This window comes from Bos mutus, chromosome 14 (assembly GCF_027580195.1).
Source record: "Bos mutus isolate GX-2022 chromosome 14, NWIPB_WYAK_1.1, whole genome shotgun sequence".
Lineage (NCBI taxonomy): Eukaryota > Metazoa > Chordata > Mammalia > Artiodactyla > Bovidae > Bos > Bos mutus.
This window is the reverse complement of record NC_091630.1, coordinates 43720680-43792768: the sequence shown is the minus strand read 5'-3', so window position 1 is coordinate 43792768 and position 72089 is coordinate 43720680. Positions and strand designations below refer to the sequence as shown.

Here is a 72089-nt window from a genome sequence, read left to right as displayed (position 1 = left end):
ACAGTCCACAGGGTCATAAAGAGTCGGACATGATGAAAACGACTTAGCATGCATGCTTACAAAGAAAGGACTTCATCAATAGGCTGTAACTAACAAGGAGCTCTACAGCCAACCACATGTGCAGCACTGGCTGCTTTTCCTTCAGATCTTTCGCCATATCACTTCCATGGTACAGAAATCATCATGGGTTTCTTGGTACAAAGATTGGCTCCTTGTCAACCTAGGGAATGACTTCTTGACTTACTGACCACTGTATGGGTATTTATTAATAACTTCTTTTTTAAAAGATACATGACAAGAATCCAGTTGAGCTTCCACATTACTAAGCCTGTTGCACCCTTATGGATATGATTCCTGAAAAAAAAAAAAAAAAAAAGTGAACCTGGAGAGGGAGAATTAGAACCTGGAGAGGGAGGAAATGTTCCTTTTTAAAACAATTCCTCCAAGCTCTGCCAACCGTGCTGTTCCAACATGTGGTCGGAAGCATTGGTTTTTCTAATACTTTAAGATTTTTTAGTTTGTTTGGGAAAGTTAGTGTCTGCACCATGCTTTGGGCTCAGAAGTTAAAAAGAATGACTTTGCTCTATGGAAAGAATTGAAATCCTCCTACATTCATGAAATTTTCACCCTCATAAACTAGGCTCAGTAAAAAAACAGTTAGACAACAAAGGTCCGTCTAGTCAGGCTATGGTTTTTCCAGTGGTCATGTATGGATGTGAGAGTTGGACTGTGAAGAAAGCTGAGCGCCGAAGAATTGATGCTTTTGAACTGTGGTGTTGGAGAAGACTCTTGAGAGTCCCTTGGACTGCAAGGAGATCCAACCAGTCCATTCTGAAGGAGATCAGTCCTGGGTGTTCATTGGAAGGACTGATGCTAAAGCTGAAACTCCAATATTTTGGCCACCTCATGTGAAGAGTTGAGTCATTGGAAAATACCCTGATGTTGGGAGGGATTGGGGGAAGGAGGAGAAGGGGAAGACAGAGGATGAGATGGCTGGATGGCATCACCGACTCAATGGGACATGAGTTTGGGTAAGCTCTGGGAGTTGGTGGTGGACAGGGAGGCCTAGCGTGCTGCGATTCACGGAGTCTCAAAGAGTCAGACACGACTGAGCGACTGAACTGAACTGCACTGAGGAACTAACCTTGTGGTTGAGTGGTTAAAACTCCATGCTTCCAATGCAGGGGGCATGAGTTCAGTCCCTGCTGGGGGAACTAAGATCCCTCATACTGTGAAGTGTGGAAAAACATAAAAATAATAACAATTAAAAAACTAGAATGTATCTGAAAACCTTCCATCTAGATAGAGTAATAGAGTGGAACCCACTGGCTCCAGGCTTATAACCAGACAGTTCAACCATCAATCTCACTAAAGACTGTATTTCTCCAATGAGGCTTCCCTGCCTTTTCTTCATACTGTGAGCACTTGTGGCAGGGGAGGTGTCTGGTCTTGATTACGGTCAAAAGACCGTCACTGTCAAGGCAAGCCTTAGAATCTCACCTAATGCAACTTTCAGGACTAATACTTAGATTTCATCCAGTTAGTGTAATAATTCTATTAGAAGTTCAATCAAGTAGAAAGTACACTGGTTATAGGTCTAGCCATTCAACTTTTACACAGAATAAAAACAACACTAATTGGATTTTATCTGTAAAGGTATTCCTCTATGTAGAAAAGGGATACTTCCACTGTAAAAAATAAGAAAAGATATAGAAAATGTCCATATGCACAGAGTCCTCCATTTTTGAATTCATTCTTACACATCAGTTAAACCATTCTGATTCTATCAGACTTGAATCCAAAAGCAAAGGTTATTTATTGTACTAGAAATCTAGAAATAGTTATGAACCAAAAAGAAAATAGTAAAGTTGACAAAATAGGTGGAAATATTATCTCAGGATACAGAACCAATTATTAGTTGTCCTTAGCACACACGATGGCCTCTAAGTTTGCCATATTTAATTAAATGCATATAATAATGAAATGATATATTGAACCCTTTTGGTTTTGAGTTATTATCTCCAGTGGTTCAACCTCAAGCCTAGAATGACCTTTGGCTTCTGCTATTTTCTCATAGTCATGAAAGACATGATTCTTCCATTTGAGAACAGACCAAGCCAAACCAAATTATTGCATTTTCCTGGCAGAAAAAACTCTTTTAAGTTAGTGAATTTCAATTTTAAAAAACTGACAATGTTTTGCCAATAATTTGGCTTAGTACATGTATATGCATAAAAAATAGTGAATGGTTATTTCTTTTATTTTTCAATAAGCATGAGTAAAGAAAATTCAATATGCTTTTTACTATATCATGATGGCAACAATAATTTGAAGTTACTCATTTTTATAATCACCCTAAGGTATTTACTATGTTATTATAAAATGGATGAGTAAGAGAAAGCTAAACTAGTGAATAAAATACATTTCCAGAGGTTTGTTGACGCTCTCTGTAGGTATTTTCATGGTGCTGATTACCAATGGAAAGCAACCAAAGTCATGTAGACTTATGAATCAGTAAGTCATAATTACTGAGTATTCATGAAATGCTAAGACAGAGCTACTTCTGTTTAAGAATATTATATTCTCCCTTAGACAGCCACAGTAGTACACTGACGCCAGGGTTATGCCACAAACTGAGGATCAATAGCAAGGTATATTTTACCAAATTAAATAGCTAAAACAAATTCCAAAAAAAGGATTCTTAATTAAATGCATGTTTAAGATATAAACACTGTTAATATTAACAGTAAAATGAGACTTCACAAAAGAAGCTGACTTTTTATAAGAGACAGCAAAAATGGAATAGTGGATAGAATCATAAAAAGGAAAATGGTGAGAGAAAGGGTATATTGTATAACTTTGAATTATTTTTCTTCATGTTTGCATTCCTTTAATTCTATTCCTATCCTTTGGTTTAACAAAGCAAGCCAAGGACAGACTTAAAACAAACTGTAAGAAGCCAAAAGTGGAACAGGAAACCTGGTTTGATAAAGCAAAGGCAATTTGCTGAACATGTGGGAGCAGTGCTCCATTTTGTTAATAGATGGTCTGTGAGCTGAATTGTTACTAACAGATAAGCTATTAATTTAAAATAGAAATTGAATCTGTCTTATGGGATTTGCAGAAGTAATGGCTTTTCTTACATATGCCTTTCCAGATGTTCTTCTTATAACTACAGGCGATGTTAATTTTCAAATATTCCAAATGTATAATTAAAGTTACAGTTTCACCTCACATTTAAAGTATTAAATCTTGAATAAACTTGGAAAGACTCTGCTTTGGCAAAAGGAGAAACGTGTCTTGAATTCTTCTGATTCCTCCTTCAGCCGTCTTGCCTGCCATCTGGAGAACTGCCATTCTTCACCTCTCAAAACACGCACACCTACTTCTTCCTTCCTGGCACAAACATGACCCTACTTTTCAGAACATAACTTCCTTTATATAATATTGTTGAGGGCAGAAAGCCTTTGTATTTCATTTTCCCTTTTCCAGGATCAAGAAATATGCCTTACTTTGGATTTGAGCCTATACGCTTCCTGTTTTCATTCTTCATTCAAGTGAGTGTATTTTTTTCCATCATCAGACCCTTCCAAACTCAAGAAGCCCACTCAGGATTGAACCAGTCTTTCAAAGTTATTTTTCTATCAGGTACAAAACCATATTTTAAAAATATATACCATTATTATTTCTTAACATATAACATTACCGGGAGTTGACTAAAACAGAAATTTATCTAGCAAATTTTTAAATCAAGAAATTGTTTAGAGAAGTGATACAATTCTTCAAAGAAGGAGCAGTCTTTCATTTTAGATAATTGTAGAACATCATGATACAATCTTTCATCCTTGTTTACTTTTATTGGTTAGATATGCAGATGCCACTACTTATACGTATTTGCTATTAAGACGCAGAAGTCAGCATTTTGTCCAGGCTCACAAAAATGTTCTCAAATATTAAAAGTCACAAATAAGCAAGATTTAGAAACTTCAAAACGCTTGGCACACATGTTCTCTATTAGTTTGCTACTTCTTAACTCCTGTTCCCTACTTCCAATTTTTGCATTTTCTAAAGATTCTTTACCTGCACTGAAAAGAGGATGGAGCAGGGGGGTGGGGGCAGGAGTGGTCCCAGAGAGATGGATATCATGGCAAGCACATCAGCTTTGAGGAAAAGATTTACCATCAAATACTGTGCAGGTCACTTTATTCTGCATTTCAGTAATCTGTACTTCACAGCGTTACTATAATGTTGATATATTACATATAAAAGTATGTATCTGTCAGTCTCTTTCTGTGATAGTTTTGTGAAGCATTCAACATTGAAATCCAGAGGGATATAGAAATACTTATTGGGTGTTCAGGGATCTGACAAGTTGGTTCTGGTCTTGGCTGGCCTCAGCTGAACTAGGCTGGACTCCAGGATTTAGATTGCTTCATATCTACCTACAATAGCAATGGTTACCCAGACATACTCTCCTCATGGAAGAAGGCAGAAACTCCAAGAAGGTGTCTCCAAAAGTCTTAGCTTTCACTCATATTCTTTTGAGCAAAGCAAGTCTCATGGCCAATGTCAAAGTCAACGGCAAGAGAAAGATTTGTGAGCAAACACAGTTGACCCTTGAACAACTTGGGAGTTAAAGCTCCCCCAACTTCAGTCCATGCAGTCAAAACTCCTTTTGTAAATTTCCAGTCAGCCCTTCCAGTCCAGATTCAACCACTCCAATTGGGTGGTACTATAATACTTACTTATTGAAAAATTTCCATGTGTAAGTGGACCCGCACAGCTCAAACTCGTGTTGTTCAGGGTCAACTGTAACGCAATCTAACATTAGCTGGAATATGCGTGGTTTTCAAGGAATACTTTAAAAAATAAGAACCCATTTCTATTTTTGCACCTACACTCTAGAAAGTATATATTAAATTTAATTCTGCTTATTATAAGAGTCTTCTGAATATAGTTTGCTATGTATTTCTTTTATATATAAAAGAGTTTATATTTTAAAAATATGAATATCTGGATCACCAGGGTAATTAGCCCTTCCATTTTAAGCATAGTGTCTTCTCAAATCTAAAAAGCATGTTCTTACATTCAACCTTGGCTTTCTTTCCATGTTTTAGGGTTTATGGAAATCTAAGAGTATGGAAAGAAAGCCAAGGTTGAATGTAAAAACATGCTTTTAGATTTGAGAAGACACTATGCTTAAAATGGAAGGGCTAATTACCCTGGTGATTCAGATATTCATATTTTTAAAATATAAACTCTTTTATATAAAAGAAATACATAGCAAACTATATTCAGAAGACTCTTATAATAAGCAGAATTAAATTTAATACATACTTTCTAGAATATAGGTGCAAAAATAGAAATAGGTTCTTATTTAGATCTAAATAAGCTAGATCGTTTCTATTGTCATTTAGTCACTAAAATGTGTCCAACTCTTTTGCGACCCCAAGAACTGTAGTCCATCAGGCTCCTCTGTCCGTGAAGGATTTCTCAGGCAAGAATACTAGAGCTGGGTTGCCATTTCCTTCTCCAGGGGATCTTCCCAACCCAGGGACTGAAACTTGTGTCTCCTGAATTGGCAGGTGGATTCTTTACCACTGAGTCACCAGGGAAGGCCACTTCTATGTAAGGACAATTAGAACAATGTCATGTGAGAGTTAGGATTTGAGATGAAACCTTGGAAGGAAGGGGCAGAGAGATACATGCAGGAATTGAGGATAATATTATAATTTGGGGAAGAATTTGGGTCAAGGGCACAAAGAAAGAAACATTCAGGAGGCAGTGCAATGTCAAGAGTGGATAGCTCAGTTAAGTGAACAGCATGAGGCAAGACAGGGCAGAAGCAAAAGGCACCTCTATGAATAATGCAGTTACACAGTCCTGAGGTTATGAATGTTTCAGATCTATGTGTGAAAGCTGTTTGTTTAAGTATATTTCCTTTTCAAAGAATTATTGGAGTATAGTTGCTTTCCAATGTTGTGTTAAGTTTCTGCTGTCCAGCAAAGTGAATCAGGTATATGTATACATATATGCCTTTTTTTTTTTTTTTCCCTCTCCATCTAGGTCACCAAAGAGCACTGACTAGAGTTCCCTGTGCTATATAGTCAGATCAGATCGGATCAGTCACTCAGTCGTGTCTGACTCTATGCAACCCCATGAATCGCAGCATGCCAGGCCTCCCTGTCCATCACCAACTCCCGGAGTTCACTGAGACTCACGTCCATCGAGTCAGTGATGCCATCCAGCCATCTCATCCTCTGTTGTCCCCTTCTCCTCCTGCCCCCAATCCCTCCCAGCATCAGAGTCTTTTCCAGTGAGTCAACTCTTCGCGTGAGGTGGCCAAAGTACTGGAGTTTCAGCTTCAGCATCATTCCTTCCAAAGAAATCCCAGGGCTGATCTCCTTCAGAATGGACTGGTTGGATCTCCTTGCAGTCCAAGGGACTCTCAAGAGTCTTCTCCAACACCACAGTTCAAAAGCATCAATTCTTCGGCGCTCAGCCTTCTTCACAGCCCAACTCTCACATCCATACATGACCACAGGAAAAACCATAGCCTTAACTAGATGGACCTTTGTTGGCCAAGTAATGTCTCTGCTTTTGAATATGCTATCTAGGTTGGTCGTTCTCATTAGTTACCTTTTTTATAGTATATTTATGGGCTTACCCAGTGACTCAGCAGTAAAGTACCGCCTGCAATGCAGGAGCTGCAGAAGACTCGGTTTTGATCCCCAGTCCAGAAAGATCTTCTGGAGGAAGACATGGCAACCCACTAGAGTATTCTTGCCTGCAGTATCCTGTGGACATAGGATCCTGGAGGGCTACAGCCCATAGGATCACAAAGAGTTGGACATGACTAAAGTGATTTAGCACTCACAGTGTATATATGTCAATCCCAATCTCCCAATGTGTCCCACCCCCGCCCCCCTTTCCTCCCTTACTGTCCATATGTTTCCTATTTGTCCATGTGATAGGGACAGAGTAAAGGGACAAAGTAGGTGACTAAATAGTTAGTCTCACTAGGGGGTTGTAAGTAGACAAAACATGGGAGACCCCTGTAAGTTAATGTTTACTCAAGAAAGCAGGTTTGCTTCACCACAAAACCAAACAAGCATGCTGAGCAACAAAACCATGCTACAGAAGCAAGAGACATGCCCAAAGCAATAAAACAATGGTGACATGAAACCTATGTCCTGCCCAGTGAGCTCAGGAAGTTCATGATTCCTAGGACATGTTATCTGCACACATAAAAAACGGTCATCTACAGACCTAGCTTGACCACATAGGGACAAGAAAACTCCCCTGCCCAACCTGAGGAGGAACAGATGATGGAAGCATGTTTACTCAAGAAAACAAAGAAATTCTTCTCTTCCTCCCCACTTTTCCTTTGATGATAAAACTGTAGCCCACTTCACAAGCAGCCTAGTCTAATAAATCACTTCTTATCTATCACTTTGTCTCTTGCTGAATTCTTTCTGTGCTGAGACAGAAAGGTCTCTGGTACCAGAGCTCTTTGGAGCCCCAGAAACAACATCCAAATAGTTTCACATGTGCTTCGTTTATTGTTTATAAAGTTATTATTTATAAATTATTTGGTAGTTGTTTCATTTTAATTCCAAAGCATTTCTAAAATCTGTTAATTCTTGTGCTTATTCTAGGAGAATACCTGGAGGTAACATATAACAGGTAAAAAGCGTGATTTTTCGTCCATTATTGCAATGTTTCCCTATAACTTATCTAACTAAAGTCAAATTTTCTTTAATCTCTCTCATTATCTAATGAAATATGTTTAACATTCAATGACTACTTACACATATACATGTATGTATGTAATTTTTATATTTTATAATTATATACAAATAATTTAATTATAGATGATATAAATTTTCAGGAAAAACATCAGAGATTTTCATTTTTTTCACTTTTGTTAAATATGCTTCTTTAAAATTGCCATTAAAAGTGGGCTGTGAGGCTTTTGCCAACTATTTCTTCATGGGTTAGTTAATGTTGAGAAAGTTTCCATCTTCCTTTTATTAGGATGAAAAGCCTGTCTCTGACATTAATGCTGTAGATGAAAGAGTACATACTTTTCCTTTTATAATGCGTGCCTTTCAACAGCCCTTCCAGGTAAACCTGAAAGGCAACCTCTAACCCAGGCACACTGTGAAGCACTTCTGCAGATCTAGAAAGAAAAGTGATCATCAAAAGATGAAGCTGCAGCCAGAGTTCTCATGTCACCCTGAATGTACTTCAGAGATACTTCTTCAACTTAAAAAGAGTTTAGCTTTACCTACTGGTGGCTCAGCAGTAAAGAATCCACCTACAAAAGCAAGAGATGCAAGTTCAGTTCCTGGGTTGGACGGATCCTCTGGAGATGGAAATGGCAACACATTTCAGTATTCTTGCCTGGGAAATTGCATGGACAGAGGAACCTGGCCACGGGGTCTTAAAAGAGTTGGATACGACTTAGCAACTAGACAACAATAACAGGAACTGTTATGGATATTTTGATTTAAAGAAATTAAAATGCAGTGTTTCAACCACGATGGTCAGTTATATCTTTTCCGTTTTGCATCTACAGTTCCTGCTATGATCTGCAAGTTGCAGATGCTAACAATACATAGGTGCCAGATTGTCATAAAGAGGCTGACAGAATATAAGCCATCAATAGATAAAAGTGACAAAGCAGAACATGAATCGAGTAGTGTAATGCTCTCAAAAATACTGTTGGACAAATGTCTAACTTCTTTTTACTTTAGGAAATATCACTTTCCTATGAATTTAAAAATGATAAATTGAAAAGAATAAGTGGTTTAGAAGTGGGTTACATTTTTTAAAAAAATGTTCACACAAAAATTTTGTCAATAAATGGTGTAAGGCTGTACTCAAAGTCTCCACTGAAAAATCGTTAATGGTAATGGGCCTGGAGATATTGTAGAAAACACTTATGCCATGCCTGGTTTTCATTTTTAAATGAATCTGAATTGCCTGTCTACTTCTGAGATCATTTATGACATAAATGGCAAATGTTTTTTTCAATATTAGATACTTTCCCTCCAAAGAAAAGTCCCTAGGTGATGTTCATCTCTAGCATGATGTGGAGTTTTGTTTATTTTGTGGATTTTTGTGCTCCTGTCCACAAGTTTGTACATCTGGGCACACGGGTGCACTTTTCTGGGCAATATGGAATATTCCAGAAGTCCAAATTCAGTTGTTCATTTAACATATATTATCATATGTCATATGTATATATATATATATGTATATGTTAGTATAAGTAACACAAAAGTCACATAAACATGATCTCTTTTCTCAAGGAGCTTTTAGCATTGTTGGAGAGATAAGGAAATATATGAATAGTTATAATTTATATAACTGAAATTGATAAGATTCAGAGGAAAATAGAAGAGAGAAAATGATTGACTGCATCAGTGAGAAAGTCTTTGTGGAGAAGAATGGTTAGAGTACGAATATGCAGAAAAGACTTTAACCAGTAAGAACTATGCCAAGAAAGGTACGAAAGCATATACAGAAGTTACGAACATTTTTTTTTCAAATGCATAGAGGTAGTATTGGTGGTAGTAGATAACTTAAAAATGAATCACTGCATTTAGTGATTGCAGAGCAAACTTTAAATGGATGACAAAAAAATAGATCCTCTGCAAATCTAAAAAGAAGCTTAAAATAATTACTTTCCTGACATCAGGAGACAGATTAAGGACTTTTCAGGTTATGGCATCAACATGGATCTCAGCATTTACATTTCTAAATAATCTGATTAAAGCATCATAACTCTGGATTAAAGAACAAAGACATTTATCTATCTCTTAATTCTGAAATTTATATTCTTTCCAGAACAAATTCATAGAGTTTTACAGTGATGGTTATAAGATATGCAGGCTTTTAATTTAATCACTCAAATATTTCTTTACAAATTCAATTACTTCCTGGTCATAACATAAAAGTCCATTCCAGATGGATCAAAGACCTGATTGTAAAATGTGAAATAATAAAGCTAGAAGATAACATAGAAGATTTTTCTTTATCACTTTGAGATAAGCAAATATTTATCCTATAGGTCACACATATCACTAACCATAAAGGAAAAGATTGAAAATTTGGACTTCATTAAAATTCAGACATTCTACTCATCAAGTTCTACTCTGAGCTATACAGCCAATAAAAAAAAGTGTGAATATGTATTCAAAAGGCATGTACAGGAATGTCTTTAGCAGAATTATTTTAAAAGCCTAAACTGGACTATTAACATTCAGCAACCTAACCGGACCTCAGCCCGAGGTCCGGCTGAGCCACCCTCCAAGGAGACCCCAGGGGTGTCCTGGCTGGGCTGACTTGGAAGGACTCACCCGCTTCTGGAAGGTGCTTTGACAATGAGCCTTCTTGAAACAGGTCCGGGTGGAGAGCAGTACGCTCTTGGGGGCAGGGGACCACATGAACTATTCCATTACCGTTGGGTATTTTTATATATCTGTTCTGAGGTCTGCTTGTGGAACTGAACTGTTGAGACTGGAATTAAAGGCCGTTTTGCAAATTTAAAAAATTAGGGTTAGGGTTAGGGTTAGGGTTAGGGTTAGAATGGGTTTTAAAAAATGTAGAATCAAAATGCTTATCAAAAAAAAAAAAAAAGAACAAAGTGTTGCTACATACAACAAAATGGATAAATCTTGCAGACATACTGAATAAAAGAAAAAGGACACAAAAGAAGCCAGACAATAAAATTGTCTACTACATGATTCCATGCATGAAAAGATGCAAAAAACAGGCAAAACTAATTTTGAATGAGAGATTAGAATATTACTTACCTTTGGGGAGAATGCACCAGGGAAAGGCACCAAGAAAGCTTTTGGGAGATGGCTATATTCTTCATCTAGATCTGAGTGGTTTTCATGTTGTGTGTTCAGTTCAGTTCAGTCGCTCAGTTGTGTCCGACTCTTTGCGACCCCATGAACTGCAGTGCGCCAGGCCTCCCTGTCCATCACCAACTCCCGGAGTCCACCCAAACCCAAGTACATTGAGTCGGTGAGGCCGTCATACCATCTCATCCTCTGTAGTCCCCTTCTCCTCCTGCCCTCAATCTTTCCCAGTATCAGGGTCTTTTCAAATGAGTCTCTGTAAAATTTCCTTGAGCTGTACACTTAAGATTTTTTACACTTCAATGCATGTATGTTACATTTAAAAAATAAGGTTTAAATAATTAATTTCACATTTGTAGTTAGAGTAGAAAGACATATATGTAACTATCTTGAGATGGAGACAAGTTGCTACTTTGGATAAAAATGGGAACTGTGTCCTACCATAAACAGAACAGGATCCTTTATAACTTGTGAGAGGAAAATCCATGAGCATTGCCAGAGACACTACAGATAGTTTTCATCATGTTTATGACCAGTTATTTCAATCTTCTACTTAAAAATTAATCTCCTACATGGCACAGTACTTTGATTAAAGCCCAATGAGTTTATAAAATAGCAACTATAAATCCTCTACTTTAGTTCTTATAATAACAATAATATTTATCTTTTATTGAGCACTCTCTATGCATCTGTTTCAAGTGCTTCCATGTATTAATTCATTTTAATACACAAAGTGACAAAGTGAGATAGCTACCGTTATTTCTTCTCTTAAAGGGAAAAGGATCCAAGGCTGGTAGAGGCCAAGTAGCATAAACAAGTTCCAAGGACCCAGTGACACTTCATGAAACTAACTCAGGTATCTTAATTTAAAATTGTGTGTGTGTGTATGCGTGTGTTCGGGGAAGGCAATGGCACCCCACCCCAGTACTCTTGCCTGGAAAATCCCATGGACGGAGGAGCCTGGTAGGCTCCAGTCCATGGGGTTGCTAAGAGTCGGACACGGCTAAGCGACTTCACTTTGACTTTTCACTTTCATGCATTGGAGAAGGAAATGGCAACCCACTCCAGTATTCTTGCCTGGAGAATCCCAGGGACAGAGGAGCCTAGTGGGCTGCTGTCTATGAGATCGCACAGAGTTGGACACGACTGAAGCGACTTAGCAGCAGCATGTGTGTTACTCGCTCAGTCGTGTCTAACTCTTTGCGACCCCATGGACGTTAGCCTGCCAGGCTCTTCGGTCCATGGAATTCTCCAGGCAAGAATACTGGAGTAGGTAGCCATTTCCTTCTCCAGGGGATCTTCCCGACCCAGGGATTAAACCTGAGTCTCCTGCACTGCAGGCAGATTCTTTACCATCTGAGCCACTAGGGAAGCCAAATTTAAAACTACATGTTTTAAAACATTGACTACATTGATTCCATCTCCCAAAACACACCACAAATTCTATTCCATCTCCCCAGAGGAGGATGGACTTACTAACAATATGGTGATGAAACAGCCAGTGTGCCTGTTTGAGGTTGAGGTTTGGGGCCATGAAACTATGCAGTGGGTTAAATACCTAGAGATGAACATATACCCAATTTTGAAACATGGGGATAGAAAAGCCATATAAGAATACACTTAAGATAATTCCTAAGTATGCAGGTGAGCAGAACATAGCAGCAGCACAGAGAAAATACAACATTGTCAAAGGAAGGTATGCTCTTTGTAGAAATATATTTGCTAGAATGCTCTGAGCTGCAAGTAACTGAATTCCTAAATCGGTGTGGCTTAAACAATACATTTCCTGTCTTGCAGGGTTAGTAAAACAGAGGCTAGGTATTCAGTGACTTCTCAGTGGCAGGGAGACTCAAGCACTGTCTGTCTTTCTACTCAGCCAAGATGATAAGCCTGTCTTTAGGCTTGTCCCTCTTTGTATGATCAGATCAGATCAGATCAGATCAGTTGCTCAGTCGTGTCCAACTCTTTGCAACCCCATGAGTCGCAGCACGCCAGGCCTCCCTGTCCATCACCAACTCCCGGAGTTCACTCAGACTCATGTCCATCGAGTCAGTGATGCCATCCAGCCATCTCATCCTCTGTCATCACCTTCTCCTCCTGCCCCCAATCCCTCCCAGCATCAGAGTCTTTTCCAATGAGTCAACTCTTCGCATGAGGTGGCCAAAGCACTGGAGTTTCAGCTTTAGCATCATTCCTTCCAAAGAAATCCCAGGGCTGATCTCCTTCAGAATGGACTGGTTGGATCTCCTTGCAGTCCAAGGGACTCTCAAGAGTCTTCTCCAACACCACAGTTCAAAAGCATCAATTCTTCGGCGCTCAGCCTTCTTCACAGTCCAACTCTCACATCTATACATGACCACAGGAAAAACCATAGCCTTGACTAGACAGACCTTTGTTGGCAAAGTAATGTCTCTGCTTTTGAATATGCTATCTAGGTTGGTCATAACTTTCCTTCCAAGGAGTAAGCATCTTTTAATTTCATGGCTGCAGTCACCATCTGCAGTGATTTTGGAGCCCAGAAAAATAAAGTCTGACACTGTTTCCACTGTTTCCCCATCTATTTCCCATGAAGTGGTGGGACCGGATGCCATGATCTTCATTTTCTCAATGTTGAGCTTTAAGCCAACTTTTTCACTCTCCTTTTTCACTTTCATCAAGAGGCTTTTTAGTTCCTCTTCACTTTCTGCCATAAGGGTGGTGTCATCTGCATATCTGAGGTTATTGATATTTCTCCCAATCTTGATTCCAGCTTGTGTTTCTTCCAGTCCAGCGTTTCTCATGATGTACTCTGCATATAAGTTAAATAAACAGGGTGACAATATACAGCCTTGATGTACTCCTTTTCCTATTTGGAACCAGTCTGTTGTTCCATGTCCAGTTCTAACTGTTGCTTCCTGACCTGCATACAAATTTCTCAAGAGGCAGATCAGGTGGTCTGGTATTCCCATCTCTTTCAGAATTTTCCACAGTTTATTGTGATCCACACAGTCAAAGGCTTTGGCATAGTCAATAAAGCAGAAATAGATACTTTTCTGGAACTCTCTTGCTTTTTCCATGATCCAGCAGATGTTGGCAATTTGATCCCTGGTTCCTCTGCTTTTTCTAAAACCAGCTTGAACATCAGGAAGTTCACGGTTCATGTATTGCTGAAGCCTGGCTTGGAGAATTTTGAGCATTACTTTACTAGCGTGTGAGATGAGTGCAATTGTGCGGTAGTTTGAGCATTCTGTGGCATTGCCTTTCTTTGGGATTGGAATGAAAACTGACCTTTTCCAGTCCTGTGGCCACTGTTGAGTTTCCCAAATTTTCTGGCATATTGAGTGCAACACTTTCACAGCATCATCTTTCAGGATTTGGAATAGCTCAACTGGAATTCCATCACCTCCACTAGCTTTGTTCCTAGTGATGCTTTCTAAGGCCTGCTGGACTTCACATTCCAGGATGTCTGGCTCTAGGTCAGTGATCACACCATTGTGATTATCTGGGTCGTGAAGATCTTTTTTGTACAGTTCTTCTGTGTATTCTTGCCGTCTCTTGTTAGTATCTTCTGCTTCTGCTAGGTCCATACCATTTCTGTCCTTTATTGAGCCCATCTTTGCATGAAATGTTCCTTTGGTATCTGATTTTCTTGAAGAGATCCCTAGTCTTTCTCATTCTGTTGTTTTCCTCTATTTCTTTGCATTGATTGCTGAGGAAGGCTTTCTTATCTCTTCTTGCTAGTCTTTGGAACTCTGCATTCAGATGTTTATATCTTTCCTTTTCTCCTTTGCTTTTCGCTTCTCTTCTTTTCACAGCTATTTGTAAGGCCTCCGCAGACAGCCATTTTGCTTTTTTGCATTTCTTTTCTATGGGGATGGTCTTGATCCCTGTCTCCTGTACAATGTCACGAACCTCATTCCATAGTTCATCAGGCACTCTATCTATCAGATCTAGGCCCTTAAATCTATTTCTCACTTCCACTGTATAATCATAAGGGATTTGATTTAGGTCATACCTGAATGGTCTAGTGGTTTTCCCTACTTTCTTCAATTTAAGTCTGAATTTGGCAATAAGGAGCTCATGGTCTGAGCCACAGTCAGCTCCTGGTCTTGTTTTTGCTGACTATATAGAGCTTCTCCATCTTTGGCTGCAAAGAATATAATCAATCTGATTTCAGTGTTGACCATCTGGTGATGTCCATGTATAGCTTCTCTTGTGTTGTTGGAAGAGGGTGTTTGTTATGACCAGTGCATTTTCTTGGCAAAACTCTATTAGTCTTTGCCCTGCTTCATTCCGTATTCCAAGGCCAAATTTGCCTGTTACTCTACGTGTTTCTTGACTTCCTACTTTTGCATTCCAGTCCCCTATAATGAAAAGGACATCTTTTTTGGGTGTTACTTCTAAAAGGTCTTGTAGGTCTTCATAGAACCATTCAACTTCAGCTTCTTCAGTGTTACTGGTTGGGGCATAGACTTGGATTACTGTGATATTGAATGGTTTGCCTTGGAAACGAACAGAGATCATTCTGTCGTTTTTGAGATTGCATCCAAGTACTGCATTTTGGACTCTTTTCTTGACCATGATGGCCACTCCATTTCTTCTCAGGGATTCCTGCCCGCAGTAGTAGATATAATGGTCATCTGAGTTAAATTTACCCATTCCGGTCCATTTCAGTTCGCTGATTCCTAGAATGTCGACTTCACTCTTGCCATCTCTTGTTTGACCACTTTGTATGATAACAGGTGCATATTTAAATTTCACAAACTTATATATTAGCACCTGAGGGACATTTTCTCTTTTTGCATCTCCTTTTATTACAAAATAAAACCCTTGCCCACCTTTGTCTTCACCCAAGCAGATATCTTCCTTCCTTTCAGGATCCAGGGTTCCAAGTCATATACAGGCTAAGTCAATTACTGGTAGTTAAATCAAGTACTGATAGAGTGTGAAGATTGCCTTTCACTAGTCAACATTCATCTCCTGAGGACAGTTTGACAGAATGTGAGCTAGTGAACACCCCCAGTAAATTGGCAGCTATGGGCTTCGAAGAAAAGGGGTGGAAGGCTGGTTTTAGGTTAGGCGACCACAGTGTCTGCTACAAGAAGTAGCAATGCTAAAAACAACCGTGGCTTTACAAGTATCAGTCTCAGCCACAAACCAAAGTGCACTTTATACATGAATTCTGGGACATTTTCTTTAGTCTCCACATAGATTTCCCAACAAAAAATTAAAAAGTGAACAGTATCATTTTAGAGTATTCCAGAACATTGTGTTTGATTATTCTTTAAAATGACATTCCCAGCATATATATTAAATCAGATATGACATATTATCAAAGTGTTAATGCTTAATATTGCTAATGTTTAAATCATTGCCTTTATATAAAAATATGACCTGCAGAAGCAGATTGGAAGCCAATAGAAACACTAAGACAAGGAATACAAACTTTTATTTTTTTGCCTGGAGAAAGTTTGGGAATTAAAATCTTAAAACCAAAATTAATTTTCTTTAATGTAAGCCTTTAGGTGTGTGATCTGTGTATTTTGTGGAAAGTTTTATGATGGAAACATTCAAGAGTCAATGCATTTAACTTCATTTTTAGCATCTTAATTTGGTTTTTCCCAACTTAAATTCTCTTTGAAAATGTTTCAAGTAATGTTATTACTCTTAACTGTTTTTTATTTGATAGTATATTTTTCAACAGGGCTTCCCAGGTGGCTCAAGTGGTAAAGAATCTGTCTGCCAATGCAGGAGACACAGGTTTGATCCCTGTGTAGGGAAGATCCCCTGGAGGAGGAAATGGTAACCTGCTTCAGTGTTCTTGCCTGGAAAATTCAATGGAGAGAGGAGCCTGGTGGGCTGCAATCCATGGGGTCGCAAGACTCAAACACTACTGAGCGACTGGGGCACACATACATATAATTTCCAGTACACTAAAATTGCAGTATATAAAAGTGTTCTTCATCTAATATGACAAATGAAAATTCTTGTATCACAGACTTTGGGGTCTTTCACCAGTTTCCAAGAGGGAAAACCAATGCAAAAATTTATAAATATTTGAAAAGTGCAAGTGTTATAAGTTGCTAAAAATGACACCTTCTATGAAACTGGTTATGTGCATCGAGCTTTTCACCTTCTGTGTTCTGCTAGGCCATGTTTCCCTTTTGTTTCTTTTCTGTATTTGAGAGGAAGCAAGGTCTCATGTTCACCAGAGGCATAGATTTGAATTTTTTTGGTTTGATAAAGTAATTGGGTGGTGGAATTTGGGAATTACTTTCCGAGTTTTACTTTATTTGATCATATGCTATAGACTGTAGCTTCCCTGGTGGCTCAGGTGGTAAAGAATCTGCCCACAACGCAGGAGTGAAGTTGCTCAGTCGTCGGAATCTTTGCGACCTCATAGGCTGTAGCCCACCAGGTTCCTCTGGCCATGGCATTCTCCATGCAAGAATAATGGAATAGGTTGCCATTTCATTCTTTAGAGGATCTTCCCAATCCAGGGATTTAACCTGAGTCTCTGGAGTTACAGGAAGATTCTTTACCATCTGAGCCACAAGGAAAGCCCACAGAGGGAAAGTAAAGGTAAATAAATTAAATAAATGCTTAATAAAATAATGTACCTGTAGCACCACATTAATTATGGTGAGCCTTTATGAACTTAAAATTAGTAATTTTCCTACTTGGAATTTTAGCATGAACATCTAGGAGACTGACTCTCATTTCACTATCACTTCTAGGTTTGGGTATTGAATTCCTGTCAAGGTAGCTCTGATAAATTGAGGCTACTCTTTGTATCAACTCCATAAATGTCTACATCATTAGAAAGAAAAAAAAAGTGCTGCTGTCACTTTAGGAAGCGAATGCAACATATTTTAAGGATGAAGTGGAGCTCTCAACTGTCAGGCAACCCTGAGTCACAGATCATCCATCACTCTATGAAATCCTTGTCCCATTTGTTCATCATTATCATCAATGTTCTAACGCAGCAAAAAAGAACAACTTTCTAATTCTAGACAGCCGGTCTTGGTAATGGAAGTGATTCCCTGGAGAAAATAAAAGGACTAGACTTCCGTTCCCCTACCCTACGCTCCCCTGCCCCAGTTACCTTTCCCAGTTTCCAAAGTGTTAACCCCACTCCACCGGCTACGCGCACTCTCTGGGACAGCTCCTTGTTTAGCATCGAATCAGGAAGGAACTAGGAGACGGCTCTCGGAAAGTTGGCGGAACTGCGAGGGGGCGTTGGGAGTTTGATCCTCCTTGCACACGGCCTCTCACGAGGTCCAGACCTTCCACTTTCTGGTCCCTGAAGCCCAAGCTACCGCCACAAAGGCCAGGCGTCCTGACGGCGCTGGGCCGGAGGGCGGGGTGCGGGGATGGTGAAGCGGGTGGTGAGAAGCCGGGCGGCCTCTCCTCGCTCCCGCCGCGGGCACGCGTCCAGGGCTGGGCAGAGGTGGGGGTGGGCGAGCAGGGGCGCTCACGTCACGTGCGCGCGCGCGGGGACCGCAATAAATGCCCGGGCGCTCAGGGGAGCGGCGGAAGCGCTCTGCGCCTGGCTCTGCGCGCGGCGACTGCACCGAGCGGGAGCGCGGGGTCGCCTGCAGCCTTCGCCGCCCAGCCTGACCCGAGTCCCCGCCCCTCTCGCTCCTGCAGCTTCTGCTCCGAGACGCTCGGGCGCCCACCCTGCAGAGCTAACCAGGCCGCTGCCGTTCCACCCCAGCCTCGGGCTCCCAACTTCGCCGCGCTTTGCCCAGCTCCGGCTTTCAGGTCCGAGGGGAGCGGCCGAGGCCGAGGATAGCAATCCCACTGCAGGTAGCGCCGGAGGACGTGCGAGGCCCGGGTCCTCCCGAACCGGGCCGTCTGTGTGCAGGCTGCAGGCGGCTGGGGAGGCCGGCCGTCTGGTTCGGCTGATCCATCTTAGGGAACTTCACACTGGAGAGGTAAGTCGTCAAGCTCCCACCCTCTTCTACTTTTTTCTTCTTAAACTCAACTTAAAAAAAAAAAAAAATCCACTTGCAGAGAACGGTCGATCACGGAGGGGTGGGTGTGTACTCGGAAAGCAGCCACGATGGAGAACTCTGGGCGCTCCTGCTTCTCAGTGAGTTTGTGAGTTTCACCTCCTTTGGTTTGGGTGAACCGTGTGCGCCTGCGGCGTGTGGCCGGAGAGGCTCCGAAACCGCCCGTGGGCTGTTGTGTTCATCGGGTGCAGGCTACAGGTTAGGCACACGCTTTCTAGGAAATAATGAATTTTTCTTCTTGACCTGGGCCTGTATGCGAAGATACTTACCCCAGTGACCTTAACTGTTCACTTGCATTAATTCACTGGTCCCTTTAGAAATCTCCATGGACATATGTATGCGTAAAATGTTGTACTTCTTTAAAGCATTCGCCCTCGATTTCATAATTTTGTTGACATTCTGAATGTTTGAACCAGAGATGGGGCACTGAGATAAAATAATACCTTGAAACAGAGAGAGAAACCTGGACCTCTGGATTGCCTGATAAAACATTCTAGGATAAAACATTCTAAAACCCTTTGCAGGCTGTGTGCCATAAATAGCCATTTAAAGATTTGTAATTCAGACATCGCTTTCAAGCTTTAACTCTTCTGGGTTGCTTTTGCCATGTTTTTGGCATCATGTACATTATCTTGGAAAATACAGTTTTCTGTTTTGTGGGAAAGGTGCACTGTGAAAAGTCCTCTGGAGTAAAAATGGATTGGAGAAAATTTATTTCAAAATTTATTCCGTTTGCTGGAATTAAGTACACAAATCAAACTGGCTCCATCCCTTTGTGACTGTTGTATTATTTTTGTTGTTAGAAAATTTATGTGTGCCGGGATTTTCACCCTAATTGCACTACATGTCCTTATAGCCAAAAGGAGTGGAAGAGCCGGTGTTGGAGATTTTCCCGGGGAAATCCTGAGAGCATTCATTATGAAGTGTACCGTGCGGGAGTGGTTCAGGGTAACCACGGTGCTCCTCATGGCCCCAGCGATTCCAGCCATGGTGGTTCCTAATGCCACTTTATTGGAAAAACTTTTGGAAAAGTACATGGATGAGGATGGTGTGTGGTGGATAGCCAAGCAAAGAGGGAAAAGGGCCATCACAGACAATGACATGCAGAGTATCTTGGACCTTCATAATAAGTTGCGAAGTCAGGTATATCCTACAGCTTCTAATATGGAGTATATGGTAAGAACATTTTTCAAATGGTATGTACATAGAAATGTTTAATGATGCTTTTAGCTTCTGTGGTTAAAATCCATCCTGCTGGTATTTAATCTTTTATCATTTGTCTTGTATAAAACTTTTAAAAAAGGTTTTCTTCAAGAGTATTTTCTTCTGCATATTCTTTTTTTTTCATTTTTTAAAGTTTTATTGGAGTGTAGTTGCATTACAATGTTGTTAGTTTGTGCTGAATAGCAAAGTGAATCAGTTATATATGTAGCTGTTCTTTTTTAGATTCCTTTCCCATATAGGTCATTATAGAGTATTGAGTCAAGTTCTCTGGTACCACCACTTTTTTTTTTTTATCCATCTTTGATTAAATCCATCTTTGCAATTTTCCAATCTTGTTATTACACACAAGCAGTGGTCTAGTCCTGTATATTCTTTTTTTTTTTTTTTGACTATGCCACAAGGATTGTAGGATCTTGGCTCCCTGACCAGGGATTAAACCTAGGCCCTGGACAGGAAAAGCATGGAGTTCTAACCACTGGACCACCAGGGAATTCCCAGGTCCTATGTATTCTTCTACATATTCTTTATTAGTGTTCATTTCATTTTAATAGCTCTTTATATTTCAGAGTAAAATAAATACCTTCAGATCTAATGTTCCAACTAAGTGCTTTAAATTCTGCTCTTAGGAGAAAGATTCCTGTCCCGAAAATGCTGAACAGTTGATGTATTTGCTTTTAAATGACTTAGTAGAAGAATTGTTTCCTAATTCCTAACTGGTGGAATCTTATGAATGGTGGACCTGAAAAAAATCAAGGATGAATAATTTGAAGACACTTTCCAGATGACTGATGTGTGTACACACACACACACACACACGTATGTGTGTGTAGACAGATGACAGATAGATAGGTATAGGGTCTCCCAGGTGGTGCAGTGGTAAAGAATCCACCTGCTAATGTAGGAAACACAGAGTCGCAGGTTTGATCCCTGGGTCGGGAAGATCCCCTGGCTGAGGAAATGGTAACCCACCCCAGGATTCTTGCCTGGAAAATCCCATGGACAGAGGAGCCTGGTGGAGCTACAGCCTATGGGGTCACAAAGAGTCAGATGTGACTGGGCATGCACGCATGTTCATAAAGTATATATATATATGTAGTTTCTAATGGGCCATTGTTTCTTAGAAGTGTGTAAATGACATGTTGTAAAGTATACATTTCTGTGGTTGCTTTGTGTTAAGGAATACTTTGGCAATAACTTTTTACCCTCTGGATTTATTTGTGAACTTCGAAGTGTGAAAATACGTTTGGGTAAAGGATTCAATAAAAATACATGATATCCTTAACCTTATATGAATTCTGAGAGTAAATTAGCAAGTTTGAGAAACAAAATTACTTTTTAAAGACTGTTAAATATTACTTTTTCAAGACTGTAACTCATTAATATTAGGATACTTCATACCCTAAATATATAGAAAAGTTTTCAAAAATCTTACTCCTTGCATGAATTAGGAATGCACTAGCAAAGACCGATGATCTTCATTGATGACAGCAAACTTAATGAACATTGATGCTAACATTTCTCCTTTGGACACATTACAGGGTCCCATTAATTTTAATATATTCTAGTTTTTCCTTTTTTTTTCCACTTACATTAGTTTGGATAGGTATTCTCTATTTAGGTAACTTTGATGAAACATGGAAATTCTAAGTTCACATTATATATTACAAAATATTTCCTTATATTATTTTAACTTTTACTAGAAAAATATTTTAACCTAAAGAAAGTAGGTAGCATGCAAGAGAAGTCATCAGAGATAAGGAATCAGTCCCAGCCATCAGGCTGTAGTGGTTTAAATTCTGGCACTGATACCCACTTCTGGCTTCCCAAGTGGCTCTAGGAGAAAAGGACCCTCCCCCAAATGTAGAAGATATAAGAGATACGGGTTCAATCCCTGGGTTGAGAAGATCCCCTGGAGAAGGACATGACAACCCACTCCAATATTCTTGCCTGGAGAATCCCATGAACAGAGGAGCCTAGTGGGCTATGGTTCATAGGGTTACACAGAGTCAGACGTGACTGAAGCGACTGAGCATGTACGCACGCACCCACTGGCTGTGTGACTTTGGGCAAATCATAAGTTGCCCTCTACTTTAGTTTCCTCATGTCTAACACGTGTGCTCACCTCAGAGGGGTGTTGTGAAGATTATGTGAGAAATGAGATGACCTGTGTAAAGTTTAGCTTATTATCAACCATACTGCAATTACAGGGTCCCTGTAAGTATTACTAAGACATAAAACCAATATTATATTTCCTTAATACCATTTAAATAGCTCATCTGAAATTTGTTTGCTCTTTTCAAAATTCTGTGCCATGCATGATATGACATCAGTAATGTCTCCCATTTTCTGACTATTTGAAAATGTTTGTTCAAAGTACAGGATTCTCTGACTTCTTCATCTGTGAGCTTTCAAACAGAAAGAGCCAGTTAATTATGGAGTTTTTCCAAGTAGGCCACCCTGTGCTTATTCCATGTTGATAGGTACTCATTGCATTTTATTCAAAATAAGGAAGAACTTGGGAGTTCAAATGTGCAAAAAGAAATCTGAGAATATTTGTGTGTGTGTTTTAAGTAATATGGAAATAATGAAAGAACAGTTCTGTGATTCGTTTTCTATGTCTGACTTCCAAAGAAAATAAGTGCCTATTGTATGATGTCTGGTCTAGAATGTTTATATGCGTTTCTTTTCAGTCACTGCTTTCGTTCTATCCTTGAAATGTAGATTCAGAAACCAGCCAAGGTTTATGTTGTGTTGCCCTTAGATACTATGAACACTAGAACTATGTCTTGGCTAATAACTGGGCTGCAGAGTTTATTTCCCGACGGTAACACAGGAACACATTTTCTAGAATACACATGGAAGGGGAAGTCTAAAAGAACGATACTGCTTTATTTGAAACACTGTTGAAACACTATATAAAATATAGTTGTTGAAACACTATATTTTATATAGTTATTACTTTATATAAATATATAGTAATATATATAGTAAATATATAGTAAGAACTATATATTTATGTATATGTAAGTACAGATGTTGATCGACCCATGGAAAGAAAATTGGTTCAAATAGTTGACTGAAGTGTATTTTTGAGGGAGAATGGATACATGTACATTATATGAATGAGTCCCTTCACTGTTCACCTGAGGCTATCACAGCATTGTTAATTGGCTATGAAGTGAAGTGAAGTGAAAGTCGCTCAGTCGTGTCCGGTTCTTTGCAACCCCATGGACTATGCAGTCCTTCGAATTCTCCAGGCCAGAATACTTTAGCCTTTCCCTTCTCCAGGGGATCTTCCCAACCCAGGAGTGGAACCCAGGTCTCCCACATTGCTGGTGGATTCTTTACCAACTGAGCTATCAGGGATATCCCAATAAAAAATAAAAAGATTAAAAAAAATTCTTTCAGGGGACTTCCCTGATGGTCCAGTGGCTAGGGCTTCATGCTTCCAATGCAGGAGGCCTGGGTTCAATCTCTGGTCAAGGAACTAGATACCACATACCTCAATTAAAGATTCTACATGCTGCAACCAAATAAATATTTTTTTTCTTTTTTTTTAAATTTTATTTTATTTTTAAACTTTACATAATTGTATTAGTTTTGCCAAATATCAAAATGAATCCGCCAAAGGGTCTTTTGATAAAATGAAAAGCTAAAGAGCCACTTCCTAGAGAATCTGCAGTGCCATGTGATAAGTGCCACCGCTTTTGGCCACTTACACTCCCCTTCTCCAGGGTTCCATCCTGATGCAGGGATGGAACCCGGGTCTCCTGCATGGCAGGCAGAATCTTTACCATCTGAGCTATCACAGAAGTCCTATACTCTGTTATACTGCATTAAAAGTTTGAATAGCCAGTTACTTTATGTACATTTGGTGCTTATTTTAGTCTGTTTTTTGTGTTTGAATACCGCAGCCAAGCCACATTCATGTTTATTAACATCATAACCCTGCCCCCACTCTAAGGCTCATTAATTAATAGGGTTAAAAATGACCTCCGGAAGGTCACATCTTCACTGGAAGAGCTTATAGGCTGATTGAGAAGAAAGAATAGACACATTTGAAAATTTTGAAGTACGCAGGGACACAAAATTCTTCGTTCACATGTATGATTGATGCCAGGGGATCACAGAATACTGGAATATTCCTACAGGAGAGTTAATCAATGGGGAAGATGACGTTTATGTTGTTTCTGGCAGATGGTCAGGACCACAAGCTGTGGCCAAGAGTGAAGGGCATGTCTCAGCTGGAAGAGGAACCAACATGCGGAATCTAAAAAGCAATGATACAGAGTAACTTATTTACAAAACAGAAACACACTCAGAGACTTAGAGAATGAACTTACTGGTTGCCAGTGGGGAAGGATGGTGGGGAGGGATACCTGGGGAGTTTGGGATCACATGTACACACTGCTATATTTAAAATGGATAACACACAAGGACCTACTGTACAGCACAAGGAACTCTGCTCAGTGTTATGTGGCAGCCTGGATGGGAGGGGAATTTGGGGGAGAATGGATACATGTATATGTCTGGCTGAGTCCCTCTGCTGTCCACTGAAACTATAACAACATTGTTAATTGGCTGTATTCTAATGAAGTTAAAAAAAAAAAGGAATCAACAAAGTGGAGTGGCTGACTGTTTTTGTAGGAAACCAGAAGCAGAGTAGGTTGATGAAATCAAAGCCCTGTGGTAGAATCAGGGAGAGGAGAAATGCATTATTAATTATAGAAACCAGTAACCTAAGCAGAGGGATTACCAGTGTTTAATTCAGGATACATTGAAAAACTGAAGCTTTTAGGTCATCAAATGAAGCTGTAACTGAAGAGGCAGTGGATATTTGAGGAGGAAACATTGCCTTTAGACCTGTGTTGTCTCCGCTGCTTGCTGGTATATGAAGTCTGACAACAACGATTTGGGGCATTGTTTTTGTCATTGGTAGACTTGGTATAGGGATACCAATTCTATACCAGCCCATGGGCTATATATTCCTATGTATGTAGATTTAGGAATATATAGCCCATGGGCTGCAGTGAGATAAGAGATTTGATCCTGTTGAGCATACTGCTATTTTTCTTCAAGCCTGTCCTTTTTGTGGGTATTAACCCCATCACTTGGTTCTTTTATTTATTTATTTATTTTGGTTATTTCTTCATCATGTTGTTGTTGTTGTTCAGTCGCTAAGTCGTGTCTTATTTTTGTGACCCTATGGACTGCAGCACGAGAGGCTTCCCTATCCCTCTGTATTTCCTGGAGTTTGCTGAAGTTCATGTCCATTAAGTCGGTGATGCTATCTAAGCATCTCATCCTCTGCCACCCTCCTCTCCTTTTGCTTTCAATCTTTTCCAGCATCAGGGTCTTTTCCAAGAGTCTTGCTCATCTCTTCAAACTTTCCTTTTGGCCCCCATGGTTTTACTTTTGGTCTTCTCCCTTCCTGGGGAATTTTATCTACTCATTTGACTTTAAATACCTTCTGTCTGTTGATGGCTCCGTGCTGACACTCCATCCGACAGTCTTCTTTGAGCATTGTTTTCATGTTTCCCACTGCCCACTGGGTCATCTCTTGAATCCTCAAGTAATATTGTAACATTGCTTCAAGTTTAAGATGTCTAAAAAGAAAATGAGCTGCTTTTGTTCCACTCTTGCCCGTGGTCCTCCTTCCCTCCCTGGATTCTTTCTCAGGGAATGTCATCGACATCTGCTAAGTCCTGTCCAAACAAAAACAGATCATCAGGGACATCAGCTCTTGCCTTGCTTTCATTCCCTCTGTCCACTTCCATGTAATATGTACACACAAATACACAGTTACTCGCCAGAGTCTTAGATTCTGTCTTAGAAATGTTTGAATCCATCTATTCTGTTTCATCCAAACCTGTGTTCTTTGTCTCCCCGAGACAGGCATCACAGCTTCCCCTGCAGAAGATTATACTATCTAGTCTTACTTTATTTCTACTTTAATCTACCTTCATCACTGCTACACAATCTGTCTTTTCCCTCAAACAAATCTCTGACGCTTACTCAACTGTCTAAAGCTCCTGTTAACTTCTGGCTGCTCACAAGTTAAAGCCCGTCTTGAAGAACTTACAAATGGAGGCAGATCTAGTCCAATAAGCCCCATAGCCCTTATTGTTGTTGTTCAAATTCATGTCCATTGAGTTGGTGATGCCATCCAACCATCACATCCTCCATCTTCCCCTTCTCCTCCTGCCCTCAGTCTTTCCTGGCATCAGGGTCTTTTCCAATGATTTGGCTCTTTGTGTCAGGTGGCTAAAGTATTGGAGCTTCAGCTTCAGCATCAGTCCTTCCAGTGAACATTCAGGGTTGATTTTCTTTAGGATTGACTAGTTTAATCTCCTTGCTGTCCAAGGGATCCTCAAGAGTCTTCTCCAGCACCACAGTTTGAAAGCTCAACTCCCTTGTATATAGTTGAATCTGTGTTCATATTAAACTATACACTGTTCTTTCTTTTTTTTTTTTTAATTTAAAATTCATTTGGCTGTGCTGGGTCTTTCTTGCTGTGCGTGTGCTGTGCTTAATTGCTCAGTTGTGTCTGACTCTGTGACCCCATGGACTGTAGCCCACCAGGCTCCTCTGTCCATGGGATTCTCCAGGCAAGAATACTGGAGTGGGTTGCCATGCCCTCCTCCAGGGGATCTTTCCAACCCAGGGATCGAACCCGCATCTCTTACGTCTCCTGCATCAGCAGGTGGGTTCTTTACCACTAGCGCAACATGAGAAGCCAAAGTATTTTATTTAAGCCTGTTTATAGTATTGAAGTTTTGTTGCAATTAAATATATACATGTTCATTTTCCTTTCAAGACTGAATTTCCTGGAAGGATAAGGATGTACTTACTTTTATAACTGTGTGCCTGATGCATAGATGTACTCAGTAAATATTAATATTTGTTGATTGAATACTGTTGAATGTTCAGTAAATATGTGTTGAATAAAGGCATGGATGGAAAATAGATAAAATTATATGAGATAAATATAAAGGACAAGAAGGAGGAATTAAAATAAAAAAAGTTCTATAAGTAGGATATCATCAACACCAGAGATAAGTTGGAAATATCAGAGATGAAGAATAAATCAAATAATTCAGAATTATTTTTTCTGTTTTTAAAAATATTCATGGTGTACTAAAAATTGTCCTATAGTATAGAGCTGCTGATCAGTGGTAAAGATGTTCAGATGCTCTGGAATTTAAATAATAAATTAATGCATATTTATCTCTTGTAACAACTCTTTAACAAGTGTCTTAAATTATAGATTGGCTAAAATCCAAAACAGCTCACTGTGATAGAAAGTGTATCTAAGTCTAGAATGTCCTTTAGCAACTTTAGGACATATTCCCTAAAAATTTTATATGTGTCATTTGCCTTTGTAAATGCTCAGTCATGTCCGACTCTGTGACCCCCACGGACTGTAGCCTGCCAAGCTCCTCTGTCCATGAGTATTTTCCAGGCAAGGATACTGGACTGGGTTGCTGTTTCCTTCTCCAGGGAATCTTCCTAACCCAAAGATCGTGTCTCACAATGACAATTATACAAGCTATTCCCACTGTTATAACTATTTCCGTGCCAGTCGCAGAACAGTTGACAGATACTCTGCTGGGAGGGTTGATGGCTGTACCTGCTTGCTGTTACTTCACATATGATGAGACTAGGGACAGAAGTTTTGCACAGCATTTTTCCAAATGTAGAACAAAATACATCTAGCTACCTGTCCTTCCACTGGGCAACCAGAGGGTCCAAGCCAACAGCCAGTCATACTCCTGGTCCATGGTACATGTTTTGATACAAACAATGGCTTAGTACCAGATTGTCACTTAAATTCTTTATATGGCCATGCTTAACACTGGAAATGAAGTGATTTTTCTTCTGTGCAGATCTTTCTTCTGTACAGCAGATAACTGCAGCAACTGGTCAAGGGACAATGTAGCCCCCAACCCAGGGTGATGTTAGTCTGGGCTCTGCCCTATTTCTGACTAGCTGTAGCCCTGAGTCCAAGCCTAAAAAAAGTTAATTTTAGCTTGTGAGTTGCTCTCACAAAGCAACTCTTATAAATGTACATTTTCTGACATTATCTGCCACCAGTGACATATATCATTGTCACTGAATAAAATAATATATGGATATTGTATTATCCATATAATACCCTGATGCTGGGAAAGATTGACGGCAGGAGGAGAAGGGGAGGACAGAGGATAAGCTGGTTGGATGGCATCACCGACTCGATGGACATGAGTTTGAGCAAGTTCTGGGAGTTAGTGATGGACAGGGAGGCCTGGCAGCTGCAGTCCATGGGGTCACAAAGAGTCAGACACAACTGAGAGACTGAAATGAACAATATACAGAATAAATTGATGGCCTCATAACTTATTTACCCAGAACTTAATGTTGACAAATTTCTTACCTTGCTAAAAGTGGCAGGAATTCACTGCAAGTAAGGTTTTATTTCAACTCTTAATTCCTAAAATGATTATTTTTCTGTGTACTGGCACTTGCCTGGTAGTTTTCAAAGTTAAATATTTGCATCTTTTAAGGGTATGCAGTGTAATCTATATGCACTTAAAGGTTCATGAAATATCTTGACTCAAAGAATGTTAGTCTTATTTAAAGTTTTTAAAGTTTCTTCTTGATTTACAATAACATTTAATTTTCTTAAACAGTTTTTATTTTACTTCACTAATATTATTTAGATATAATAAAGCTTTTTTTTTTTTTTAGTTAATTTGTCTACAGAATTGAAAAGTTTTTAAAACCTTAATTTGGATACATAGCATTTTTTTTTTTAGCATTGACATTTCAAATTAATGTAATTTTCTTTTTGAAAGTTGCACTTGTAGATGGCAATACCTGTAGGAAGAGAGTGATATTACAGCTCAGTTCTGTTGAATTTGTTAGCTACCCTGTAATTCTGGAAGATTAAAGATTCCTCATTAAATGAAAGCAGCAGATCTAGGATCTTAGAAAGGCAAGACATGAGAAGCAGTTTCATCAGGAGTGTGCAATACCCAGAGCCAGAAAAGTGTCACAAAATTTTGAAATTGTTTATTGTTGTTTATTTCTTCATTTGACAAGTATTAGTTTACCAAATACCGGGCACCGTTGAGGGCTCAGCTGTAAATACAACAAACTTTCTAACTTGCCTAGAATAGGTATAAAAACCCTAACTCTCCCAACTCAGCAAGTGGCCCGTGTGGCTGACACGAGTGTGAAAGTCATGTAGAAAATGAGGTCCCAGCTTTCACTGAGGAGAACAGATACAAGTTGTGTCTGACTCTTTGCAAGAATACTGGAGTGTGTTGCCATACCCTCCTCCAGGGCATCTTCCCAACCCAGGGATCGAACCCAGGTCTCCTGCCCTGCAGGCTGATTCTTTACCGTCTGAGCCACCGTAGAAGGAAGAGATAGTCACAGAGTGAGCCCACGACCTACTTAACAGTGTAGAGTTAGGGAAGGAGAGGAGGAACATCAAATGGAGTTGAGAATTAGGAAAAAAAACAGGGAAGTAAGATGTCTTGAAGTCAAATGAAGAAAGGCAGAAAGGATGATCAACTCTGTTAAATGTTGCTTATAAAGATCAAGTAAAATGAGGACCCTTGAATTCTGAGATATGAAGGCTATACCGGAGGTCTCATAAAACAGTTTGGGTATCATCATAGTAGTCCAGGGATGGTTCAGGGAAGAATGGATGGGAGAAATGATCAAGCTTGTTTACCCACTCATTCATCAAACATGAACTATCTCCTCTGGGCCAGGTGATATCTGCAGCCTTAACTCTTTTTTAATCCAAAGTTTTCAGCTTAGTTTTAGAAGAGGTAAGTCAGTTTGGGAACATACCCCAAATTTATAATTATAGTCTGTAGGGAAATACAGTTTCTTTGCTTAATTGTTTTTTAGTTACCTTTAGCGGCTGCCTTCATTAAAAGCAACATGGTCATTTATAATCATTTATAATCACAATTAAGAATGACATTTAGTTCAATAACATTCTTTGCTATTCTTTAGCTGTGTTCTCTCACATACTTATCTTGGGAATTTATACAACCAAGTAATTACACAGGATTTAAAACTTAAATTTTCATCTTTTTAATGATTTTTACTAATTGCATTTAAGTTTATAAAACTAGCATTTTATAGTTTTATATGTTGTCATGTATAATATATACATTGTTGTTGTTAAGTCGCTAAGTTGTGTCTGACTCCTTTCGAGAACCCCGTGAACATAATATATGCATATGTTACATAGAATATTTAGTTCATTGGAAGAAAATGTGAAAATTCAAGTGGTAATGAATTGTCTGGTGAAGGTGAAACAGTAAGTATGTTTAAGTAACCCTTTCTTTATTTTCCTAGGTATCTGTTGCTGTCATAATTTTAAGAAGGTACAGAAAGGCATTTGTAATTGATTAAAACAATTTTTATTCTAATTGATAAATTTGTGATTTACAAAGAATTTAATTCAACAAATACTGATTGAGCATTTTTGTACCAGGCACTGTTTTTGAAAAAAGTTCAACAAGTTAATGAAAATAAACAAAGTGAGATGATGGAGCATGACAGACGTGGGGGCTTCCGAGGTGGCGCTAGCAGTAAAGAACCCACCTGCCAATGCAGGAGACATAAGAAGACATAGGTTCGATCCCTAGGTCGGGAAACTCCCCTAGAGGAGGCCATGGCAACACACTCTAGTATTCTTGCCTGGAGAATCACATGGATAGAGGAGCCTGGCAGGCTACAGTCTGTAGGGTTGCATAGAATTGGACACGACTGAAGTGACTTAGCATGCATGCATGATAGAGGTGGAGCTAACATACTGAGTAGCTGGGGAAGACCTCTCTAAAATAATGACTTTTGAGCTGAGAGCTGAATTAGAATAATGAGTCAACTAAACAAAGCTATAGAAATCTAGGCAGCAGGAATATCAGGTAAAAGGTCTTTAAGTCAAAAATGAGGTGGGAGTCTTCAGGGACCACAAAGAAGGCTAGGACTGACCTTTGGTCTTACTTCCAGTTTTATATAATTACTCTGTGCCTTGGGGAATGGGTTGCAGAAAGATTCACAGTGAAAGCACAGAGAGATAGGTAGGAAGCCGTTGGTATATTCTAATGAGAGATAATGATAGCTGGGGCCAGGGTGACAGTGGTAAAGATGGAAGAGGTGGGTGGTTTCAGGTCTGTTTAAATAGCATTGCTGATGGGTTTTTGATAAATTTAATATGAAGGGTGAAAGATAAGGAGGACGACTTTTTTAAGATTTTTACTTAAGCATAAAACTGAAAGTGAAAGTTGCTCAGTCGTGTCCCACTCTTTGTGACCCCATGGACTATATAGTCTCTAGGCCAGAATTCTGGAGTCAGTATCCTTTCCCTTCCTCCAGGGGATCTTCCCAACCCAGGGATGGAACCCAGGTCTCCTGCATTGCAGGCAGATTCTTTACCAGCTGAGCCACAAGGGAAGCCCAAGAATGCTGGAGTGGGCAGCCTATCCCTTCTCCCCGGATCTTCCCAACCTGGAATCGAACTGGGGTCTCCTGCATTGCAGGTGGATTCTTTACCAACTGAGCTATCAGGGAAGCCCAATATGCTTATTTAAGCATATTGATAGATAATTGAAGCATTTACTGAGACAGGAAGAGAAACAAGAGAAGGTAAGGATGAAATCAGGGGTTTCCTTTAGACAAAGCTTATTTTGCATTGCCTTGTTGTCCTCAGCTGAGTTTAATGGTCAGTGGAGAAGTGGGACTTGAGATAAAAGTGTGGAAATGATGTATGGATGCTGTTAAGAACCATCTTAACTGACTGAATAAAACCATCCAAGATTTTTATGGATGAAGGTTGAATGCTTTAAATTGAGCTGTGACCCAGCAATATGTAGAGGTGGAGCAGAAAGGAGAAATAAGCAAAGAAAGCTGAGAACAATTTGAGAAATGGAATTAGCTAGCACTACATGGGTATATGGCAATGTTTTTGGTTTTGTTTTTTAAAGAGTGTGCTTGGAAGTTGATGGAAATGCACAACTTGTAAAAGCACTTGACATGGGAGGGAGAAAATATAACTGCAGAGTCAGTTTTTTTCTTCTGACAGGAAGGGCTGAGGCTGTGGGTATATTTGGTGTATTTAGTGGAAAAAGAGAAGTTTCATATGAATAATTCTGTTTTTTCCAATGAAGTATGGAGCAAGATTGTCAGCTGAGATTGAGAGGGCAGGAATGGAGTGGTGTGAGGATGGGATATTATGAAAAGGTATTTTGGGGGTTATTACATAAAGATCTCTGTGGAGTCAAATGCATGAGATGTTTTGAGGTACTTTGTATTCATTTATTTCACTATGCTTTAAGTTACAAAATCTGATAGGGAAGTTTACTACAGTATGTATTCCTATCATATGTAGTGGTCAAGTATTTCCAAAAAGCAGGAAGATTTAAAGTAATAATTTCTCTAGTTTGCCGTAGGTCACACCACTCTTTACAGCCATTTCATGTGGTATCACCTGCTTGAGGGCATTTGACTCGGCAGCTCTTGGAGATGTGAATGAGATTCAAGTCATGTTGGCCAGGGTGGGAGAAGGGGGTTGATTTTAAAAGTGTTCAGATATTCTGTAATACAAATCAAGTACAGATACAGACCACGTAATGTGTTTGAGGTTCAAATTGCAGACTGGAGGTTAAATACAACTAATTGTATGGGAACTCCAAAAAATAAATTATGGGAATGACCCAGATATGTGACTTGGATTAGTGGGTTATTAAACTGGTGAGTTTAATATAAGAACCTAGAACTATAAGCCAATGAATCTTACTTTTTCTTTTCTCTTTTGCTTTTAACTGATTAACAGAAACAATAAAATGCAATTAAGTTAACTAAGTCAACTTTTTCTTGATAGCTTATTACGAAAAAGGCAACAGATTTTCTTTATTAGAAGCTCATCAACCACAAAGGCAAAATATGAACATGGACATTATTTAATAGGCTAAACAGGTTTTAAGTTTTAAGTGTTTAATCAAAGAAAATTTTCAATCACCAGAAAATTAAGGGTAGAAAAAATGTTTTTCATGAAAAAGCAGCTAGGTATGATTTGGGGAATAGAAATCAGGGTGCTTTAGTCCAGGGTCACTCAGGCTTTACTGTGCATATGAATTCCCTGGGAATCTTGTTAACATGCAGATTATGACTCAGGAGGTCTGGGTGGCCCCCAGTATTCTGCATTCCTACCAAGCTCCCAGGTGATGTGGCAGCCACTGTGGCAGTCCCGCAGCCACTGGGAATGGAACTCTGAGTAGAAAGCTTGAGGCTGTCCAGAGGAAGTGAAGTCTAAAAAGAGACATTAAAAATTGACTCTAGGATCCAGATCCTTTTTCACCTCAACTCTCACATTCACTTTCTCCTTTTTCTAAGGGAGCACCTCTTAATTATTAGTGCAGGAAAATAAAAATCACTCCCTTTCATGAAGTGCTTAGAAACCAAAAAGAGAAGCTTAAACAATAAGATTTCCCAAGACCCACTGTTTAAATCTATCTACTTGGAGGAGTGGTGGAAAATGGAATCTCAAAATTAGTTAATGGCACAGTTCTGTGGGATAGTGAAAACAGAGGTTCAGTGAATGACAGGATAAACTGAAAAAGCCACATGAATGAGAAGGAAGGAAGTAGAATTCAGAAGTGAGCAAGAACAGAGGTGAGGGCTGGGGAAGGGGTGGGAGTGTAGAAAAAGTCAGCTAGATCAGATAATGAGCTATTAGATAAGACCCAAGAATGAGCATGGGAGTTACTTTTTATAACTCTCCCCTTTGTGTTGCTGTTGCAACTCAAATAGTTCAGGTAACCTTATCTAAACAGGAGACAATCCAATAAATGTGCTAGGAATAAAATATGAAACTGTATCTTGTGTTTGTTCAAGACGTGGCAAATCCAAATCTGAAATATTGAATGATTGACTGATGGGCTCAAAAAAACCTATAGTGAGATCAGGTGTCCAGAGACAGGAAACTAAAGCCAAGAAAGAAAGAGGTTGGGGAGGGGAGGCTTTTGACTGAAGATGAAGAAAGAACCTCAGAACTCCTGTCTAGAAAGAAAAGGCTGAGAGAAGAGTTTTTGTTGCTTGAGTTCGGTGAATGCAGTGAATACATCTAAACAAATGAAAAGCAGTGCTCTTTCATAAAATCACCTGCATCGTTATTCCATATACCTTGGGCTTTTTAGGCTGTAGGCATCTTGCCAACCTGCTGCTTTTGCAGATGCTGGAATGATTTATGTGCATCTTGTTTTCTCTCCAGTGAATTTCTCCTCTTCCTTCAAGACTCACCTAAAGACTAATCTGCTTTTTTGTCTAAACCCCCTTGTCCAAAGTTCAGTTCAGTTCAGTTGTTCAGTTGTGTCCGACTCTTTGCGACCCCATGAATCGCAGCACGCCAGGCCTCCCTACCCATCACCAACTACCGGAGTTCACTCAGACTCACATCCATCGAGTCAGTGATGCCATCCAGCCATCTCATCCTCTGTCATCCCCTTCTCCTCCTGCCCCCAATCCCTCCCAGCATCAGAGTCTTTTCCAATGAGTCAACTCTTTGCATGAGGTGGCCAAAGTACTGGAGTTTCAGCTTCAGCATCATTCCCTCTAAAGAAATCTCAGGGCTGATCTCCTTCAGAATGGACTGGTTGGATCTCCTTGCAGTCCAAGGGACTCTCAAGAGTCTTCTCCAACACCACAGTTCAAAAGCATCAATTCTTCAATGCTCAGCCTTCTTCACAGTCCAACTCTCACGCCCATACATGACCACAGGAAAAACCATAGCCTTGACTAGATGGACCTTTGTTGGCCAAGTAATGTCTCTGCTTTTGAATATGCTATCTAGGTTGGTCATAACTTTCCTTCCAAGGAGTAAGCGTCTTTTAATTTCATGGCTGCAGTCACCATCTGCAGTGATTTTAGGTACACTCTAACCCCAGTTCCTTGGCTTCTACAGCATTTCATACCTGTCTCTGCCTCTGTTATTTATATCCTTGTCTCTTTCTCTTGCCTTACCTTCCTTTGTGGGAAGGAACTGTGCTTTAGTAGTTTCTGCATTTCCTCAGCTGAGAGGCTGACACATACTCTAAGCTCCATTTATATTAATTGGAAGGGGAAAAATGGAATAAAAAAAGTAAAAGGATGACAAGATTTTCAGCAGTGATTCTAAAATGGAAGGAATGAAAAAGGATTTGATTAATTCTGTTTCAACAAGGAAATGCTCTTAGTTTTAATATGCTTTCTAGGTTGGTCATAACTTTTCTTCCAAGGAGCAAGCGTCTTTTAATTTCATGGCTATAGTCATCATCTGCAGTGATTTTGGAATATTAATAGGTCAAGACTTAGAGAACTGATAGATGGTATTGTACTTTGTCAATACTAAAGAATTTCCTTAAATACTGAGGTCTCTTAAATATAGTCTTAAAGATTAACAACTTCTCTCCTAAATGGCAACAAAAACAATGAAAGCATTGTAGTCTTGAATTTATCACAAAGTCAGTAAAAAGATATGGCCTTTACAAAAATAATCCATGTTCAACTATTCAAAAGTTTATCTTTAGCCTAGCCTAGGTATGTCATGAGTTGGGCTTCCCTGGTGGCTCAGTGATAGAGAATCCACCTGCCAATGCAGAAGAGACAAGTTTGCTCACTGGATGGGAAGATCCCCTGGAGAAAGAAATGGCAGTCCAGTTCAATTCTTGCCTGGGAAATCCCATGACAGAGGAGCCTAGAGGGCTACAGTACAGGGGATTGCAAAATTAGCTAATAGCTAAGACAAGACTTAGCTAATAAACAACAGCAGCACCATGAATACCCTTTCACCTGATTCTATAGCACACTAGTATGTTTGATGCAGGGTATTTAGGTTCCATATTTGTGATCCAAGTTATTGCCCAGGCCAGGCCAGCTGAGGCTAGAGAAAATCGATGAGTACATATTGGTAATATATTGTATGTCAAGTTTTATATTAGGCGACATGGAAAACACAGAAATGGTATGAGACAGTTTTTGATTTAAAATTCTGCTTTGAGAATTAAAATCCAAAGTAGAAGCAGAGGTTGGAGAACACATAGTGATTGCTGGGTTTAATAAGACGATTCAGAGAAGGGTGAGATAAATAGAATACATAGTGTGGTTGAAATGACTTCTGAGAGGAGAGAGACTGTTAACAGGACTTTGGTGAAAGGATAATGTTTAAGTAACCAAGGAGGGGAGGAAAGAAAGAACAGTCTCGTAGGGGAAAATTTCTGATGGCTTCCGTGGCCGAGAAATGTGAACGGACAGGTACTGGAACCTTGCTTCTTGAAGTATGGTTATTCAGTGTATGCTTCTGTTAGAAATGTCATAACTTGGATTTCTCTCCTGACCTACTGAGTCAGAATCTGAGTTTTAACAAGATCTCCTGATGATGTTCAGGCATTTTAATGTTCCAGTAGAGTCAGCTCAGGTTGAGAAGGGGTGGATGGCAAGTGAGGTAGGTAAGTAAGTTATAGCCAGATTTGGGAGGGCCTAGGCAAGGAGATGAGATGCGAATGAGCAGACATTCTGGAGAAAGGTAAGGATTTTGTTGATTTCACGGCTCTGAGGCGTCACAAGGACAGTTTGCCTTACATCATGCGTTCAGTCTGTCTGTATAATATCAAAACAGTGGGTGTAACTAAAATGATCTTGTGAGTTCACCCACACATGAAATTTTCATTCCAAAAATTATTTTAATTTTAGTAAACTGAAGAGGCAGTTTCCTCAATCATTAAGTCGCTCCTTTGCTAAGACTTCCAAGGCTTTGTTTTGAAGTAGATTTTAGGTAAAACACTGCCACATCTGCCTCACATCTCTGTCATTTCCAGGAGACCCTCATATGTGCCTTGCCCTGGGGTGATGCTGCTATTTTCTCAGTACCTGGCAAAGCCTCTCTGTCCAGAAACACAGGTGTTCCCTTTGAAATCTGAGCCTCGTGCATTTTCCCTGTGACTACAAAGTCTTTTCAAAGCAGGTGAAGCACAGGAATTAAAACACCTGAGGTAATTTCCGAGTTGTAAGGAATGTACTGTTTTCCAGTGCTTTTTGTACCAGATGACTTGGTCACAAAAACCTCATAGGCTCTTTTAGCATAGATTGATTGATTGATCTCCTTGATGTCTGGCTCTTCATTGTAGTTCTGATAATACCACCATCAGGGTGAAAAGAAGGTGGCTAAGATTTTATAACGAGGCATTATTTTTGAAATTTGAAGCTGAAGCATTGTGAACTGTCACCTGTGTTACTTCCATTGAGAAACAGGTTCTTTCCTAGAGCTCCAGTTAATTGCTATTGAGCAGATCACATTGACAACTTATTCCATCAGATTTGGGGATCGCACTTTCTGATGTAAATAGAAAACACAACAGTGGTTTGAGAAGGATTTATGTTTTGACATATGATGGATATTTATAAACCTGTTGTTCCAGAAGGGCTGGCAGGATAAGAATTATCTTTTAAAGGTGGCGTTTAGAAAGAGATAGCTCTATGTGTTTTTGATTTTCTTCAACTGCTTGTACATTCATGAGCTGCCTAGAAAATCCTGATCATCCTTTTAGCTGTGTAGAAAAATTACATGTGAAAGTCTGTGCCTTACTTTGAAGATTTATCATTGGGTTTTCAGGACTAAGCTTGAAGAGATACCTCGTGTTAACTATTTATTGAGAATAACTTCTTGTCTTAGTTACGCTGAAGTTTTACTGGGAAGTTTTATTGAAGGTTTTCAGTTGTATTTCTCTGTTTGGCACAGTATTAAAACTTTATCCAATAGGGATGATTCAGAAACAGTTCTCTAGAATCATAATTAGGCTTCCCTGGAGGCTCACATGGTAGAGAATCTGCCTACAGTGCAGGAGACCCATGTTTGATCCCTGGGTTGGGCAGATCCCCTGGAGAAGGGCATGGCACCCCACTATAGTATTCTTGCTTGTTGAATCCCAGGGAGAGAGGAGCCTAGTGAGCTATAGTCTATGGGATCACAAAGAGTCAGACCTCACTGAGCAACTAACACTTTGGCTTTGCAGTCTTGAAAGTCACAAATCAACTTTTGCTTCTTAGTTAAGAAATAGCTTCTGTTGTCATCAGAACACTGGAGTGGGCTGCCATTTCCTTCCCCAATGCATGAAAAGTGAAAGTGAAGCTGCTCAATCGTGTCCGACTCTTCGCGACCCCATGGACTGCAGCCCTACCAGGCTTCCCCGTCCATGGGATTTTCTAGGCAAGAGTACTGGAGTGGGGTGCCATCGCCTTCTCCGTCTGTATGCAGATATATACATCTAAAAAAGACAGATGTTCATGGAATTCATTTTCAAATTTTATAGTTTCATTGTAATTTATAGTTTTCAGTAGGAATATAAGACCAGAGGTTTCAGCCAAGATCTAGATGTCCAGCGTAATTGCATTTTCAAACACTATTGTGCTTTGATATTGTTACTTTGCCAGACAGCAATGCATATTTTAAAAGTCCAGTAAGATAGTCAAGGACCATTTCTTTTTGCATTTATCTTGAAAACCCAGTAAAGCTGTTTCAATTTTGCCAAAAGTTATAATGAACTTAAACATTATTTCTAGATTATTTAGATACTCTTTTGAATAGAAAATTACAAAATTGCTTGCTATTTTAAAATATTTTTGAGTAAAAGTTTATGTTAACTATTTAAAGCTATTTTTCAAAGCATGTGTGCTCAGTTGTGTCCGACTCTTCAGGCCCAGTGGACTATAGCTCACCAGGCTCCTCTGTCCATGGACTTTCCAGGCAAGAATGTCTTCGAAAAGACTTACATCTTTTCACGTCTCAGCATATCTTCGAAAAGACTTATCATAGCTTAAGCCACTTAGATGGGGTTTTGTAGAATGGTAGAAAATCTTGCAGTCATATTTCTCCCTCTTTAGAATGACATTAAACAGTTACTAAATTATGTGAGAGTTTCCAGTCAGTAGATTATTTCTGTGTGCATTTAAATGTGTCAGATCATGCTGGTCAATTTCCTATTAAAATTTATTTGTTTACTCATAATGTTTTTTTAATTGGTGAATCTAAACTATTGAGTTGCCAAAAAGTTTGTTTGGATTTTTTTCTGCAGCATCTTATGGAAAAACCTGAACAAACTTTTTGGCCAACCCAATATATGAAATAAACTATTTACATCTTCAGTGTCATTTAGAATATTTCCTTCAGTAGACTAATTATCATGGTACCTTCACCAGGAAGTGCTCATCAGTATCTTTGTGGATAAAGAGACATTTGTCATTTCCATCCCTACCACTCATCCTTTTTTAAAAAAATTTATTTATATATTTTAATTGGAGGCTAATTACAGTATTGTGGTAGTTTGTGCCGTACATTGACATGAATCAGCCACAGGTGTGTCTCCCATCCTGAACCCCATGGGCTGTGTCTCCCATCCTGAACCCCTCCTCCCACCTCCCTCCCCACCTCATCCCTCAGGGTCATCCTGGTGCACCTGCTTTGAGTGCCCTGTTTCACGCATCAAACTTGGACTGGTGATCTATTTCACATATGGTAATGTATGTTTCAATGCTCTACTCTGAAATCATCCCACCCTCACCTTCTCCCACAGAGTCCAAAAGTCTGTTCTTTGTATCTCTTTTGCTGTCTCACATATAGGGTCATCATTACCATCTTTCTAAATTCTATATATGTGTTAATATCCTGTATTGGTGTTTTTCTTTCTGACTTACTTCACTCTGTATAATAGGCTCCAGTTTCATCCACCTCATTAGGACTGATTCAAATGTGTTCTTTTTAATAGCTGAGTGATATTCCACTATGTATGTGCACCACAGCTTTCTTATCCATTTGTCTGCTGATGGACATCTAGCTTGCTTCCATGTCCTGGCTATTGTAAACAGTGCTGCGATGAGCAGTGGGGTACATGTGTCTCTTTCAATTCTGATTTCCTTGGCCTACCATTCATCTTTGAGGGTTTATGTGTGAAGAGTCTAAGTACAGAAATCAAGCAGATAATATCACAAAACTTTACTCCATATGCTTTAATACAATCTTTAGTACTAATACTTAATTAAAAAGTTCAAATTAATGTTTGACTTTTATTTGAAAAATAGTCTACTATTCTCTTTAGTTTTTGTACTAATAATTTTGAAGCCTCAATTATAAGAAAACGCTCTTCAGGCAGATTCCTAGTGACTAATTAACATTGAGTTCAACTCTGGTTTAATGTACTGCAACAATAATTTTGACACTGCAAAATGACAGTGATTTCCAGGACAAGAATTTTAAGGTTATGTAAATGGACTTCCCAGGTGGCTCAGTGGTAAAGAATCTGCATGTCAATCATGGAGATGCTGGTTTGATACCTGGGTTGGGAAGATCCGCTAAAAAAAAGGAAATGGCTACTCACTTCAGTATTCTTGCCTGGAGAATCCCATGGACAGAGGAGCCTGGTGGTCTATAGCCCATGGGGTTGTAAAAGTTGGACACAACTTAGTGACTATAAATGTACAATAGTATAGAAAATATATTTGAAAATCTTCATTGGAATAAAAACTGTGACCAGCCTAGACAGCATGTATTAAAAAGCAGAGACATTACTTTGCTGACAAAGGTCCATCTAGTCAATGCTGTGGTTTTTCCAGTAGTCATATATGGATGTGAGAGTTGGACTATATAAAGAAAGCTGAGCGATGGAGATTTGATGCTTTTGAACTGTGGTGTTGGAGAAGACTCTTGAGAGTCCCTTGGACTGCAAGGAGATCAAACCAGTCAATCCTAAAGGAAATCAGACCTGAGAATTCATTGGAAGGACTGATGCTGAAGCTGAAACTTCAGTACTTTGGCCACTTGATGCAAAGAATTGACTCATTGGAAAAGACCCTGATGCTGGGAAAGATTGAAGGCAGGAGGAGAAGGGGACGACAGAGGATGAGATGGTTGGATGGCATTACCAACTTGATGAACATGAGTTTGAGCAAGCTCTGGGAGTTGGTGATGGACAGGGAAGCCTGGCGTGCTGCAGTCCATGGGGTTGCAAAGAGTCCAACGCAGCTGAGGAACTGAACTGAATCTTTTTTAAGAGAGGAACTATTCTCAGTATCAGAGAGAAAGAGTTATGTTACTAATGACTGTCTTTGCCTCATGTATAGGGATACAACCTCTGGTAAGCCAGCAATATTAACTCTATTAAAAACTCCACTCCTCAATGATTTGCAGCTGTCATTGACTGTTATTATAACAGCGTAACAGGTATTCTGGTAGGAGTATGAATTGTGTATGCTCACCACATTTCACAAAGAAGAGCAGTCAATGGAATTTTCTGTATATGTCTAGATAGCTACATAATTTTCAGATTTTACAACACATTGTTTTAGTACTAAAGTGAAGTGAAGTGAAAGTTGCTCGGTTGTATCCGACTTATCCTACTCTTTGCAGCCCCATGGACTGGAGCCTGCCAGGCTCCTCTGTCCATGGAATTTTCCAGGCAAGAATCATGGAGTGGGTAGTCATTTCCTTCTCCAGGGGATCTTCGCAACCCAGGGATTGAACTCAGGTCTCCCGCATTGCAGGCAAATTCTTTACTGTCTGAGCCACCAAGGAAGCCCTTTTAGTGCTAAAACTACTATAAATGTCAAGGTTTACTTTTAAAAGTCCTTTGTCAAGGTTTAAGGTTTCTCATATACACACACACAGGAAATGATAGAGCCACTATGTTCAACTGGTTGAAAAATGACCCAGGAGACAAAGTATGTTAATAATATTCTAAATGTTTCTTTTAGTAATAAAACTTAAACTGAAGACTTTACTATGTTCTCAGAAGGAACAGCTTATTCGTGTAGCTGGAAAATAGAGTGGTTTTTATTTCTGCACACCTCAAGTACCCGTTCTATAAAGAAATGGTAATTTTAAGTGTGGCTTGGCTTTAAATTAGTCCTGGGTGAATAGTTCAGAGAGAAAAAATGAAGCTGGTTAGGCCATCTTGATTTAATTTACAATCCTGAATTTAAATAGAAATGTATGGAGAGTAACCTGCATTTAAATGGGATGGGTATGAATTATTGCCTGTCTTCAAACCTGAAATATTATGTTGTAGCATAAAAATATATATTGCGTGCTGTTGTCATGTTATATGATAGTATTCCTTCCAGGACAGCTATATTTTCAGTGATTTTTTTTTTAAAGAATGTTCTTGACTCCTATTATTGAACTTATCCTAAATAGCCGTGCTTGATTAGATTCAACTGATTACTTTCAAAATTGTCACTAATATTTATTAAATATTGATAGCAAATTTTAGCTGCATGCTTTTTGCCTCAGTTCTGGGATTAAAATAATGTTTGTCCCTGTTTTAGCATTATCATAGTTAATTTGATATGCTCCACTCCCTGTTTTATTATTTTTAATGAGTGTTATTTATTTTTATTTTTGGCCACATCCTGCAGCATGTGGGGTCTTAGTTTCCCAACCAGGGATCAAACCCACACCCCTTGCATTGGAAGGTGGTATCTGACTACTGGACCACCAGGGGTGTCCCCCACCCCCATTTTTAATGGATTAAATAGAAGAGAAGTCATGCTGTAAAAACAACTTGTCCATAATATATAGTCAACAATTGAATTTTAGTCCTTAAAGGAGCCTGAATTGTCTTCTATCTCAACTGACATATTTTACAAATAAGAAAACATAGCCTGAATCATTCGAATGATATGTTGTAGATTTTATTCCAGTTTCTACGCAACAGATATATAAACAAACTTTGGATATACAACATATTTGTGAACTTGGAAATATGGGTGTATCTTCTCTAGAAAGAATCCATCAATTTTGTAGGAAAAACTGATGTCTAAGGTTGTAGAATTGTGTGTAACACAAGAGTAAATTGACCCTGAATAAGGGCCTTAAGAACTCCCTTAGCTGGGTGGTTCTTCTTTGGGGTCTCTGACTTGTTTGTAGTGACCTGGACAGGCAAACTTACAAGTCTGATGTCTGGGCCAGGAAAACACAAACAGAAGGGACTCTTCTTGCATCTCTCTGTCTGTTTCTGTGTGGTCTCTCCATCTTATTTTTTTAGCTACCTCTTCTGGGTAGCTGAAATCCTAATTTGTTGATTCAGGTCTTTTAAGATATGTGCCTCAAAAGAGAAAGAATCAGATAGAGGCTTTATTTCCTAACCTAGCTGGGGAAATCTCACAAGGCTATTCTGTTTGTTAGAAGGGAGCCACTATCTAACTCAACTTGAAGGAAAGGGGAGGGAATTCAACTCCACCCTTCGTGGGAAGAGTGTTTTAAAACCATTCCAATGGTTTCAAGGCCTTTTTTTTTTTCCTTCCCCATCTAGGAATGTTTGTGTTTTTCTTCTGGTGCCTGGCTGCTCTTTGTGAGGTTGCTTTGTTGCTAGATTAGAAACCTATGGATAAATATATTTTCACTGTGGTGGTGGTTAGGCGCTAAGTCGTGTCCGATTCTTTTGCGACCACGTGGACTGTAGCCCGCCAGGCTTCTCTGTCCAAGGGATTTTCCAGGCAAGAATACCTGAGTGGGTTGCCATTTCCTCCTCCAGGGTCTCTTCCTGACCCAGGGGTTGAACCCGAGTCTCTGCATTGGCAGGTGGATTCTTTACCACTGAGCCATGAGTATGACTAAAATATTATGCAAGAACCTGATTTTCAAGATTGAAGGCAAAAATTTGTTTGTCTCTTAAGGACAACCTACTTACCAGGGAACTCTACCTAGAAATAAGCTTGCTTTTGAGCAATGACTGTCTCTGACCATCTGGATACAAAAGGAAATCAGCATCTTGCTCATTTTTGGGGACTTCAGCCAAATTCTTTGTTTCTTACCTAATTTGTTTGGGTAAATAATGACAGTAATTTGAATTATGCCTTTGCATCTTACATAAAATATAATTATAAAATTAGGTCTAATATAAGTAATGAATTTAATTAATAGTATGTTCACATTTGGCAAAGTGTTTACCCGATACTTACTGATAGCATACGTTTCTGATGTCTATACCACAAAACCAGTCGTCTTGAACATTAGATACTAATTCAAAGTGAAATTCAAGTTTTTATGAAATCCAGATACTTTTATGCTGTTAATTTTTTAGTGGCATGTAAATATTCTTTTTTTGTGTCTTTTTGGTAGATAATAAAGATGTAGTATTATCCTAATTTTGTATACTGTTTTTTTCTGGCTTTGAAAGCATGATTTTATGTATTTCAGATCCACAGTTGAATTAGCAAGAATGTTTGTTGCAAGATTATATGGAGACTATACATAGAATGAAGAAACTTCCCTTCTTCACACATACTTTTTTTTCCTTTTGTTTTGTTTTCTAGTATCTTGTCCTTTTGAACCTCTAATCATGGTTAGGTTTCTTCCATCCGTTAAAAGGACTTCCCTGGTGGCTCAGGTGGTAAAGAATCTGCCTGCAATGCAGGAGACCCAGGTTCAATCACTGGGCGGGGAAGATTGCCTGGAAAAGGGAATAGCAACCTACTCCAGTATTCTTGCCAGGAGAATTCCAAGCACAGAGGAACCTGGCAGGCTACAGTCCATGGGGTTGCAAAGAGTGGGACACGACTGTGTGACTGACTGAGTGACTAACACTTTGATGTGAATTCTCAGCTCTCTGGCCAAGGATCAGACCCATCTCCTCTGCATTGCAAGGTGGATTCTTAAACACTGAACCGGCAGGGAAATCCCTTAAATTGCTCTTAGTAATGAATTAATACTGAGCGGACCTCATCTTCTTTGACTTCTCTGTAACAGTTGAGCTTAATTGCCCACTCTCTACTCCTGGAATCTCTTGTCCTGTGCCTTTTAAAATTTAATCCTCTTTCAGTTTTCCCTTAGCCTTTCTGATTCTGCTTTTCCTTGTTCATTTTACTTAAACATTTTTTTTCTCCTCTTCAATTATAATAACCCCAGAGTTTGCTTTACATATTTTCTCATTCTGTATCATCTTCCTGAAGTAATTCATCTCTGAGTGAATAACTTGAAAATTCATGTCTTTGGAGTATATTTCTTTCCCCAGAACCCCAATCATCTATCTCCACTCTCCACTTGACGTATATACTGTGTGTATCACAGACACGTCACCCATCAGCCTTGAAATATGCATTGAAGTGCAGAGACATACACTTCTATTACAACAACCTATTTCTCTTTCTGTTTTTCTTTCTGACAGTTTGGTAATCTCATCAGTCTTCACCTTTTTTTTTTTCTTTCCATCACTGCCTGCCTTTAGTCATCCATCAACTTCTAGGAATTTAAATTCCCAAAGATTATTTCAGTCTGTCTGCTTTTCTCCAGTTTCACTGCTTTCACCTTAGGTTGTGTCCTCATTTTCTAGTTCCAGGCCTATTTTTCTATCCTCCTAACATGCCCAGAATCCTGTAATTGTGCCAGTATTGAACCCAGTATTGGAAAATTCTTTGTTTTTACCACCCCATTCACTATGCTGCCTGATTTTCAAATTAACAAACTGAATATTAAACTCTGGACATACGAAATTATTTTGGTAATGATTTTGTAATTGTAAATGTTTCTTTACCAAGTATTTTTAAAGTGTGAGTTAGTCACTCTTGTTGGATTTTTTGCGTACAAAAATACATTTCTATTTTATGGAATTCAGATTCATTAACCATTCATTTATTCAGCAGACATTTACTGACCACCTTGTCCATATGACAGACATAGATAACAAGCTGCGGTTACAAACATGAGTTAAACAACTGTCCCCAAGCCACTCACAGGCCCGTGACAGAGACATACGGATGAACACTAGCATCTCAGTGCCGTGCTGAGTCTCTTCAGTCATGTCCAGCTCTTTTCGACCCCATGGACTATAGCCCACCAGGCCCTACTGTCCGTGAGACTCTCCAGGCAGGAATACTGGAGTGGGTTGCCATTCCCTTCTCCGGGGGCTCTTCCCGACCCTGGGATTGAACCCATGTCTCTTAAGTCTCCTGCGTCGGCGGGCGGGTTGTTTACCACAAGCGCCACATGGCAAAGAGTGTAACAAAGCTTCAGAGTCCAAAGGAGGAAATGGCTTACGTTTCAGAGAAATGAAAATGTGTCAAGAATGTATTATATAAAGTTGGATCATGATACGAGTAAGGATCTGTCTGACAAATAATTGGGACAAGGATGTGTTCTGCAGAGGAAACAGTGCTAGCAAAAGCAAGGAATAACGGTTTTATGACAGGGAATATTGCGAGCGAGGATTTGGACTTTATGTGTACAGGGATTTGTTCAATGTGATTAGACAGAGGAATCACTTAAGTGTATTTGTGTCCACTTAGGCAATTCTTATGGAGAAGGCACTGGCACCCCACTCCAGTACTCTTGCCTGGAAAATCCCACGGACGGAGGAGCCTGGTAGGCTGCAGTCCATGGGGTCGCTGGGAGTCGGACATGACTGAGCGACTTCACTTTCACTTTTCACTTTCATGCATTGGAGAAGGAAATGTCAACCCACTCCAGTGTTCTTGCCTGGAGAATCCCAGTGATGGGGGAGCCTGGCGGGCTGTAGTCTATGGGGTCGCACAGAGTCGGACACGACTGAAGCGACTTAGCAGCAGTAGCAGCAGCAGGCAATTCTTAACACTAATAGAGCAGATTGGAGAGATGTGGGATGGATGAAAGGAGATTCATTAGGAGGCTAGTGCAAAAATCTAGGTGAGAGATGATGAGAACCCAGATTAAGATGCTGACTTTGCAAAGAAGTCAGAAAGAAGAAAACATAACTAACTGTATATTCTAAAGAAATGTCCAAACTCTCTATATACATTATCCTTTCATGTCTGTATTTTGTTTTTGTTTTGAATCGTAGACATGGGATGTAGAACTGGAACGGTCTGCAGAATCCTGGGCTGAAACTTGTTTGTGGGAACATGGACCTGCGAACTTGCTTCCGTCAATTGGACAGAATTTGGGAGCCCACTGGGGAAGGTAGCTTAAAATATAACTTTTTGTTTCTGAAAACAGAAGAGTTTGAAATGAAATACTTACTAATTCATCATTGTAAGTTTTCAAAGGCTTAGTGCCTAAAAGGAAAACAAGCAGTCACACCAAGACAAATAAGAAAAAAATAAATATTATAGCAGAATGATCAGCAGTACCCTAGACATGTTTTTGTTTCAAGTAATTGATATATTAGTGACGTAATAGGCAAAAGTGTTTAATATGAGTAAATTCCACAGAACTGCCTCTCTACCACATTTTATCAGTGCTTTCAGCAATGTTTAGTTTTCTCCAGCCTTACTTGATCTTTGTGGTTATTTTCTTTCAAAAAGATACAGGCCCCCAACATTTCATGTGCAAGCATGGTATGATGAAGTAAGAGACTTTAGCTACCCGTATGAACATGAATGTAACCCGTATTGTCCATTCAGATGCTCTGGTCCTGTATGTACTCATTATACACAGGTATGTCTGGGGTATATTATACTTTATTCCTCTGAATTTGTGAAACTAACAAAGTTTTCTTTGTTTGTTTTTTGTAGGAGAACTTATAGAGTACTGAACATTTGTCTTCCTTATATCATTTAATATGGCTGTTACAAATCTATAGATGCATGTAGAACAGGCTTATAAATTTTTATAAACAATAGTGGAGAAATGTATAGACATTTCCTTAAACATATTATTTCAGTGATTTTACGTTTAAAATACTTTAATATAGCCCCAATAAATGCAGATGGGAGGAAATTTACCATCTTTATATTCAGATGTCTTTATTTTTTATTTTCCAAAAATAAAAATATGGTTTTATTTACCATGACATTCAGTATATTTGATGCATGCAGCATTTATCTTTTTAGAAAAATTCTCAGTGTTCCCATTGGATATGTCCTAAACTACTAAATCAGCCAATTAATGGCAGAGTTGAATAGATAAAACTCACCACAGATCTGAGTTTCTAGACTTTTTATGACTGATTATTACTGAATATAAAGCATACTTCTGTATACCTTAGCATGTCCAAGATTAAGATCAGCAGGAGGTTCCCTAATAGGCAGTGACACATTAAAATGTGAGAAATTTGAACACCTAAACTTTTGCTCCAGTACTTTCTGTTTTAAGATGAGAATTTCTCTTCCTTTGTTAGGTAGGTTTCTTCATTAAAAAAATTAATATGCCATTTAGGCTTGTGAAGGTGTGTAACATTTGAATTATTTAGTAACAAATAAGATTTTTATGTTTTATATATTAAAATTGGATAAGGGAATGGCTACCCACTCCAATATTCTTGTGGAGAATCCCCATGGACAGAGGAGCCTGGTGGGCTACAGTCCATGGGGTCACAAAGAGTCAGACTCGACTAAGCACCTAACACTTTCACTTTCAGAGTTATTATGTATCTCTCTCTCTCTCTTTTTTTAAGTTAAATTAAGGACTTCCTAAAATCTCTAGAAAAATATCCTTTTGGACATTGCCTCATTTCATTTTGAATGGTAACAGCTGGTTCTCGAGTTCACTTCTATACATTTTCTCTCAGATACGTTGTTGTCTTATTTCATCTCAACCTGCTTTCTCTGAGGCTTTTTTCCCCTCTGATGTAGGTGGTGTGGGCAACAAGTAGCAGAATAGGCTGTGCCATTAATTTGTGCCACAACATGAACATCTGGGGGCAAATATGGCCCAAAGCTGTTTACCTGGTGTGCAATTATTCCCCAAAGTGAGTAGACGAAACACTGTTTTATATGTAAATATTTCTTAACAATGTAGATATAACTTTATATTCTTGACTTTTTTTTCTCATTTTCAGTGTGTGTTATGAAGTAAAGTGCACTGGTTTTACTCACTTTACTTAATATGGCAACAGTTATGGTTGCCCGATGCATAATATTGGTGCTTAAAAGGAATGTGAAAATTTAAACTATGATCTTTGTAAAGATAAGAATCATATTTTTAGGCCTTCAGTTTTACTTATTGTACTATTATATTGTTTAAATATTTAATAATTTGGGTTTATTAGAGATGAGAAACTATAGACTGAGAAATGTATTTTCATCTGTGTAAAGACCCTTCAAATAATTACATTGAAAATATTACACAACTAAACTTCAGTCAAATGTAAGTCAAAAATCTATTTTTATTAAGACAAATGGAATATAGATGAATATCCCATAGCAAAAGTTAGTGTTTTGAAGAAGTTTGGTTTTGTAATTCTTAACAATACATATAGCACATTATTTAGAATATTTTCAAAAGAATGGGATAGCAATGTATGTCTAAACTTAGTAACAATGAGATGTCATTTCACATTTGTCAGAAATACTATTATTAAAAAGAATACAAATAACAAATGTTGGTGAGGATGTAGAGAAAAGAGGACCCTTGTACATTGGTGCTGGGAATGTAAATTAGTGCAGCCACTGTGGAAAACAGTATAAAGATTTCTCAAAAATAGGAAAAATAAACTACCATTTAATGGAGTGAATTATTTTTTTAAGGGGAAACTGGTGGGGCCATGCCCCCTACAAACATGGCCGGCCCTGTTCTGCTTGCCCACCGAGTTTTGGAGGAGGCTGTAGAGAAAATCTGTGCTACAAAGGTATGTGCTATTGTAACATTCAGTTTGATTTATATTTTAATCCAACTTCCACATTAATTTGTGTTTAAAAAGCCAGAAGGCACATTTAATTATTACATGAAAAGTTTTCAGAACTCTATTTCAAATATTCTGAAAAATCGTTTAAAATATTTTAAGAATATTTATAACATTAATAAGTCTATTACACTAATTTGTATTTAAAGGAAAGTTGCATGATTGCTTCAGATGACCACTTAATTCTACTTTGAAATTATCCTAGAGTGATGAGTATATTTACAGTCTTAAAAACCATCTTGATATAGTGTTGGCTAGAATTATTTCCATGAATGTCAGTTTTTTTGAAGAATTTAGTAATTTAACACAATTTATTTTAAGTGCTTTAAAAATTTTTGCCTAAATACCTATCTGTGACTCTTATTGAACCATGCCCAATGAATTATACTAATTCTCTGCTTCTTACTGCAAAAGTATATAATTTCTCATGCCAAAATAACAATGTATGTGCATATATATACACACATAAAATATATTATAAAACTGTTGCAAAAAGTGCTGTCTCGCATACATTGGATGTCCTCAAAAGTAAATGTAAAATAAATGAAATGCATGGTGTCTTATTTGTAGCACATGAAGATAAAATTTACCTGATAAAACTATGTGAAGGTCATCCCCTTATTGGGTATCCAAGTGAACATTTTACTCTCTTGTACTACTTTATTCTTAATGATGACTAAATGAAGATTAATGCAGACCAAGTGTATTAGAAAATATGTGTAAATGAAGCCACTTTTCAGTACTCAGAGATCTTTTTTCCCTTAATGATTGAGTGCTCATTAGGTATAATAAGTAGACAAGAAGTAACCATATATTTCACTCTGTTATATGAGCCATTTTTAATTCCTAAAAATATTCTTCTTTGTGTGCGAGTCTGTTTTCCATCCGTTCTACCCCCAAACCTCCAACCTGCCTGCTCCATTGTCAGTGACCACAATGTTTTTTAAAGCTGACTTTCCTCTGAATTCATACTTCCTTTTTTTAGGTTCTGAATTCTTGGACATACATGAAAATAACCACATTTTCAAAATGTGCCCATCAAGCCCTTGATATAAGCCAGCCTGGAAAAAAATATTAAATTCAATGTTTGCATATTTTCCGTTGTTAAATTTAAATTTCTGCACATTGAATTTCTTTCTGCACATTGAATTTCCTTCTACAATAGAAACTTTTCCATGGGAACTGATATTGTGATAAATAACAAGGAAATGTCAATTCTTCTTAGGCTGAATTTCCTTTCAGGAGAATTTTAAATGTGATTCTTTTGAAAATTTTGAGTGTTATCCTCCTGAAAAGATGGTTTCATTTGAGAAAAGAAATGAAAAGTCATAAGCCTCAACTTCATTTAGATCACTGTATAGTTTTCATGGTGTCATTATGAAAGTGAATCATTGATTTCACTTTAAAATATAAGGAAAGCTTAGAAATGATTCCATTTGATATTAGCCAAATGGTAGCATAAATGAATCAAGGGCTCAAAAGTTTATGCACCTGCTTTATTTATTCCAATGCAGTATGTAAGATCACTACTGTAAGCCAAAACGTGTACCAATATACAGTATGGATTTTTCTAGTAGTATCAAATGTTAGACAGGCATATAAAGATGTGTCATATATACAGTATGGATTTTTCTAGTAGTATCAAATGTTAGACAGGCATATAAAGATGTGTCATTCTTGATAATTTGTGCACATTTAAGAAGAACTCGTATTTCTTAAATCCTTTTCTCTGACAGAAGGATCAGATAGTTACTATCCCGCTCAAGAAGAAGAAACAAATGAAATTGAACGGCAGCAGTCACAAGTCCACGACACCCACGTCCGGACAGTAGCCGATGATAGTAACAGAAACGAAGTCATAAGCACGCAGCAAATGTGTAAGACCTCTGCATTATTTACAGAAATTGTAAAGTCTACATTGCTGACATAGTCAACTATATTTTATTAATCTTGAACATTTTTAGAATGGCAAAAACTTGGCATTAGACTGTATGGATGAATCAGAGCAGCTGTACATCAACTAAATTATTATTATCTTTTAAATTTTAGCTCAAATTGTTTCTTGTGAAGTAAGATTAAGAGATCAGTGCAAAGGAACAACCTGTAATAGGTAATATTTATGATTGCACTCATAATTAATTGACAAGATACAAAAATACTTTCATTTTATACAGATATTCAGAGAGGCTAAATTTTGTTTCCTGTTTCTTTCATTTAGATATGAATGCCCTGCTGGCTGTTTGGATAGTAAAGCTAAAGTTATTGGCAGTGTACATTATGAAATGGTAAGTATTATAAGTTTGAGGATAGACTCCTTTCAAATAATATTTGATTTTTAGTGGAAAAAATAGTTTATGTATTTATAGATATTTTGCTAAGAAATGTTTAAAGCCATAAATAGTAATGAGTGGTATCCCATGCAGAATTCTTATTTTCACCATCTTTTCTCTCTCTTTCTTTTCTCCCAGCAATCCAGTATCTGTAGGGCTGCAATTCATTACGGGATAATAGACAATGATGGTGGTTGGGTGGATATCACTAGACAAGGAAGGAAACATTATTTTATCAAATCCAATAGAAATGGTGTTCAAACAATTGGGTAAGTACCTGAATAATCTTGTGACCAGAGATTTTAAGTTGCAACAATGAGTTACTTTCTTTTAGAACAAAGCACAGAAGAATTTAATTTATAAAGAGAGAGGATAGAAAGGCTTATTTCAGCTACATAATATCCATGGGCAAAAAGAAGGAAAAGTCTCTGAATTCAGTTGAACCCTTTTGCTTATACATGCTAAGTAAGTTGCTTCAGTCGTGTCTGGCTCTTTGCAGACTCTGTGGACTGTAACCCACCAGGCTTCTCTGTCCATGGAATTCTCCAGGCAGTACTGGAGTGGGTTACCATTGCCTTTTCGAGGGGCTCTTCCTGACCCAGGGATCAAATCTGTGTCTCCTGCATTGCAAGCGGATTCTTAACATTGAGCCAACTTATGCAGATAATGCTAAAACTCTAAATTTTAAATTTTGTGTCATTCAGTTCAGTCGCTCAGTCGTGTCCGACTCTTTGCCACCCTATGAATCGCAGCACGCTAGGCCTCCCTGTCCATCACCAACTCCCAGAGTTCACTTAGACTCACCTCCATCGAGTCAGTGATGCCATCCCGCCATCTCATCCTCTGTCATCCCCTTCTCCTCCTGCCCCTAATCCCTCCCAGCATCAGAGTCTTTTCCAATGAGTCAACTTTTCGCATGAGGTGGCCAAAGTACTGGAGTTTCAGCTTTAGCATCATTCCTTCCAAAGAAATCCCAGGACTGATCTCCTTCAGAATGGACTGGTTGGATCTCCTTGCAGTCCAAGGGACTCTCAAGAGTCTTCTCCAAAACCATAGTTCAAAAGCATCAATTCTTCGATGCTCAGCCTTCTTCACAGTCCAACTCTCACGCCCATACATGACCACAGGAAAAACCATAGCCTTGACTAGATGGACCTTTGTTGGCCAAGTATTGTCTCTGCTTTTCAATATGTTATCTAGGTTGGTCATAACTTTCCTTCCAAGGAGTAAGCGTCTTTTAATTTCATGGCTGCAGTCACCATCTGTAGTGATTTTGGAGCCCAAAATCTGACACTGTTTCCACTGTTTCCCCATCTATTTCCCATAAAGTGGTGGGACCGGATGCCATGATCTTCGTTTTTTGAATGTTGAGCTTTAAGCCAACTTTTTCACTCTCCACTTTCACTTTCATCAAGAGGCTTTTTAGTTCCTCTTCACTTTCTGCCATAAGTGTGGTGTCATCTGCATATTGTGTCATTAAGAATGTATAAATTTATAGTTTTTCCTATTGTGAAACAATACATATTTCACCTGTGACAGAAAATGCCCAAGAAGACTAATTGATTCGCATATTCTTCCTTTCTTGTTTAAAGACATTTATTTTATGCAACACTGACTTTGCCAATAAGATAAATTAAGTACTAGATAAAAGAGCATTTTGAAAAGTCTCTAAATATGTAATGTATCATGTCACCTTTCTTCTCCTTAAAATGTAATTTGACTCAGCATAAAATAATTCCCTGGTGACTTCCCTGGTGACTCAATGGTAAAGAATCTGCCTGCCAGTGCTGGAGACATGGGTTCTATCCTTGGGTCAGGAAGGTCCCTTGGAGAAGGACAATGACAACCCACTCCAGTATTCTTGCCTAGGAAATCCCATGGACAGAGGAACTTGGTGGGCACTATAAGCCATGGAGTCACAAAGAGTTGAACACGATTTAATGACTGAACAACAACAAAAGCATTGATTAACTTTTGAAATGTTTGTCACATTAAACATAGTAAATATATTATTCTAAAACAAAATATTTTCATATGGTCTCTGTAGAAAATAGAAAAATATAGACTTTTGAAATGTAGGCTTTGTAGTTTCTCCTGTGTAAAATGATAAACAATATTGAATCTCATTTTGGGATGCCTTTTCTTAGGAAATATGACATAGTCGCCCTTTTTTTGTAACTCTACAATTGCAAAAAACTCCACAGTAGGGAATTCACAATGATTAGAAAGAATTTTTTTATATTAAAGATCCTTAAAAACTGGTGGGATGATGTGGTATATATACAGTTTTGTTCAAAGGCTTGATGTGTGTTTTTCAGACATTAGCAATTATTCTCTTAAGTAACAGTTTTATAGAAACACTTATTTATTAACTTATTCACTCAACAGATATTTATTAATTACCATCAATAAGTAATCAGTGTTAAGTATTCACTTTAGGAAGGCAAACACTGGGTGTTGCATTAAAGAACATTTATCCTATTATTTACTTTTTTTCTTTTAAGTTGTTTTTTATTATTTATTTTAGAAACTCTCTTGAAATTTGTAGAGTGTGTCAAAGTACCATCGCAAATAAGCATTACCTTTTGCAATAGATGTTTTTCTGAAAATCTGGTATAGATAAACCAATTAAAAATTTCATATATAATGGTATGCGTTTTCTTTTATTCATGCTTTAATAATGCATATAAGGAGTACTAGAGGGAACAAAAAATGAATAATGCACAGTCCTTTAAGGTACTTATTATTTAGCAGTCTTTTTACAGTGCCTAGTATTGACTTTTTCAAAAGAATAAATTGGTTCTGTGATGACACAGCATGAGTATATTGAAAATTTTAATTTTAATAAGAAACAAATATATAGATACAAATGTGTATTGTTTCATGCTGTTACCTATAAGTTTTTGAGATTGATAATGAAAAGAAGTCATTCTCTGATATCAAGAATGGTATCGACAAGGTCATATGGGTTTGGCATAAAATAGACGATTAATTCTAATACTACTTCTTGTCTAGATATTTAAATAAAATGTTTAAGATGAAATCAAATTTCACAGACTTAAAAAATGTAAGAATTTATGTTGATGTCAATGCATGTAAGATGTTGATGATTGAAATTTTTATATTTTTATCTTTAGCAAATATCAGTCTGCCAATTCCTTCACAGTCTCTAAAGTAACAGGTTAGCACTGTTTTTTCATCTTATTTTCTTATCACTCTGTTGCATATTATTGTTTCTAAAGGATTCACTTATTTTTTTGTGTTTGAATACTTCAGTTCAGGCTGTCACTTGTGAAACAACTGTGGAACAGCTCTGTCCTTTCCATAAGCCTGCTTCGCATTGCCCGAGGTACTGTGTTTTAGATTTTCTTCATTTTTAACCAGTGAATGGGGGACTTTTACCCTGGACAGCTGCTTTTGCCTGAGATCCTGGTGTCTCTAGGACTCAAGGGTGTTTGGTCTTGAACTGCTAGCAGTAGGAGCAATGGACACCACACACTGCATGCACTCCAAGCATTCTTAGTGTCCTTTCTCCAAAAAATGTAGGTTTTTGAAATTTTTTTTGTCTTTGTCTCTATGAAAAATATTTTGTTTTCACATTGGAAAAAAAAGACCCATATATTCATTCCAACAGCTTTACGGAGGCTTGGCCACCCAGTGAGTGACAAGTTACACACATCAGTCACTTGTCAGGTCATTGCATGACTCTTTCACAGATCCAGATCACATCAGGGCCAAACATCTTTCCTTAAGATTAGATGTAAAAGGAGGTACTGTTGAAATGTGTCAGCATTTTTATTCAAGCTTAATGGAAGTTGTAGTCAAAGGAAAGAAATACTAGATCACTGTCTACATTCTTGCAAGTGTATATAATAACAAGGTGTTAAAACCGGAGATTGGAACACGAACAAGCAAAAAGCTCCTACATTCTTGCTTTGAACTGAACTTACCTAAGTAGAAACTAACTCAGTTTGAACTGTGTTTGACCTCGGTCTTCCACAAACCAAGTGCTAAGTATGGTCAAGGCGGAGCCTGCACAGCCTGGTCCTAAGGGCAGAGCAGGTGGTTTTGCCCCTGTAGGGTGGGCAGGGAATGCCCAACAGGTCTCAAATACAAAAACAATTTTGTTGTCAGTGGGGATACCCTTCCTCCAAAAGAAGGCATCTTTTATTAAAATCAACCCTTTAATTCAGTTATAAAAACTCAGATTCACATATTACTTATATTTAGATGGCTCTGGTTTAGATGCTACAGGAAGTATATACACTCTGGAGTCATACAGACTTTAGGAACATGAAATTTAAATAAGAATTGTAGCCATTTATTAAAAACTGCCTTGCAGAAGACCTGCTTTAATTGGTAAAGATAGTTGCAATTGAAATACTTTTTACAATACTTTTAGGAAAATAATTGATACTTTCATCAAATAATGATTTTCATAGGGTCATTTTGCTGAGCCTTGGAGGAGGGCATGGCAACCCACGATAGTATTCTTGCCTGGAGAATCCTATGGACAGAGGAGCATAGCGGGCTTCAGTCCATGAGGTTGCAAAGAGTTGGGCATGACTGAGCGCATGTGCATGCATTTTGTTGAGACTCTGATTTACTATGTAGAATGAATTATGTTTTTTTTTTCCAGTCTTAGCTCTGATTTTCTTTTAGTTTATGTGTGTGTGTGTGAATGAATTCTGAAGAGCCAATCAATTTTAAAAAGTGCCACTTGAAAGTTTCTTAATTTCTGGGAGTGGATTTTTTTTAATGTCATGTGACTGATTGAACACTGATAATTGAACTCTATGTTTAAATCAAAAACCTTTTGGAAACTTTGAAAAAATGAGCTAAGGTATTAGTAAGTGAGTAGGATATCTGGAGAAAGAACATTCCATATAGAGGGAAAGATAAGCACAATGACCCAGAAGATAAGATTATTCCATATGTTTGAAGAATAACCATTAGGCCAGTGTGACTGGAGCTGGGTGAGAAAGTGGAAGGAGGGGTAGGATATAAAGTCAGAGAGGTAATGAGAAGACAATATTCAGGGCTTATTGGTCATTGTAAGGATATTGTCCTTTATTCTGAATCAGATGGAAAGCCACTAGAATATTTGAAGCAGAGAAATGATATGATTGGACTTGTATTCTTCAGTATAAGTGTGTGGGGAAAGTAGATTGGAAGGGGCAAGATTGGAAGCAGAGAGAGCATAGGAGAGCTTATTGTAGTGAGCTGGGTGTCAGATGATAGAGTCCAGAGTCACAGTGATCATGGTACTTCAGGATGCTCAGAGTTTATTTCAATGTACACCCAATAGAAATTGCTGGTGGGTTGAATATAAGGTTGAGGTAAGGAGGGAGATTAAGCCTAGAATAAAGGTTTTGGCTTGTGCAACCAAATAATGGAGTTGACATTTATTGTAGGAAGCCTAAAGAAGGAAGATTTGGGGGACTGGAGGAGGAGATTAGGAATTTGGTTTCAAACATGCTGAATTTGAGATGTTTATTAGGCCTAAGTGGAGATAAAATCAACGTGGATGGTGACTGCAGCCACTAAATTAAAAGATGCTTGCTCCTTGGAAGAACAGTTATGTCAAGCCTAGACAGTATTTTAAAAAGCAGAGACATTACTTTGCCGGCAAAGGTCCATATTGTCAAAGCTATGGTTTTTCCAGTAGTCATGTATGGATGTGAGAGTTGGACCATAAGGAAGGTTGAGCACTGAAGAATGGATGCTTTCAAACTGTGGGGCTGGAGAAGACTCTTGACAGTCCCTTGGACAGCAAGGAGATTAAACCAGTCAATCCTAAAGGAAATCAACCCTGAATATTCTTTGGAAGAACCGATGCTGAAGCTGAAGCTCCATATTTGGGCCACCTGATGTGAAGAGCTGACTCATTGGAAAAGGCCCTGGTGCTGGGAAAAATTGAAAGCAGGAGGAAAAGGGGGCAACAAAGGATGAGATGGTTGGATCACATCACCGACTCAATGGACATGAGTTTGAGGAAACTCAGAGAGATAGTGATGGACAGAGAAGCCTGGCATGTTGCAGTTCATGGGGTTGCAAAGAACTGGACATGACTTAGCAACTGAACAACAACAAAAACAAGTGGAGATATTGAATAAACAACAGGATATATAAATACAGATTTAGAATTAAGAGATAAGATCCCAACTAGAGATGTAAATTTGGAAATCAGCAGTTTATAGATGACAGTGAAATTGTCATGAAAAGCATGAAACTGGATGAGATACCAAAGATAGGATCATAGAGAAAAGAAACTATGAGATATATGTGGCAGACAGTGGTTCAGTTTTTCCAAGTTATATATTTGTTAATTTCTGCACCCACATTAGTTACCAAATTTCTAGATGCTAAGAGAACAGTACTTCCTGATGTATCTTTCTGCTTTGAAGTCACAAATTAGAAAGCTTTCTGGCTAAATTTCTTTTGAAAGAAAGTGAGGGAAAAAAAGAAACACATTTGTGCCAAAAGCTGGGGTGGATAAGTAAGTAGAAGCAGTTGTGTCTGCTGCCTGGCTTCTACAATTGACCTATTTCAGAAGAAAAAAACTATTCAGCTATAAAAAAGAATAAAAATTTGCCGTTTGCAACTACATGGATGGACTCTGAGGGCATTATGCTAAGTTTAATAAGTCATACAGAGAAGGACAAATACAGTATGATATCACTTATATGTGAAATCTAAAAAATACAGTAAAGTAGTGAATATGGCAAAAAAAGAAAATCGACTCATAGATACAGAGAAGAAACTAGTGGCTACCAATGGGGAGAGGGAAGTGGGTGAGTAATACAGAGGCAGGGCATTAAAAGGCACAAACTATTATGTATGAAATGAACTACAAGGATGTATTGTATAACACAGTGAATATAACCAATATTTTGTAGTAACTATAAATGGATATAACCTATAAGAATTCTGTATCACCCTATTCTATACCCTATAACATACTTTATACACCATCGATACTTCAGTAAAAAGATGAGTACGGTTTAGAATTCTGAGCTCTTATGTATGGATATCTATGGTTTTACTACTAATAGAAAGACTAAAATAACTAGCTACTTAGTATTTGTAAATATGTCTTTATTTTTCAGAGTATACTGTCCTCGTAACTGTATGCAGGCAAATCCACATTATGCTCGTGTAATTGGAACTCGAATTTATTCTGATGTAAGTATCCTAATTTATGTAGGTCTTGGTATTTATATATCTGGGCTTCCCAGGTGGCACAGTGGTGAAGAATCCACCTGCCAATGCAGGAGACACAGTTTTGATCCCTCGGTCGGGAAGATCCCCTAGAGTAGGAAATGGCAAGAATATTATTCTTGCCTAGAAAATTCCATGGACAGAGGAGCCTGGCAAGCTACAGTCCATGGGGTTGCAAAGAGTCAGACAGGAGTAAGCCTGCAAGCACTAATTTATCTATCCATCCAAATATACTCACATATATATTTAAATGTATATATTTTCATTTGTATACAAAAAAAAAGAACAGACTCTTGTGTTGATATACATATTCTCAAAAGAGTCAGTCATGAATAGCAGTGAAAATAAATATCCATATGCAAATATGCGTGCATAATTTATGTTGACTAAATTTTTTTGCATATTGTATTCTATATCAGACACTAAAATAGCTTGGATGCATCCTTGAGAAGAATAAAGCATTTTGCTTTTCTTTAATCTTCCTTTGCCTTTTTGATTTTTGAAGTATAAACTGGATAGTTAAGAGTTTGTCAAATTTATAAACAGTTTCTCCACTGCCAAATGGGTATTTAAAAAGTAGCATAGTATCAAAAACAGGTAATCGTTAAAAGACACACAAAAGCAAACCAGTTGATGGTGTATTGTAATGGATGCCAGCACTGGGGCGGACCAGGAGGAGTAGCTGTCATGGCTTCAGTGTGGATAAATGGTGCTTTCCAATCCAGGTTTCAGGTGAGTTGGTAAAGAGGAGTAGTGCACATTCTAGGTGGGGCGGAAGACTTCTCCAGAGACATGGAGGTGAGAGCAAGAGAGCTGAAAGTGGGCATGGCACATTTACCTGGGAAATCCCATGGACAGAAGAACCTGGTAGACGGCAGTACATGGGTTCCAAGAGAGTTGGATACGAATTAGCAACTGAACAACAGCAACAAAGCCTGTCTTATTTACAGCTTGGCACACATCAAATTGTGTGGGCATGGCAAAATCTCAAATGGTCATAGCAGGTTTGCTTATATTTGAGCTGGTGAGAATTAGAACTAAAAGTAGCTACAGCCAGTTTAGTGTGAGGGATGAAGGGAGAGAGCCAGCTTTTGAAGCATGTAATTGGAGAATCTGAATATTAATCCATGCTGATAAGTTTAGATTTTAGGTGGCAGATGGGTTGGGAAGATCCCCTGGAGAAGGGAAAGGCTACCCACTTCAGTATTCTGGCCTGGAGAATTCCATGGATGACGGTCCATAGGGTCGCAAAGAGTCGGACACGACTGAGTGACTTTCACTTTCACCAATATCTCATTCAAAGAGTTACAAAAACAAATTTAAGAAGTATATTCTTGATGCACTTATTCAATAGAATACTGTGGGAATATGATTGGAAAAAGAGGCCTGAAATGTGTGTATTACACCTGTATTTCCCTTGGTGAATTTATTTATGTTCAGGTTGGTTGGTTTGTTTTTCCCTAGTTCACCTTTATCCCTGAAATTATTCTCCAAATCTAAGTCTCTCTCCAGCTCCGAGTTTGCAGTCATCTTAGTAGTAGTAGTGAAAGTCGCTCAGTCATTTCCCACTCTTTGCAATCCCATGGAGTAACCCACTAGGCAACTCTGTCCATGGGGTTCTCTAGGCAAGAATACTGGAGTGGGTTGCCATTCCCTTCTCCAGGGGATCTTCCTGACCCAGGGATCGAATTCTGGTCTCTTGCATTGTGGGCAGATTCTTTACCATCTGAGCCACCAGGGAAGAATTGCAGTCTTCTTATCTGCAACTTAAATCCTGCTGGTGTCTTAATTCAGTGGTCCTCACTGTTTGTGCTTAGATTCTTGTTTCTGTTTGTAAACATCCTTTCTCTGATTTTTCTGTCAAAATCATGGTCATGGTCATTCTTTACATCCTAAATTACTGCCACTTTCTCTGTAAAGAAGCTAAGTATAATGTTGCTTTTCTTTAACCCTATTAGTTTTGTTTTTTTCCTTTTTATTTAGCAATTAACAGGTTCTAATAGGTATTATAAAGTGGGTTGTCATTTCCTTCTCCAGGGATCTTCCCAACCCAGTGATCGAATCTGTGGCTCCTACTTCTTGCTTTAACAAAACTTAGAACATTCAGTGATTCAGCAAACACCTTGCACAGAAAAGTTTGTTAAAAAAATAATAGATATATGAATGGGCAAATATAAAACCATGAGACATTTCTAAAGAAATCATTGTTCCCAAATTATCCCTTTAAGTAAAAGAATTTAATTTTATTCATGTCTAGTGAAAATCTTTCAAAATATCCTATATGGTTTTATTCCTATAAGCTATCTCTTTGATAGAGTTAAGGGTTTGTTAGCTTGAGATTATTTTTATCTTATTTCAGTGAAATGGGGTAAAATATTGTGTATTATTATGCAGAGTAAGTTAGAAATATAAATATTTTATGTGTTAAGTACAGAATCAACCATTAATGAAATAATTTTCACACTCCCCCTGCAAAATACATTATCTCTTTAAAGATACAAGATATGGACAAATGAGAAACGATCTCCCAACTTCTTTCCCTTCCCCATCTTTTTCTCTCTCTCTCTCTTTCCATTTATAGAGTTACAACTTGTACACCCTCTTTCTTTGAGCTTTTATTTCTCATTTGTTAGAGGTGAAGTGAATTTCTGCATTCATTAAAAACGTTCCACTGATTTCACAGAGAAATTTTTTTCTTTTTGTGATATATTAGTTTTTATAAAGTGTGACCAGGAAAAGAAAATCTCCTCTGACCTTTGAACTCAAATTGGAATGCCTGCTGACTGCAGAGTTATGGGCAAAACAATAGTTTCAAACCATATTAAGTGCTTGGATTTAGTGAATGTTATATCTAAGCACTTTTATTGCCTTGGGAAAAATGCTGATAATACCCTTTTAACAGAACAGGATAAGTACTGAAATGTGTACAGAGTTACTTTTAATTCCATCTGTTATGAACCCTATTGGACATAAATATTAATTCAGTTAGGGACTTTAAATGGTGAATAAAATGATTCTTCAGAGTAAGGATTCAAGGTTTTAGATGTATGGTATTTTGTGATATAGCGAAAACACGAAAAGGATTAAACAGCTTGGCATTCGGTCTCTCTGATCTAATAAATACTGACTGATGCCGCAGAGTTCAGAGCACAGTAATAAAGCAAGGTCACGTAAGATGCACATGCCTATGTGAACTTAAAAAAGCACATTAAGTCACTCATATGTGCATAGAGATAAGAAAAGAGCACACCAGTGGGTTCAGAAAAGACCCTTGGGGCTATGGCATAGATTGCTTTATACTGAAACAGTTTAAGTGTTTCGTTTTTGTGGGATTTCCTCAGGATCTACTCAGCTATTGACAAATTTTGGTAGAACATTTGGATGAAAGCAGATATTAAAATCTACAGAAGACTTTATTTGGTCAAAAGAAAAACATTGACTTCTAGAATTAAGTTGTGTAAAAAATGGCAGTGTTTGTTGGGCCTGAAACAATTCTCTCCTTTATAGAAATTTCATTCAATTCTGATTATATAACTGGTAGAATGCGAATATAGAACTTTCCTGGTGCTTCATGTCAGAATGTTCAAAACAGTGATAGACCTTGCGCATCTACGTAGAAGCTGTGATTGTTACTTCATATTTTTCTTCTTGGGGTTGTTATTTTGGGCAGGTTTTCTCTGCATAGATTTTATTGTCTAATAGGAAAAGCCACCCCACTTTTAATACATGCTTATATGTTGGAAAAGGGACTGTAGAGATATCCATAACTATGTGTGAGTTGTTTAAAGTCAAAACTGAATATAAATGGGGTGCAGATAATCCAGCCTGGGAACATTTGGTCAGTGACTGGAATGGGGACTAGCAAAGACTCAATTTTTTAAAAATATTTATTGATTGATTTGGCGATGTCAGTTCCTAGTTGTGGCACGTGGGACCCCTCTCTGCAGTACACAGATTCTCTAGTTGTGACGTGGAGTCTAGTTGTGGGGCATAGGTTTAGTTGCCTGTGACATGTAGGATCTTAGCTCCTAGACTAGGGATAGAATCTGTGTCCCCCAACACTGCAAGGTGGATTCTTAAACACTGGACCACCAGAGAAGTCCCAAAGGCTAAAATTTAAGAATAATAAATAGGCCCTTGAAGAGATAAAAGGAGCTAATTTGTATTTTATTGCTTGGACAATAGTGTTAAAGTTTGCTGTTTGGATGGTTAGCTGGTGAAGGGATCTTATCCATGCAGTCACCCTAAAGATTGGCCTTCAGATCTCCACTTGCTCAGCATTGGCTTTTCTTTATTTTCTGCTTTAACCTGAAATAATTTTGTTGATATCTGAATTGCTTTCAATAGGACATTTGCTTTAAACCACAAGATATCTCCAAGTGGATTTGTTGTTGTTCAGTCACTAAGTTGTGTCCGACTCCTTGTGACCCCATGGACTGTAGCACACCAGGCTCCCCTGTCCTTCATTACCTCCCGGAGTTTGCTTAGATTCATGTCCAGTGAGTTGGTGATGCCATCCAGCAATCTCGTCCTCTGTCACCCCCTTCTCTTGCCTTCAATCTTTCCCAGCATCAGGGTCTTTTCCAGTGAGTCGGCTCTTCAAATTCAGGTGTGTGAAGTATTGGAGCTTCAGCTTCAGCATCAGCCCTTCCAGTGAATCTTCAGGGTTGATTTCCAAATCTACCTGGATTGTCAGAGTACAAAATACCTTCCTTTTGCCCACCCGCAACCAAAACAAACAAACAAAACCCCAAACCCACAACTTAGCTTCAAATAAGTTTTAAAGAAATGCGGATTCATTTCGATATATGGCAGAACCAATACAATATTGTAAGTTTAAAAATAAAATAAAAAAAGAAATGAGACTCTAAATATTTATATATGGGTCAAGAAATAAATCACACTGTTTACAAAAATACACAAACCAAGTCTTAGATCAAAATTGGCTTTAACTTTGTGAATTTGAATGAGCTTCCCTGGTGCCTCAAGATGTTAAAGGATCTGCCTGGTGTGCTGGAAAACCTGGGTTCAATTCCTGGGTCAGGAAAAACCCCTGGAGAAGGGAATGGCTACCCACTCCATGGGTAGGACAGAGGAGCCTGGTGGGCTACAGTTCATGGGGTCACAAAGAGTCGGACACGACTCATCGACTAACACTTTGTGACTTTTGAAAGATTCCTTTATGCACAAAACATCATCTTGTAGTTGCTTACTGGGAATCTGTAGAGAGATGGATGTCAGTGACCTTGTGTCCAATTGAAGAGAAGACTGGACAAATTCAGCAAGCATTTGCTAATGATGGTGGTTTTTTCCTTGCTTCCTCAGCTGTCCAGTATCTGCAGAGCCGCTATACACGCTGGCGTGGTTCAGAATCAGGGGGGTTATGTTGATGTGATGCCTGTGGACAAAAGAAAGACTTACACTGCTTCTTTTCAGAATGGAATCTTCTCAGAAAGGTAAATTAATATATGTGTACATATATATTTATTTAATATGTATTTTTTTATATATCATCTCTCCCTTTATGCTGGCTTTACAGCCAACCTGCATGGCTTTGAGGTTTCGTGACTAAGCCAGTGTGCTTCCTTTGCAGGCTGTAGAATAGTGGGTCTTCCAGGGATGGGAGGAGTCGTAGTACCAGAGGTGCCTGTCTCCTGCAGGCTTATAAAAATCAACATGAAAATCGGATTACGAGTCAGAACCATTCTTTTGTTAACTGATCTTATAAAAAGGAAATTTCTTTCATCCTCTTTCGGATTTTCTAGATTAGTATTTATATGTAATTCTTTCTAGGTGAGCAAGGCACTGAATATTTCTCTAATCCAGTTATCTGACAAAGTATTTGACAAAAACAATGAGTCCAATTTTCTCTGGAACCAAATTCTCTGTTTGCTTGGAAGTCGGATGCCTAGCATGGTATAAATGAACCCTTTCAGGTTATCTTATATTTGGCTCGTTAGTATTACATATTTCAGTGGTTTGAGAAAAATGCATGTAACTTACTTTATCAAGTAATAATAAAAGTTAAGAGAAAAAAACAAAAACCCTGTAGTAATTTTTCAAATCATTGGTACTTATGGAAGTAGAATTAAGTCTGTGCATTTTGTGTAGATACAGGAAAATTCCTGACTTTTAAACATTTACTGAGTTCTTCAAGGGTTTGTTTGCACATATGGTAAAGTTTTTCTAAAGAACACCAAAGGATGCGCCATGCAGGTTATCTGGATTGCCTTCACATAAGCATCTGGGTGCCATTCTTCATCAAATGACAACTTTGTATTTAGCATCTAGTTTCCAATGAGACTGTATCATCAAGAGGCTATTGTTAAGAAGTTGACTTCTCAACAACCTGGCTTATCTGGCTGGCCCTAGAGCACTAACTTACTGTTTCTTAAATCTGAACAAAATTGAAATTGTATTGCCATCGTACTTACTAATATATTTAACATTTATGGTTTCAAGAGGAGAAGGCAATGGCACCCCACTCCAGTATTCTTGCCTGGAGAATCCCATGGATGGAGGAGCCTGGAAGGCTGCAGTCCACGGGGTCGCTGAGGGTCGGACACAACTGAGCAATTTCACTTTCACTTTTCACTTTCATGCATTGGAGAAGGAAATGGCAACCCACTCCAGTGTTATTGCCTGGAGAATCCCAGGGATGGGGTAGCCTGGTGGGCTGCCGTCTATGGGGTCACACAGAGTTGGACACAACTGAAGTGACTTAGCAGCAGTAGCATGGTTTCAAGAAAAAATTTCATGAGGAAATTTAATGGTCAAACATGGAATATCCTAAGAATTTCTTCAATAAAAGGTCAACAGGCTCATTCCCTACACCCTTCCCCCATCTGTCACCCTCTCTCTTTACTTTATATATCATATCATATAATACACACACACACACACATATATATATTTATTTATGTATATATATATATATATATATGTTATATAAAGTACATTAGGGCTTCCCTGGTGGCTTAGATGGTAAAGCATATGCCTGCAATATGGGTGACCCAGGTTTGGGAAGATCCCCTGGAGAAGGGAATGGCCACCCACTCCAGTATTCTTGCCTGGAGAGTCTCATGGATAGAGGATCCTGGTGGGCTATAGTCCTTGAGGTCACAAAGAGTTGGACATGACTAAGTGACTTTCACTTCACTTCAAAGGAGATTGAGTTAAAGAGAATGATAATGCAGTTTTATATGCTAAATTGAGTAATGTGGTCTCATTTACCTATCATATTTTAAAATAAGATAGATGATATCCTAAGAAAACTGAGACTATTTTTGAACACCTACCATGAATTTTCAGATGCTGTTGGCCCTTTAAGTATATGAACTTGGCTCCACCAGTACCCTTATAAAGTTGGTTTTATAAACTCTGATTTACAGATATGTTAATTGAGGCTCAGAGAGGTTAAATGATATGCCCAAGGTCATATAACTAATCAGTCTCAGAAATCAGATTCAGCACTAGTTCTGTAAGTTCAGAAATAACACATTTTTCCAGTGTATCAGTGTGTACAAAGACACTTTCTAGGGCATTTTGTCAATTTGTTTCCTACAAATAAAAATGCCTTCCAATTAGCCATATGCTTGTATGCAAAACCTGCTGTGTGTGTGTGTTACTGTGTAATGTGGTATGTGCACACTTCTAACATTCTTTTCTTCATTTTAAAATTCTCCCCTTTTGTAGTACATGAATACATACATAAAATAAATTGCATTTTGTATCCCCATAGCATTTATTGTATTTATCTCTAAAAGCTTTTTTGTATTGTTTAGAAAATAAACTTTTGTGCAGAAGTATAGACTTCAAAAGTTTAAATTTGATTAGAATAAATGATGATTAATGGTTTAAATTTGAGGCATTTAAGCAAAACATACCCTGATTAATATTGTCAAAGAGCGTATAAATAATTTATTAAACAGTAAAAGGAATGATTCTGCATTGCTTTGAAGTTCTGTTTTAGAATATTTCTGAAAAGAGATTGAGTGATTTGTTTTTGTGTTCATGTTTCCATTTTGGTGAAGAAATACTTAGAACCTTCCAGACTTGACCATTAAATTTCCTAAGATTTGTTTTAAACCACATACGTTAAAAATATTAATAAGTATGCCAGCTACATAGGGCTTCCCAGGTGGCTCAGTGGTAAAGAATCTGCCTGCCTAATTCAGGAGACACAGGAAATGCAGGTTTGATCCCTGGGTCGGGAAGAACCCCAGGAGACCCACTCCAGTATTCTTGCCTGGGAAATCCCATGACAGAGGAGCCTGGCGGGCTATAGTCCATGGGGTCCCAAAGAGTCAAACACAACTGAGTGGCTGAACACCAACACCACAAACTTATAACCATGCCAGTCAGTTGTAAACCTGGATCTTTGTATTTCCCTAGTAGAATGGCATAAGAACTGCTTAACTCTACTTTATTGGAACTAAAGGTGGTAATGTATGAAAACATGACCTGGAATCTTTGAAGTTTAATATAAAGTACCAATATTACTTCTGTGCACCTTAAATTTCTTTAGTAAACTTGTAGCCAGCATATGATTTAAAGAATTATGTCATCCCCACTCAAGCTTTCCAAGAACTATAAACTATAGTAGTCTTGAGAAAGATGACCATCTGGATTCACAGAGCTGTTTTATTGACTGTCATAAGAAAGCATGATTTGTTTGAAGGATTATGCATGGAGATGACATCAATGTACTTTGTGTATTTTTTTTTTTTTTTTGCAGCTTACAGAATCCTCCAGGAGGAAAGGCTTTCAGAGTATTTGCTGTTATGTGAAATGGAACAGTTGGAAGAGGATTGTAAAGACTGTTCCAAATACCATGTTTCTTAAGTTTGTATAAAACTGTAACATTACTGTACAGAAGATATCAGCTATTTTCAGTCCCCCAAAAGGGTCAAATGCATATAAATCTTGATAGACTACATCTGTAAAATAAAACATGGGACATTATTAGCTTTGGGAAAAATAATGAATATGTAATGGTTTTAGAAATCCTGTGTTAAATATTGCTATATTTTCTTAGCAGTTATTTCTACAGTATTACATAGTCATAATTATTCTACATTTCATATATTATGTTATATGGTGCTTTGTACATGCCACTAGTAACATGAAAATAAACATTGAATGTGAATGGTCCTCAGAAGATCACCTGGTGCATTTAAAAACAGTAATAAAAACAGTAACTCTAAGGATGAAAAAGACTTTATTTTCCCAGGTTCAGTGCTATGATTACCTACTTCACATAATATCAGATAATTTTCAATGAAATACCTGTATAGTTTTTCTCTTCTATTAAGTTTAGGTATATAGAATATTAAATCCTGATGTTGCACTTATTTTGTATAAAATAATTTCTTAATATCCAAGTGAATCTGTTAAACTGTTTGATTCCTTGGGAATGACCTTAATAGTAAATGGAATTATGTCAGAGTAGTGGTACGAAATCATTTCTAGTGATCCTATAATAGATTAGGATTAAGCATGGGCAACCAGAGCCTTCTATGTATTGTTCAAACTGAGGTCACACATTTATAGTGTTATCCTGGCAAATACTCCTGCAGGCCAGGAAGTATAATAGCAAAAAATTTAACAAAGATGAACTAATGTATTGTATCACCATTGCCACTGATTTTCTTACTGGCAAATGGCCTTGTGTATAAATGTTGCCATATTATTGTATCTGTAATGGTGATATATTTGTTTGTATGGAAAATGTATTGTGCTTTAAGACTAAAAAACTGTAAAATGTTAATTTTGGTAATTGTTTTTCTGCTGGTGAATCTACTCTTTCCCTGTAAACATATTAAAATTAATCATGTTTCAAAGTATTTTCTTTAGTCCATTTTGTATCCTTATTTTGATTTAGAAATTATCTTCAGTTGGCAAAATTATGTGAATCTTTTAAATAACATTAATCTAAGCAACACCCCTCATACCAGCTGTCCTCAAAGTCACTGTGATTATTTAGGTATTTGTGAAAGAGAAGATAGACGATCGTATATCATATATTTAGAAGCATTATATCATGGGAAAATTTTGGAAAAAAAATATAAGGGTTGTAAGTCAAAAGGAAAGACTTCAAAAGATACAAAGTGTTTACAAAAAATTGACAACAAATACTTCAAATATTTTTAGAAAGGAAATGAGTAGGCATTTAGGAACAGATAAAAGAGAGATAAATTACATGCTGGGATCAGAGAAAGCAAGAGAGCTGGACAATACCAAAAATGGAAAGAAAAGAAGGGCTCATATAAATAGCTGCTGAAGAGCGAATGATGAAGAAACTAACATCATGATCAGTTTTCAAATATTGGCTGTGAATTGGTTCAAAATATAGGGAATCAAGAAGTATCCATTTATTAAGATTTTTAAAGCAAATTGTATAGGATCATCTTTTATCTGAAAGACACATACACCTTCTTAAATACTGTGATTAAAATGTAAACTTCAGTCAGATTCAGCTTCTGTTCCTCACTCCTTCCCCCAAGCAGGGACACTGCATCAATTCTGTCAGTGTAAAAATTGTTATATTTGACTCTGGTTTAGCTACTCATCATCAGTTTTCTGTACCATTGCAGTATTTCCACGAGGAGCCTTTTCATTTGGTTCCTCTCCATTCTTTTTCAGTACATCATTAATTTTTTACTGTAACTTCTCTCTTCCATAGACTCCATTATTTAAGAAAACCAAATCATCTTATTGAAGCATTTAATCCCCTTCATAGTCTTGCTGCCTATCTGTGCTCTTCTACACAGGGTGTGGCCTGGAGTAAGTTATACCCCTTTTTATGCTTCAATATCAGCTTCCCTGATAGCTCAGTTGGTAAAGAATCCACCTGCAATGCAGGAGGTCCCAGTTCAATTCCTGGGTCAGGAAGATATGCTGGAGAAGGGACAGGCTACCCACTCCTGGATTCTTGTGTAGAGAATTACGTGGACTGTATAGTCCATGGGGTCGCAAAGAATAACACATGACTGAGTGACTTTCACTTCACTTTCATGCTTCAATTACCTCACTTGAAAAATGGGACAAATAATACCTCATAAGGATTGCTCTAAGAATTAATTGAGATATCATGTACAACCTACTTAAAAACATTAAACAATATGTGGTCAATATGTTAGTTGACTAACATATGTTAACAATAAGTTAGTTTTTATCACTAGTATTTTTCTAATAGTATTTGTTGTTATTTAGCTTGGGGAAACTATGCATCTGTCATAATATAGTACTGATCCTTCAGCACTTAACTAAATGTGAAATACTCCAGGAATTTTTCTGGAGTCTTGGTAAGGATAAAATGATGCTCTCTAATAGGCCTTTTTAATTTGACCATATTAATTTTAAAATTTTGCCTTATATTTAGTTCTTTAAATTTTAGGATAATTTCCTTGAAAATGGTGATACTCTTAACCTGTCTCTCTACTCCAGAAACAGTATATATCCTCTATAAACAGTCAGTATTATTGAATAAATATTTTAACAATTCCAAATTTAATTCTTGATGATGTAAGTAGACATTGTGCATGTTAGCTGAGCAGCAGATAAAATATTAAAGCTAATTAAAATAGTTTATTGATAAAACATTCTAAATGTGGACTTAAAACAGAGGTAATGCTTATAAGGTAGTATTAACATCTTTATTTTAGCTTTCAAAATTTACCAGACCACATGTTAACTATTACTTTAATATTCTTCATCTGATAAAAAACATTCGTGCATTTCAAGTGGAATAAAGTAGTCAAATTTTTTTTTCTCTCCTAAATATGTTGACAAATTATATGTTTTATGTTTTTCTATTTCACTATTGTAATTTGAAGTCTTGACTTTAGCATTTCTACAATGTTCTTAGAAGAAGTATAAACTCTTTTGAAGAACATGGTGAACTAAGCAAAAAAACACATCTATAATTTTTACAAATATACCAACTTCTTATTTGGGGTTTCAGCTAATTTATTGAGCACAGAATTACACTGTATATGTTGATTTAAAACCCTTATCTGATGAGGTATTTCATCCCTGGCACCATAATATTTAGGAGCTGAAGAAATAGTTTAGTGAAATTATCTGAACCTCCTTCACATTTCACTGGAATTAAAGGCTAAATTATATGCTTGAGATTTTTAAAAGACAAACTTTTTAGAAATCTATTTTGCTTAGCAGTTAGATATTCTCTTTTCTTCTTATTCTCCAATCCCTGCCATAGTCTGCAAAATACTCAGAGTGTAAAACAATGCTGATAAGCAAATATCTTTGTACTAGATCATTTGTGAAAACTAATTTTTCAACAATTGCTGAAAATATATTCTAATTGAAACTCTAATTGTCAACTGTATTTATGACTACACTGATGAAGATGAAAACAGAGGGCCTACCCAAGACAGCATCTAATAAGCTCACTTTTAGAAAGAGAAATGCATGTAAGATGAAATAGAAATCAGAAATAAATATTTAAAACTGTATGGGTTGATGTAAAATAACTTTAAAAATGTTAAGTCCCAGCCTGTCTGAGGTCTTTTGTGGTTGTTCAGTTGCTGAGTTGTGTCTGACTCTGCAACTCAATGGACTGCAGCATGCCAGGCTCCTCTGACTTCCACTATCTCCCAGAGCTTGCTCAAATTCATGTCCACTGATGCTATCTAATCATCTCACTCTCTGCCACCCCCTTCTCCAGCCTTCAATCTTTCCCAGCATCAGAATCTTTTCCAATGAGTTAATTCTTCGCATCAGGTGGCCAAAGTATTGGAGATTCAGCTTCAGCATCAGTCCTTCCATTCAGGGTTAATTTCCTTTAGGATTGATTGGTTT

At 38.1% G+C, this 72089-nt stretch overlaps 1 protein-coding gene across 1 annotated transcript; it reads left to right on the top strand.

Annotated features, from left to right (window-relative positions):
• Positions 1-18306: 18306 nt before the first annotated feature.
• On the top strand, positions 18307-69100 carry CRISPLD1 (cysteine rich secretory protein LCCL domain containing 1). The gene is made up of 15 exons (XM_005895471.3): positions 18307-18790; positions 19725-20044; positions 46933-47051; positions 47396-47528; positions 48665-48780; positions 49559-49659; positions 51450-51590; positions 51763-51823; positions 51932-51998; positions 52182-52312; positions 55181-55224; positions 55320-55392; positions 59153-59228; positions 64590-64720; positions 68002-69100. Exons 2-15 carry the CDS (start codon positions 19787-19789, stop codon positions 68051-68053), a joined length of 1503 nt encoding a protein of 500 aa, XP_005895533.1. The 5' UTR covers positions 18307-18790; positions 19725-19786; the 3' UTR covers positions 68054-69100.
• Positions 69101-72089: the final 2989 nt, after the last annotated feature.

Bases quoted from the DNA above. Each gene is read 5' to 3' on its own strand.
- CRISPLD1 (XM_005895471.3), top strand. From the start codon at position 19,787: ATGAAGTGTACCGTGCGGGAGTGGTTCAGGGTAACCACGGTGCTCCTC. The intron at 51,591-51,762 runs GTAAGACCTCTG...TTTAAATTTTAG, and splicing joins CATAAGCACGCAGCAAATGT to CTCAAATTGTTTCTTGTGAA. The intron at 55,225-55,319 runs GTTAGCACTGTT...TGAATACTTCAG, and splicing joins CACAGTCTCTAAAGTAACAG to TTCAGGCTGTCACTTGTGAA.